At 41.0% G+C, this 72089-nt stretch overlaps 1 protein-coding gene across 1 annotated transcript; it reads left to right on the top strand.

Annotated features, from left to right (window-relative positions):
* The first annotated feature begins 17112 nt into the window (after window positions 1–17112).
* On the top strand, window positions 17113–54203 carry SI (sucrase-isomaltase). The gene is made up of 43 exons (XM_041467993.1): window positions 17113–17233; window positions 18482–18555; window positions 22713–22833; window positions 22911–23020; window positions 23643–23794; window positions 25205–25376; window positions 26677–26776; window positions 27385–27497; window positions 28093–28218; window positions 28711–28842; window positions 29009–29125; window positions 29728–29841; window positions 30060–30144; window positions 30745–30862; window positions 31236–31407; window positions 31975–32091; window positions 32571–32725; window positions 32998–33082; window positions 33812–33868; window positions 34223–34347; window positions 34709–34797; window positions 36008–36057; window positions 37331–37501; window positions 37974–38123; window positions 39435–39647; window positions 40461–40615; window positions 41617–41785; window positions 42636–42732; window positions 43126–43238; window positions 43325–43450; window positions 44162–44290; window positions 44396–44520; window positions 46692–46825; window positions 47353–47387; window positions 47479–47595; window positions 48074–48222; window positions 48731–48815; window positions 48909–48965; window positions 49567–49691; window positions 49902–49990; window positions 51228–51277; window positions 52507–52677; window positions 54141–54203. The coding sequence occupies exons 1-43, from the start codon at window positions 17113–17115 to the stop codon at window positions 54201–54203; spliced, it is 5028 nt and encodes a 1675-aa protein (XP_041323927.1).
* The last annotated feature ends 17886 nt before the right edge of the window (window positions 54204–72089 follow it).

Here is a 72089-nt window from a genome sequence, read left to right as displayed (position 1 = left end):
AGAGCTGGGGAGGCCAGGAGAGGCAGCTCCTGGGTGTTGTGACAGCCACCACCCTTGGGGAGGTGCTGGCATATTCCTGATTAAGGAGAAAATACACAATTTAAAGGTATGGCACGGGCAGGTGCAGATCTGGAGGATAAAAATCCCATCCCACCCTTTGTGGCTGCTTTAGGTGATGGAAACTTCAAAGAGCAAGCTGAAGGAATGATTTCAGATATCTCCAAGACTTCTCTCAGAATTATTTGAGCTTTAAACAAAGCATGTGTGGCCACACAGTCCTGGTTAAGTATGGATAAGAGACAAAACCCCACCAAGAGGTTACCCCTGCTCAAACTGAAACTATCAGAAAACACCAGGGAGCTTAAAGCCCATCCAGTGCCACCCCTGCCATGGCAGGGACACCTCCCACTGTCCCAGACTGCTCCAAGCCCTGTCCAGCCTGGCCTTGGACACTGCCAGGGACCCAGGGGCAGCCACAGCTGCTCTGGGAAGGTGTGCCATGGCATCCCCACCCTCACAGGGAACAATTCCTTCCCAAAACTGACATGGACCAAGGAGAATGCCATTAGAAGGAAAGCAGCTAAAATGGGAGTAGCTGAGGAAAAGTTTTGTTATTGTCTCCTGGATGTCAGATGAGAAAAACAGGAGGTTTTTTTCCCATTACCCCAGTGATTCTCTACCTCAGTTCTTGGAACATGGAGGGTAAATTAAATTAATTTAAATTAATCAGGCACAGTCCCTCTCCTCTCAGTGCATCTAACCATCTTTGACTTTCACTCTTGGGGTAGGATTTATTTTGGAAAACTAGGAAAAAAATTGTCTGCATTATTCTTCAGACAGGAAAAATTACATGTTAAGAACCAGCAGTTCATTGTCTAAAAATAATTTACAATTACATAATGCTTTCAGAGCAAGAATCTTTCAGAGCAAGATTCATGGTAATTAGGCTTGTTAGCACCTTTTTTTTTTTTTTTTTTAGTTTAAATTTAGCTTAGTATTGGTCAAAAAGTTGTTCTGGTTCTTTGGCTGTGTGATTCGAAGAGGTGGCCTGGATCAATTTCCTTCTATCCCAGTACCTGGAATGTCATCATCCCTTGGAGGCAACTGATGCCTTTGGGGAGGGATTGCCCAGGCTGGAGGTGGAAGCCACACCTGAACTTCCCCTGCATTTCCAAACCATCCTTCCCAAGGCAGGGGTCAGGCACATGGTCCCTCTGCTGTGCTTTCTGTCACATGTAGATTCATTTGTTTCATTAAAGTAGTTTTGGGACAAACTACTGAATATTCAGATGTTTTAAAATGTTTGTAATTCCCCTTGGAAGTGATGAGGCTGTGCAGCTCCCCCAGCAGCCAGAGTGTTCAGGGAGGATGTCAGGACAGGCTACAAGTCATTTTAGTCCCAGGGCTAGACACAGGGTGGGGTTTGAGCTGAGCTAACCACCAGGAAATTCCATGTGCTGATTTCCCCTCACCCTGAGGAAGCCAATTTTTCACTTGTTCTCTTCACAGTGGACAGAAGAAAGGGAAGAGAAAGCAGCAACTGCAGGAAAAGAAGAGATCCATCAATGTCACCGTGGCAGGGCCAGGTCACTGCACTCCAGAGTGTGACACTACAAACTGGGGCTGCTCCCTGGGGAGTGAAAAGCAGCTCAGTGAAAGCTGTCAGACAGATGGGAGCTCCAGCACTGAGAGATGGAAGTGTGAGAAATATCTGAATCCTTACCTGGAGCAAATTGGAAATGTGAGCACAAGGGTAAGCCGTGTGTGAGAGGCAGGGACAGGGACAGGCAGGAGGTCGGTGACATCTCTCACTTAGTCTGAGGCACAGCAGGAGGTTTCTGACAATGGGCTGTTCCTGCAGAGACTCAGCAGCAGCAGCAAGGCCACAGAAAGCTGTGACAGCAGCCCTGGTGTCTTGGTTTGAAAAGCCAGGTGTCTGCCAAGGAAGGCAGGAGCCTCCCTTGAAATGGAAAATGTAAACCCCCTCCCTCTGAATTATTATAATTTTGAAATTAAGGGGCTCTCGGGCAAAGATGTGGGAATAGGACTAACAGTTCCTTATTAGGGAAAAAATTAAAATAAAATAAAAATGCACTAATACAACACAACACTGCCAGAGTCAGCACCTGGAAATCAAGAATCCATGGAGCAAAGGCACCATGGAGGAGTTGCAGCACAGGTGACAGGAACTACTTAGCTAATCATTTTCTCAGGAACAGGGGAGATATAAGCACAGGAGCCCAGGAAATAATCTCATTTGTGATGCGATTTCCAGCCCAGGCAGCTGCAGTTCCTGGTTGCTGCCTTGAATGGAGTATTTTAATTCCCAATAGTTTTTTTCCAACAACAACTCAGTAAGTAGCCAAACTAAATATTAAATATTTCCTTCTCCTTTCTCCTGTTTCTTGTTTAAGAAGATCGTGGTACAGTTCGGGTTGGAAGGGACCTTAAAACTCGTCTTTTTCTGCCCTCAACACTTTCCCAGGTTGCTCTAAGCCCCATTCAACCTGGCCTTGGACATTTCCAGGGATGCAGGAGCAGCCACAGCTTCTCTGGGCACAGACATTCCCACACTTAGCTAAAAAGAACCAATTTCTCTGTATTTAACTCTGTTTTATGAGGTTAAATGCCCTTAACCACAAGTTAAATGCAGTGGTAGCTGCCAGTGTGTATTGATCTGGCTGCTGAGTTTAGTTTTAATTAGTTTTAATTAGTTTTAATCAGTTTGATTGCTGGTGCACAGTTCAGTGTTGATGGCTCTGGGTTGTTCTCTGAGCCAGCACAGCCCCCTTGGCTCAGCACTCCTTGCTCCACTCTGCCTCACTAAAAAAAAGGAATTTGGGAAAACCATGAGGTTTTCAGCAGTTTAAGGCTGAAGTCCATCTAAATATGCTCTCATATTTGAGCTGGGGTTTCAGCAGCCACCAGTGGAGCCCTCGTCACAGTTCCTGATGCTCTCACTGAGCTGCACTTCTGGTGACATCTCAGGGCTTGTGCCCAGGATCTGTTCTCCCACTGGAAAACAGGAAATTCACCCTCTTACCTCTGCCTTGCCTTTTCACATGTTCTGAGCACGTTAGAGAGCTCCTTAGAGGTTGTGGTGAATTCACTTTTAACAAATCAACAACATCAGCTGGACATTATTTCTAAAAGAGGTGAAAACATGCCAGAAAAAGCCCACAACCTCGTTTTGTTTCTTTTCCTTTTCAGGAATTTTAGTAACCTGTAGGAAACTCCATAGTTCATCTCAGGAGAAAATTGTTCTCTGTGTGTAAAGTGCTTTTCAAGGAATAAAAACCATTTCTTAGTGCTTGCCCACTGGTGTAATAATGCTGTAATCTGTGCTGGGTGAATTGTCCTGAACTGGAGATTTGCTTCACAGAGTCTTAAAGGGTGTTTGATTTAAACCCTGAGATTAGGAGGCACGATTTCAAACCTGAATTATTTATAAGTGTTGATAATTGAATAAGTTAGTGATGTAATTTGTGGAGCTTTCAAAGCTGTCACTTGTGCTTTCCTTTTGCCAGTGGGGTTTCTCTGGGTCTGGATGGGCCAGAGGAATTTAGAGGGTGGAGTTCACCCTGATCATCCTCTTCTGCCTGGTGACAGTCACAGGATGCGTCCTCCTTGGATTTTAGCATCAGCACACCCCTGCTCAAGGAGCAGGAGACTGAGGGAGCAGAAAAAATGTGTGGAAAAAAAACCTATAACCATAAAAACATTTACTGGTACCTCAGAAACCACTGCCTTCCAGGGATGTGATGCAGAGCACCTGCTTCACTTCCAGTTCTATTTTGTGTAATTGCATTCACACACAGGGACTGGAGCAAAGAGCTTGGAGGTGGAAATGGCAGAAAAATAAAAATTATTGCTTATACAAGGCAAACACCTCGGTGTTTTACTAAAGCTGCTCATCCAGACTAATATCTGCATATTTTTTTTCCTGTTTCTGTCAAGAGCAGGAGTTTCCCTGAGCAAAAAGCACAAGTGCAGCTGATGCAAAGAGGCAAATTTGGGGGTGTGTGTCCATCTCAGCCCAGGGCACATCCCTGCACTTGTTCCAGCCATAAACAGCTCCCAAATACATAAAATAACTGCCACTGCAAGTGACTCTGTATGAAAAACATTGCATGGACTTATCCCTTGAATTCTTTCACCACATTTAGGGTCTAAAAAAGAAATAAATGAAGCCAAACCCACCAACCCACAGGTGTCCCTGAGTGCCCTCAGAGCAGTGAAGGTGCTCATTAATCAGCCAGCAATGATTACCTGGCACAGGGCTGGGCCACTTGGATTAGCAAGGCTTCGAGTTTCATTAATTGAGGGTTGCTTTTTGCTCTTATTAGTATTGTTTTCTTGCTTGGAATCCTCTGTAATGATTGATTTGCAATTATAGAGGGCACAGAAGATGGACTTGGCAGTCAGCAGTGCCTGACTGATTAAACAGGTACAGGGAGGGGGATGAGACACCTGAGGGACCACAGTGAAACAATTCTCTGGAATACTGTCTCTGGAAAATTTTCCTTAGGCCTTTGTTTAGTTTCATAAAAGTAGATTGTGGCCTCTAGAGAAAAAATTGCAATGGTGCACCAAACCTCTTAATTATCCAAGTAATTAGAAAGCCTTCCATCAGTATTTGTCACCCTTGAGCCCCCCAAAGAGAGTCAGTGTAATTCTCTGTGTGTTTATTTGTTGAAGGACTTCTTTAGGCATAAACATTTTAGTGGTGATGAGGTGATGTAGTGATTGCTATTTCTATAGTGAGCAAATAATAATATATTACATAACTTTATATTAATAACTATCTCAGGGTGATAAACACCCTTAAAATTAATGTCTGTGTAAAGTTGAGAAAAAGTTGTGCTGCTCTCCCTATGTGAGTATCATGTCTGGTAAATGTCACACAAAAAGAGAGACAGACAATTCCTCTTCCAAATAAAGATTATGGGTGGTTTAAATATTTAAGCCAAGCTTAAGTTCACTCTTTTTTTCCCCTGGGGAAACAGAAACAGACTTGGGACTGGCTTGGCCAGCCAAGTTTCAGGTGTGGGTCCTCCTGTGGTCCCTGATGGTGCCCAAAGGCTTCCCTGGGCATCCCCTCCTGATGGATGGTGGGAAACATCCTCAGGGATCTTGTCCACAGGCAGGTGAGTGCCCACACCACCACCAAAATGTGATATTTTCTCTCATCTGTCCAGAAAAAAAATGGGATTTTCACACTTTGTTTAGCAGTAAAGATAAATAACCCCCACAGAACCCAACAGCACCAGAATGGTTGAACAACTTTGTATTTCCTAAGCAACACCAAAGGGTCTCCCACAATCCAGGGAACCAATCAAAATATTACATTTCATTCCTTTTGTGGTTAATAATGCTCATTTTCCTCGTAGATTTTGAATATTTCTACTTGGCAAATGCATCAGACTTGGAAGTGGCTTGAGTTTCCATCAGACATCACTTCTAAAATGAAACAATCCTAAATAGGATGCAATTGTGAGTTAAAGCAGATTTGAAGCAGGGAGCAACTGCAGTGAGGCTGATCCTCAGATTTGAAGGTTATTTTCAGCTTCATTAAACCCAGAGCTTACAGGGATCTGCAGGAACCCAGCCTTGCCCTGGAAGCACAGAAAATTGCTTACTTTGAGATGCCAAAATTCCGCTGTGTTTATAAACATCACCCACAGTTTCAAAGGAATATCATTTTATCCACTCACTCCATGGAGTTTTAAGTAGGAACTCTTTTTTTTTTTCCTCCATATTTTTTGTGTGATATTAGTGACATGTAGCAGACATGATACTCACATAGGAAGAGTGGCAAACTTTTTTCTCAACTTGACACAAACAGACATTAATTTTAAGGGTGTTTATCACTTCAAGTGCTATAACTGCAGATAGTTATTAATATATAGCTATATAATATATGATTATTTGTTCATTATGGCAATATTAATCACTACATCATTTCCATCCCTGTGGATGTTTCCCACCATCCATCAGGAGGAGATGCCCAGGGAAGCGTTTTTGGCACCATCAGGGACCACAGGAGGAGTCACACCTGAAGTTTTGCTGGCCAAGCCAGTCCAGAGTCTGCCTCTCTGTCAAAGCTTTCCCCAGTGCTTCCCACAGAAATAAAAGAGTGAAATTACGCTTGGCTTAAATATCTGAAATCCCCATAATCTTTATTTGGAAGAGGAATTTTTTGTCTCTAATGAACAGGAAAGGTAAAATGCACAAAATTAAATTAACAGAAGGAATATTATTAATGGAATTGACTTTTGCTGTGTGTTTTGCTAACAGCTAGAAAGAGGAATATTGATCTGTTCTCGTTGATTTATCTTGTACAGATAAATACACTCATCTCTGAATCTGTTTTCAACTCCAACTTCCCATTCCTTGAAAATGTAGCTGTTGCTTTATGCAGAATTTGCCCCTGGAGATGTGACAGCCTTCAAATGGAATCTGCACCATGGTAAGGATCACGTTATTACTTAAATCTGAGCTCACCTAAGCTTGGTTTACTCCAGAGCTGCCACTCAGCCATAGTGATGCCAGCAAAGGGCTCAAACCAGGTCTTGCTGCTTTTCCCCAGCAGGCAGAAGCTGCCTCTGATTTGCAAAATCTGATGGAACAGATTATTTCTGGATTATATCTCAGCCTGCTCAGAGCCCTGGGTGTAATCAGTAATTTGGAATTTTTTGGTACCTCTTTACCCAAACACATTTTCTGGGATTTTTTTTTTTCTGAGGGGAACTTTGACCACTGGGTTGATGTGGGGTGAGGGTTCTGTCTGATGGAGCTCCCTGCCAAGAACTGTGGTTATATATGGAGTGAGCATCATTAGCAGCTAAATTGTTAATTAATGAAGCATGAAACATGTGGGTGGACACTTCTGCTGGTGAGCCATGGGGATTTATGTCTCTTTAAGGTGTCCCTCCTGTGTTTTGGTACCTCTTGGTCCCCCCAGAACTGGCAAGGAGGGCTCACAGAAGAAGGTCTGTGCTGGAAGAGCAGGAATGGGGTAAAAATTGCTGTGCTCAGCCTCCTCCTCTGGCAAATGGATATTCCTGGCTCTGCTGGTGGACTCTCCACAGGATCTGAGCCTCCTGGTTCTGGGCTAGATCCAGCTGGAGTCAGGAAAATCGTGGTTCTAAATTAGCCCTGTGTGTGACTGCACTAAGCACACACATCCCACACACCCCACTCCTGCTCCTCGTGTCTCCTGAGCCTTCTACCTGAGCCTTGTTTTAGTTTTTATTTTCTTTGCAAATTTGATGGCTGTGGGGGAATTTGACTTGAGACACTAATTATGCACTGCCAGGATATAATTACTAAAGAAGGCAATGCAGAGCATGATTTGTCCCAGTGAAACATCATGAAGTTAATTTGGTTTGCAGGACTAAAATCTGAATTAGCTCACATTTTTCTCACAATAAACAAGGTCTGTTATAGAAATAATCACATTTATTTCCTGGCTTTACTAAATATTCCTCCTATAAACTGCCTCATCTTAACATTGAGGTTTGAAGAGTTTTAAAATGCAAAGTGTGAGCACACAGCTTTACTCTGAAGCATTTCTTTTCCCAGCTCCAAGGCCAGCATCATTATCTGTCCCTCTGAGTTGTCCCCAGCCCGCTTTAGATAACGCCTGATCTGATGATAACAGAGCTGGTTCTTTCATTTACAATTCAGCCACTGAGCAAGGAGCAGATTTTCTGGACAGCTCTTAATGACCTTAAAGCCCTTGGGGACTTTGATATTCCCATAAAAAGAGGAAATATCAGGGCAGTTTGGATTTGTGAGAGGATGCCGTACTGGCAGAGTGCCAGTGCAGCCCTGCCAGTCAAGGTAGGGGTGAAATTGCTGCCAGGACAGGAGGGAATGTCTGATCCCTATGCTGTCAGCCCAGTCTGATGGGATTTGGGCATTTTGAGTGGGAAATGATAAAACACTAGGAGGAATATTACCATCTCTGCCAGGTATTATGTGTGAACTGAAATACAGTGACAAACCTCCTCCTGTTTGCAGAGGTACCCTAACAGAAATCACTGTGATAAACTACACAGCTTGTGTAGGTATCTTTGCACTTAAATTTTCGAGAAAAATGTGAGTTTTAAAAAACTGTCTATACATCAGCTCCCAAGTTATTCTTTGCTGCCAGCTGAAGAAGCACTTGTGCAAACGAAGACACGTTGTAATAATAATTTATTCTGGTAGTAAACCTTCCAAGCAGGAAGACCTTTTGCATGCAAAACACATAAAACCCTGTAACTGAAAAGTGAGTATCAATATTTTATGTAACCTGGTGTCACTTCAGTCCTCCATCCGTTAGGCACAGAAACTTGGGGATATTGCCTTGATGCTGTTCTTTTGTAATGAGGTTTTTGCATAGCCAGAGCTCTGAATACAGGAACCTTTTGGAGGTAAATTCAAGCTTTTTAACATGATTAATTGCTTTCCATGGATATTTTGGTTCAGTGCTAAAGCAGAGAGATGCCACCTCAACAGCAAAACTCTTGAGCTGTGCTCATCCCTGTGCAATCCTACATGTGACATTTGCTGCCTCCACTTTTGGAATTTTAGCTGCCACTTCCAAAGCATTGTTGACACAGGGAAAGCAAACAGAGGCTGGAAATGTTGGATGGCATCAAACAAAGGAATAAAGGATGCTAGGAAAGTTTGTCTTGGAGGAAATAATTGTGGCACATTAGTCTGGCTTCCAGGATTTCCCCAGAGTTTTTATCAGCTTTTCTCCTTTTTAGCTCCCTGTTTATTGTTTTTAGTGTTGCATGCTCCATGATCAAAGAATAAATAAATGGAGGTGTTTAAATAATTTGTTGAAGCGACATTTCTGTAGTCTCAGTTCTAAACCCTCTGCATGGGTTTCCATCCTCATGGTTCGAGCCTGACCAGGGCGTCTCCATGATCAAGGACTCCTAAAGGCAGCTAAAATAAATGTACATAAGTGTGTTTATATAAATAAATGTGTGCAAATATTGAGGAGGTGTCTCTCCTATGGAGAACCTTCCAGTTAGGAGCAGAACTGCTGAGATGTGATGAACAACACCCACAGCCTCGCTGCTCCCTGGGGCTTTGTTCAAAGTCTGACACTCCTTGATGCCTTCATTCCCACTCCCACTTGAATTACAAGAGACTGTAAAAATATCATTAAAAACCCCCAAAGAAATCTATCTTCCAGCTGTTGTGTTTGGAGAGAAAAGCTTGGAACCAGTGTGATCAGAATCTGTAAGGTTTTGTGGCATCTAATGGCATGGTTGAACATTTTTTTGTAGAGGATTGGAATCCTTCATCCCAGTGATACAAGAATTACCCCTGGGTGCCAGCTGAGAGGTCACTAGGTGTTGGAACCCTGGATGCTGAGAATTTCAGACTTTCTGTGCTGCCAGGCACTGACCCCCAAGAGAACTCTGCATTGACCTGAGGCCATGGAGAAGCTTCCAAAATGGAATGATGGAACTGGGATTGTGGGTGTGCAGTTTGAATAGAAGTGTGTGATATCACAGGGTGGGAAACTCAGAGTTTAAGGGTTTAGAGTATAATAATATATATAAAGCAAGTTGGAGGTTTTGTAGGCTGGTCCTTCTTCTTCACCTCCTTCTCCATGGGTTTGGGTGGTTTTGTGTAATTGGATAAAAAGTCCCCATTGTGGGCATGGTTGGTTGGTTATTGGGTTAAAAGTAGAAATAATTTAGGTGTCATTTCTTAATTGGACAGTTTATCCTTAGAAGGCCTTGTAGAGAGAGAGATGGGGCTCCATTTTCAGTTTGTTGGAGTGAAGTGCTGCAGAACTCAGGGTTTGTGAGACTGTGCCATGGATAAGAACTATTAAACATCTGAGTCCCAACAAGAAATCCCATCTTGTGATTTAATCCCAACCTTGGCAAAAAGAAGACTCGACAAGTAAGAGTTAAAATTCCATGGAGGTGACAGTGGCAATGAAGGTCAAAGCTGTGAATTTTGAGTTTGCCCACAACTTGGATGGTGTTGGGATGAGCTGCTGGGTTCTGCCTCAGCAGTGTCCCTTGCCCAGCCCTCCTGGGCAGTGCTCCCTGAATTACCACACAAAAACAGGTGTAAGGAAATCACTTTCTTGGCACTGATGTTGTGTGCATCTCTCAGTTGTTATTACAAATATCTGAATATTGAACAAGCACCCGAAGCTCCTAAGCCTTTAATCCTTTTGTTTTCCTACAATAGCCATCTATTATTTTTTTTACTGGTAAGAAATGCAAAGCTGAATAATATCCAGCAATATCATGTCTAAATAAGCAAAAAGCTGGCGAGGAATCAAGAGATAATAACGGTGGCTTTGCTTTGTTTCCTGCTCAGGAGCAGCAAGGAACTCAGGAATTGGCTGTTGGACCATCTGCAGCAAGGACAGGGAAAGTCATGGGAGCAGCAGAAAAGCTCTGAAAAAAAACCTGCAAAGGGTCAAAGCCCTGATTTCATTAAGCAGCTCCTTTCAGAATTATCTTTTCCTCTCTCCAAAAGCTGGGGCACAATCTGTCATTTCAGCTTTTGTTCAGTAAAAACATGAAAAAACTCAGTGGAATAGGGTAGGAATGGTGGATAATGAAGTTAGGACGTTATAAGGTGCATTTGAGTGTTATTTACTAATTGGAGGTTTTAATTCTTTTTAGGTTGTTGTCATTATTGCAGATCTGTAATTTCACCTTAAAATGCTTTCTTTTAATTATTATTGTAATTATTAAGCTAGATATTAACCTTCATTTGAAAAAAAACCCTAAAATTACTGGGTTTTCTGGTCATAAAAATATGCATATTTACAAGCCAAGAAATTATGTGTCCCCAATTTATTGGTGTTTTTTTTTTTTCTTAACTAGCATTACAAAATCCTTCCAAGGCTATTTTGGACCTGCCTGATGTATGACTCAAGGATCTTTGGAGCTGGCAGACTCCTAGGTGTCCTGGTGGTCTGTGCATATGTGTCTCCAAACTGGCATGGAGAGGTGGTTGTGTCAATATTTATTTTATGTTAGTGAGTGTTTGGACAGGCTAAATACAAAGGGGTGATTTGGGTTCTTAAATCCAAGAATCTCATTTGTCCATATTTGAATTATTGAAGAGTATCTGCTTTACTTAAGCACATCACATTTGAATTTATGCATTTCTAGAAGGCACAAAATTAATGACATGCCTTGGGAGGTTTAAGAATTTCCCCTGTTTTTAAGGAATCAAAGGAGAAGGAAGGACATTTTTTAAGGGATTTAAGACACGATACATCCTTTCTTAACTAGTTCTTCAACTTTTCACCAATTAGGTTTCATAGGAAGCAATACCCATATTTTTATTCCAAACTTTATTCAAATTTAACTTGAATATTAACCTTGATATGTCCCCATGCAGAAAATGTTTCTGCTGTTTCTGGGTCTGCCAGCAGGAGTGAAATTCCTGTCTGCTGCTACATTCCAGGTAGGAAGGAACATGGAAAAAAAAGTCACATAAAGCTGAAGAAGCTGAGAAAAGGATGATTTGAAAGTAAAACCTGACAGTTGTTCCCAGCAAAAGGACCCCAAAACCAGCACCCACAGCAGGCTTGGTCTGAAAAATCAACAAATTATGAATTCAGATATAGAGGAGGAAGGTTAATTGCTAATTTATTAAATGTCTTTCTGCTTGTTTGGGATTTTTTTCAGCTTTTCTGTGGTTGGTGTTTTCATCCAACTGCAAATGAAGAATTCCTTTCTCTCCATTGTGCCCAAAGAAGAGCTGGGGGGATGCAGCTGAGAGTCATTTTCAGCTTGGTGCATTATGTGGAGCCAGCAATTAGCTGGAAGCAAATATTAATTGTCCTTTTCCCCTTCATTTGCAGGCAGTGAACTCGATCCTGGAGTGAACATTGTCAGCTACAAACGCCAGGTTCAAATCTCTTGCTTGTAGGATATTTCCATTCTGGAATATCCCTGATGTTCTCTTATTACAGCTTTAAGGAAAAAAAAAAATCAAAAAGCAGATGATAGATTTTGATCAAGTAATAATGCCAGGCACATTTTGATATTTCCACATATTTATGCATGAATGGCCAAAAGAAAAATATTCTCTTTTTTTTGTGCAATCTTGTAATTTCTTTGTCAGTTGAGAAGGTAGATAATAAATATTGGCAATACATAAGACTTGGCTGTACTAAGAGCTACCCTTTGCTATCTTGAGCAGCAGCAGTTATTAATTTTCAGACATAATCAAGTGATTTATATTCATGATTATGGTTCAAACCATCCTGACACTTGTTCCTTCTACATCTGACGCCTTCTCGCTTCGTGCTTTTTGTGTTCAGCAGCAATTAAAATAAGAATGAGAGGGTTTGGGGTTTTTTAGGAGTATTGTTATAACATTTTTCCTCTGATTTCAGGTCTTACCCACTGAGTCATCACCTGAGCAGTGTGTTCTGCACTGACTTCCAGTAATTATTTTTGTGTTTTAGAGACTCCCAGCAAGTCATTTCCTCATTTGCACTGAGAACTGCAAAATTTATTCCTCTTTCTGTGCACCGTAGATCCATTGGAATTCTTACCTTTGTCATCATTATCATGATCACTGGTCTCTAATTACCACTGGCCTCTAATTTCACCTAATAAAAATTCATAAATACCACTGGCATTAAATTTTAATGTTCATCACCTCTGCCATACTTTGTTGGATCAAAAGTAGTATTGGAATGAGAATAAAGATCCATTGTTTAGACATAAAGAAACATATTTATCTAGAAAAATCATTTCTACAGAATGTCTATTTGCATTTCTTTGAGAAGAGCTGCACATACTTCGAAAATGAACTTCAAATATGTTCTGCTTTTCCACAGCAATGAAATGACTCAGTTGATATTATTTCTCCGTCTGTTTGGTAAACAAAATCAAAATATTTTGGTTGTCAATTACTATAAAATGAAAACTGCTTTTGTCTGAGTCGGAGCTCACAGCATCTGATCTTGAATTGTGATGTGCTTTGGGAAAATGACACAACATGGGATGAATCCAAATTCGTTCTCTCCAGAGTCTCTTTGGGGGAAAATCTGTTTTCAGTGCCTTGGTGAGGCTTCGCAGCTCCTTGCCTTGCTCAGCTGAATGTCTGGAGGAGACTCCAAGCCTCTAAAAACAGCTCAGCCTTTATTTTTGCTTGGATGTGGCCAGAGCTAGCCTGGAGAGCTCCCAGTTTGGAGAAGTGGGATGGCAGGGTGGGTTCAGCCATGCAAAGGGGGAATGTGGGGATTACAGGAGTGTGTTCCTGCTGGATCTGTGCCAGACATCCTTCCATGGTAACAATTATGGTCCTGGCTGGACTGGAAATGTGCCAACAGACTCTTACAGAAATTAAGGGCTGTAGCTCTAACTTATATTTAATATTTGACACCAAAACAGTGAAAAAGCAACTCTTATTAAACTGTAGACCAAGCATAAGCCATTTCTATTTCCCTTATTAAACTGTAGACAAAGCATGAGCTATTTCTATTTCCTAGCATGGTCCTGTAGCTGAAACTCCAATTTTTAGCCCTGCTGACTGAAGGAATGTCAGGGAGCTCACTCTGCCCAGCTAACGAGCTTTGCAAGTTGTGTGTGATTTAATTAAAAATGGACCTGTTCAAAGCAGAGATAAATGTCTCTTTTTAAATTACTGCATTTTTAATGGTACCTCATTTCCTAGATTGCTTTCCTGTGCCATTCTCTCCAGCCCAGCCTGTACCCCTGGGTTTCCAACAATTCTTCTTCTTCCCAGCTTTTGGTCAGAAAGGAATCAGCTCTGAATTCCTGGAAACCAAAGCAGGATCCAGCAGAGACCACGCTGCTCCAGCTCCTCACTTAATGGAGTTCTCATTGTCTTTATGGCCTCTCAGTGTCCCTGGCTGAGGAGCCTTCCCCATTCCTGCCCCTTGGAACTTTATCTCACACCTTGCCCTGATCTCCCCCGTGGAGTAACAAAGCTCCCTCGGCTGGGAAGCTGCTGGGAAACCCTCCCTGGAGAGCTGGGTGTTTCTGGCCGTGAGCTCTGGAGCGGCAGGGAAGCGTTCCCCGGGTGATGGATAACAGAGCTCGGTGGCACTGCCACTTCAGGGAAGCACTTAGGCAAATGGTTTTATTGATGGCAGGGAGATTGTTAAATGGAACCCCTGGAATATGCTGTGCTAGGCCCAGGGCTTTCCTGGAACAGTCAAATGAAATAAATAAACTTTAAAAAACAAATATCCATCAAACAAACCCCTCAGGCTTCCCCAGCCGTTGTCATCCTCATAATCCACACCGAACCATTTTGGTTTTTTCATAGACACTCATAAAGGAACATATCTAGCAATTTGTAGCAATATTTCCAGCTTTTTCTTGGACTTAGGGGTTGTTCCCATGGAAAGGAGGGGTGAGGTTTGTTTGGAAACTTTGTCTGTTCACCTGAGTCTGAAAGGAAAGGAAAGGAAAGGAAAGGAAAGGAAAGGAAAGGAAAGGAAAGGAAAGGAAAGGAAAGGAAAGGAAAGGAAAGGAAAGGAAAGGAAAGGAAAGGAAAGGAAAGGAAAGGAAAGGAAAGGAAAGGAAAGGAAAGGAAAGGAAAGGAAAGGAAAGGAGAGGAAAGGGGAAAGGAAAAAGGGAAAGGAAAAAGGGAAAGGAAAAAGGGAAAGGAAAAGGCCCAGTGCTCAGTGTGTGCTGTTGGTTTTCCTTCCTTTAAGTGCTGACTGAGGAAAAGGGCCCCATTCCCTCTGTGATTCATCAGGAAATATTCCAAATTTCTCATTCCTGGGGCTCCACAGGCAGAGTGAGGGATGGAGGAATTGGATGAGGGATGGAGGAATTGGAGTAAAAAAAAAACAGTACAAAAAATACAAGTGGTACTTCTCAGCCATTTCTTTGTTACTGAAAAATCACTTGTAAATACTTTAATAATATGAATTGAAAGCTTTCCTGTGGAAAATGCAGGTTTAATCTTAGAATCCCACCTATCATTTGCAAGAAAAAGACAACAACCAGTTAAGTGTGAAGCATTCATATTAAGGTTATGATTGAAGCCTCTTTGCTATAAAAGTATAACACTTCTGTGTTAATCTTTCATCTTTTTCATCTGCTTTTGACATTTATTAGTGCTATCCCCTGAAATCTGTTTATATTGATTTAAGATTAATCTTTTATAGTTAATTCCAATAAAAATTTTAATGGTCATAAATTTGATTCTCCCCTGCAACATGTTCAACAGCTCTTTCCCTCATTTGAGAATGTTTAATGACTTCTTGTGGTGATTAAACAGAAATAATACATGAGGAACATGAGGGCTCCATGAAGGTTAAAGTAACAAAGATATGGAAAAAGAACAGATTAAATAAAAACCCAGTCATGCAACTGGATGAGCTGATTGGCACTTCATGGCTGCTTTTCACTCCTTTGCAGAACCTGATGCTTCATATTGAAGTCCAAAGAGTGTTTAGTCCAAAGAGTGTCTGTAATCTGCCTGTAATTCTGCTGTGCCTGCCATTGGCCCAGGGCTTTGCAAACACAGCTGAGAACTGATAACAGCAGCTCATAAAGCCCCAGGCTTGATGCTGAACTTCACAGTCAGGAGCAGCAAATGAAGGAAACACAGAAACGTTAAGGTAAGGCTTTCATTTTGTTTAAATATAGATTTTGTTTAAATATATATTATTATATTATTATATTTTATGTTGTTTAAATATCTATTATATTGCATATTATTTATTCCAATGTTCTGGAGAGCTTTGCCTCGCTGGTGAATGCTCATCACACAACAGAACTTAGATTTATAAATTATAAGGATTTATTTCCAGTGTTTTAGGGTTTGAAGGGAGACCAGGAGAAGAAAGAACTGAAATTCAATGAGATAGGAGGCTTTAATGATAAGAACTTGAATAAAATCCTGCTTTTCAGAAAAATGAACATTAGAGTTTTTAAGTTTTAGGATGATACCATCTGGGGCAACCCAGCAAAAGGGGATTTTAGGTTTTGATGGAGGGAGGGTAATGGGTTAAAAATGGCAACAGGTGCACACAATGATTTAAACTGTTATTTCACACAAAAAAAATAGTTCATTTTAAAGTATTTTTCACTTCTGTGGGTCAATAATAAAACATATGAAAGTGTTTTGATGTGCCAGTGCAATACACACGTGCTCCCACACTTCCTTAACTAAGAAGAACCAATTTCTCTGTATTTAACTCTGTTTTATGAGGTTAAATGCCCTTAACCACAAGTTAAATGCAGTGGTAGCTGCCAGTGTGTATTGATCTGGCTGCTGAGTTTAGTTTTAATTAGTTTTAATTAGTTTTAATCAGTTTGATTGCTGGTGCACAGTTCAGTGTTGATGGCTCTGGGTTGTTCTCTGAGCCAGCACAGCCCCCTTGGCACAGCACACCTTTCTCACCAAAAATACAAAAAAGGAATTTGGGAAAACCTCGTGTTTTCCACAGCTTTTTAAGGCACTGACTCCGTTGAGTTATTTCCCATATTTCAGTTGTGATTCCAGCAGCAACCACTGTGCCATGAGCTTGTACACAGTCTGCTCTGCCACTGTACAAAAAAGCAATTTATCTCTGTCTTGCCTTCTCCACGTGTCCTGGACACACCCTCAGAGTTTATTCCAGCTTTTCTCAAGTATATTTTTTAACAAATCAAATTCCTCCTTTTTAAATGAATAACCTTGTGTTTGCTCTAAAGGAGAGAAGAAAGTTTAGAAAAGTAAAAAAAAGAGGAAGAAGATTTTATTTGTTTTCTGTTTCAGGAATTTTAGTGACCTGTTGGAAACTTCATGGTTAATTTCAGGAGCAAATTGTTCTGTGTTAAGTGATATAATACATTATAGCAAAATACATTTGGTACCAAAATACATTTGTCAGTGTAATAATACGTAAATATTTGGGACCAAAATACATTTGTCAGTGTAATAATTTCATAATCTGCACTGGGTGAATTATCCTGAAATAATTTGCACTTAGCCTTTAAGGAGAGTTTTATTTAAGCCTCAGGATTAGGTGATGTGGCTTAAAACCAGAACAATTCATTAAATTAGCAACGTTTACAAACTGGAAATGTAATTTACAGCTGTTCCTTGTGTTTCACTTTGGCTGATGGAGTTTATCTGGTTTTCTAGATGGGCAGGAAGTTCAGTGGGCTGGAGCTCACCCTGATTGCCCTCTTCACCCTGGTCACTGTCATCGCCTGTGTCCTCATTGGGCTGCTGGCCACGGGGCAACCCGGAGTCAAATCTCCAGGTGAGAGCTTCCCAGGGCTGTGCAGGAGCAGGAACCCGAGTGGCATGTGGCTCAGGGCTCCTGCTCTTATCAGCATCCAAATGCTCTTATCGCTACCCGAGGGTGAATCATGGGCAGTGCTTCCTGCGGGTGATACTATTGAAGTTATGAATGCAATAAATGCTGTGAGTCGGGGTTTATTGGCGTGAAAAACCTTTTATCTCTCCCTCCACTGACTGGACTTTCTTTGGGAACATAGAGCTCAGATAATTTCAATTTTTGGAGTATTAAAAAAAAAGATAACTACGGAAAAAATCTGCCCGATCCCTAGGTGCAGCCACATTGTGTGGAGCATTATTATGATCCTAAAATCCCCCAGTGTTTCTTGCTGATGCACTGATAAATCAGAAAACTCTTGTGTTCCAGGAATGTGATGCAGAGCACCTGCTTCACTTCCAGTCCCATTTTGTGTAATTCTGTTCACACACAGGGACTGGAGCAAAAAGCTTGGGGGTGAAAATGGCAGAAAAATAAAAATTATTGCTTATACAATAAGGCAAACACCTGGGTGTTTTAGTAGAACTGCCCATCCAGACTAATATCCGCATATTTTTTTTCCTATTTCTGTCATGAGTAGGAGTTTTCTTGAGAAAAAAGCACAAATGAAGCTGATGCAAAGAGGCAAATCTGGGGGTGTGTGTCCATCTCATCCCAAGGCACATCCCTGCACTTCACAGCCCTTGTTCCAGACACAAACAGTTCCCAAACACATAAAGTAACCTTCAGTGCTCCCTTTAATCAGCTAAAGCTGCCCACCTTAAATTCACCTGAAATCTAAAGGAGCATTTTAATGGTGGTGCTTTTCCCTGATGCTCCAATTCCAGCTCCTGTGGAAAACTCTGGCTCGAGGGAAGGAGAACAATGAAAACGCAGTTTAAGAAGAGAAAACTTCTTCCAATTTTTAGTTTTGCACATATTTTCAATGAAGCAGAACACATTGACAAGAGTCACTGAAAAGTGGACTAATGAAATAAAATTATCAAAATTACCTATATGCTCAAAAATTCACAGTGATGTTTTCATATCTGAAGTAATTGTGTGCCATTTTCCAAAGGTAAAAATGAATCACAGAAACAATGGTTGATAGTGATTTGGATCTCTGTTGTTGTTAGGGAAGCAGGCAGCAGGAATGCTGAGTTCAGAGGGAATCAAGTTATTCCTGCAGTTTAGAGATCCTTGTATTAACCCATTGTTTTATTTCCCTGACAGACTTTTACCCACAATGTCAGAATACACCAGTAGCAGAGAGAATTGACTGCATCCCAGATCAACTAGCAACACAGGTCTGGTAACATTCTGGAAAACACTAGAAAAAGAGATTTCATCCCATAAAACCTCCTGCTTGTTTATAAAAATGTCATTTGTCTCTACCAGAGCAGGTGTTCCCTTAACCTGTTTAAATGTGTGATTTTCCCAGTGTTTGCAGGGGAGCTCCACTCCTCACAGCCATTTCAGCCCCACTGACAGGAGGTCGGATTTCTCTGGTTTGGGGAGAGGTGGAAAAAATATTGGTCAGACATCAAGCAGTTAAAAGAGTCACCCTTGGTTTTTAACAGCTTTTTCTGACCGGTTTCATTTGGTGTGATGGTCAAAAAGTGGCATTTATAATAATTCAGAAGTGCTGGCCTTTGCTGAGATGTGCCACTTTACAATGTTCAAGGTGTGGTCAGAGTTTCCTTTCAGACCCACTTTGGATCCCAGTCTGGTTGGGATGTCTGAGAGAGCAGAGCATGGAAAAGATCTTTTGGCTTAAGAATCTTGGAGTTAAAATTCCCAGTGAAAAGCATCATCTCAGGCTGGGTGAGGCTTGGAGCAGCCTGGGATGGTGGAAGGTTCCCTGCCCATGGAAGGAATAGGAATGAGAGGAGATTTGAGGTCTCTTCCAACCTAAACCCTTCCATAATTTTATTATGCCCTTTATTTTTCAGTGCTTTCACATTGAGAACCTTTCTGTAATAGTTACTCTTGAAAGCCTATTATTAGTATAATTATTATTTTTCATCCTTATTATGGATTTTCTTGTTTTCTAGTGGATGTCTGGTATCTATCTTTGATCTGGGGAGGGGCAGCTTAGGAGAAAAAAAAAAATAAACCCAGTGTGATGTGTGTTACTTCTGTCATTCACAGAGGTATAAAAATTGTTACCCAGCTGTCTGAACCTCAGAGGAAATTCCCACCTAATTCCAGAGCTGGCTGTTGTTAAAGCCTCTCCTGCCATGGGTTTTGTTATGATTTGTAGCTCAATAAAGTCCTGCAGGGGATGGGTTAGGAAAGGTTCAAATCACAGCCTGTTCCTCGCCTCTCCAGGTTCCTTCCCTGCCCCAGGAACAGGCAGGGCACTGCAGGAGAAGCCATGCAGATCATTTAAATCTGTAATTACTGCCTCTGAACCAGTCACCCCACGTGCAGGGCTGCGCTCCTCAAGCAGGGAGGGAGCAGTGCTGCTCTGGTTGCTGCTGCAAGACTGGTGCTAGGAGAGAATTAAAAACAATCAAATCATGGCTCCCAGCAGAAAAGTAGATGCAGATTGCAATGCTGCGGGTGCCTGATCTGGAATTAGAGGTAAAATAAATTATTTCTGAATATTAGTGAAGAGCAGGCAGCAGATTTGACAGGCTTAGAGATAAATATCACCTTTACTCCATGGGGAAAGCCAGAATCCCATCCCAGTGATTCCATTCACCCCTGTGCTCATTTTGCCCTGGAAGTGATTTGGTTGTGTCAGGCTGCACTAATGCAGGAATCTGTAAAACTGCAGGTCCTGCATCGCTCCTCCACAGTGGTTTGTGTTTGTGGTTTTCAGAATAAACAGCAGCTGGGAAAAATGGTTTGGCTAAGCTGATCTACAAGCGTTAGGGTCTGCCTTGAGCTCCTTGTCCTGGAAGGAGCCAGAAAATGAGTAGGATTGCAGAAATGAGAAGTAAATAGAAGAAAGAAAATGAAACGGAAAGAAGGCAGAAAGAAGAGGAAGGCGGAAAGAAAAGACAAATGAGGGAAGGAAGAAAGGAAGAAAAGATAAATGAGGGAAGAAAGGAAGGCGGAAGAGGAAGAAAGGAAGAAATGCATAAAAGAGAAAGAAAGAAAATAAATAGATTTTTTTATTTGATCATGTGGTTGGTGAAGATAGAGATGCTGGATGAAGGAAGATATTTAGGATCTATTCACTGCTGTGGAAAATTGCCTGGAGGTCTGATCAGACAAGCAGAACACAGCAGTAAAACAAGAATTCCACTGAGCAGAGCTCGTGCAGGCCAGGCTGACACCTCTGAAAGCTCAGGGAAGGGGGAATTGTTGCTTTGGGCTTGGTTTCTGTGCTTTTCTTCCCAAAACGCCCTGCTGCTGGAGGCCTGTGTGGATGCACAGAGCGACACATCTTAGTTCAGCACGTGGCCAGGCTCTTTTTGGAGCCCCTGTGCTCAGTTCATGCTGCACCCCAGTGTGCACAGCTTCCTCTTAGCCAGGGTTATTCCTAATTAAACTTTGGGTGCTGGTATCTATTGTGCTGCTTTTACAGCCCCCAGCCTGGGATCACATCTTTATTTATGGCAGATGATTGCTTTTACAACAGGCTCCCCAATGTCTCTGGTGAACTCTGCTCCTTCCCCTGTGCCAAGCACAGCCAACCCTCAGCTCCTGTGTTTACTTCCTTGTGCAGAAAGCTCAATATGCCACAAAAATGGAAATCTGCCAGGATAAGATCCAGCTGGAAAAATATCACTGGACTGTGAAGGAACTGCTGAAAATAGTTGAGGAGTATTCAGGAGAAATAGCTGGGGAAAAGAAAAAGATGATTGGGAAGCTGGGGATGTGGATGCTTGAGCTGCCAGGTTCTAGGAAAACCAGTTTATTCTGCTTTTTATGGGATGGTCACTGGTCTGGGAAGGGAGGAGAGGATGGAAGTAGTAAATCTGTTCTTACATTTAGGATATTCCCCTATATATGAGGGAAATGAAGTAAGGAGATAAAGCTGAGATCTCTGCACTCCTGGAGGACTCGGTGCTTCCTCTCCTTTCCCCTGCAATGGTTTATAAATGGGAAATGGGGAGTTCTCAGGTGGCATCTGGGGAGGTGGGAAGTGAGCCTGGGTTTTTCACAGCCTTACAAAGTGCTGTGTGTACCAAAGTGGGGAAATGAGTTCCTGCAGCTCTCCTCCAGCCCTTATTTTTGGCCTGGAACCCGATGGAAATGGCAGCAAATGTTTTCTGATGGGATGAATCTAAGAGAGAGATGAAAAACATTTACCTGTTTGGTGAATCTGGGGTTTATTTTGGGTGGTTTTGAGTGATTTCTGTGCTCTGTAAAACCACTATCAAAAAAATTCCCTGAGACTTCCCAAGCCAGTGGCTTTGTGAGCTCCCTCAGTGCTTCCTTCAGCATCTGCCTGATTGCTGGGCTGGAGCTGCCTTATCTTTTATCTGCCCAGAGCCTCTCAAAATAATTTGACCTGCACTGAACAGTTTGGGCTCTCCAACCCCAAAACAAGGACAGCAACAATGAAGGTTTGGGGTCATGTCCACTTATTTCGAGCTGCAGAATATTTTGAATAATTATTACAAGTACCAAAAGCATTTGAGCATGATCAGATGGAGGCAGAAAGAGCTTCTGGTAGTGGAGAGGTGAAAGTGAGCTTTGGAGGGTTCCACTTTTGGAATTGGGTATCTGAGATCACTGATGGAATCACCCTTTGCCCTCAGTGAGAGTTGTTCTGCCACTGTCCTTTGCCCTAAGTAATGAATGGGGGTTTAAGGAGAGAAAATGTGTGGAAACTTTTGTGATTCATTGTCCCAGTCTTATCTCCAAACATAAACCTCACACACAGAGCACGTGAACAGGTTAATTTCTAACAGCAAAGGAAAGGAATTTCAGATTTCTAGTGAATGTGTGTGTAAAGCATGGTGCCACTACACTGAGACAGAGGCTTGAAAAAATAGGGTTTTTTTAAAAAAAATATATCTTTTTCTTAATTTGAGGTTATGCAGAAGCAGTCTGAGTATGTCTAATACTGGAAAATTATATTAAAATGTAGATATTATACACAATGTTCAATTATACCTATATAGATGTTTATTAGATGTTAATCCCGTGATAAATTTCACCCCCTCTCCAGTGCGTGGCTTTTGGTGGCTCTGCTGTATCTGTCACAGCTCAAATGTTCCAATAACTCTTTTAAAATATTTATTTTACCTGTGGATCTTGTGGTCTTAAGAAAGAATACATCTCCAATAAGCAAGTTTACTCTGATTCCATAAAAAAACCCTCTTTAGTGCTTCCTGTGCCACCACTGAGTTCACTCCATGGGCTTTTTCAAAGGAGGCCCTGACCCAAGTGCAGAAACAATTAAGGTTCCTGGTGTTTGGGGTGAAATGTGCACTTTAAGTGGTTTGGTGTGGGTTTGTTTGTGTAACCCCAGCTGATTTGTGCCCCTCCTGTCCTTGCTCAGAGCACCTGCTCCCTCCGTGGCTGCTGCTGGAGCCCCCAGAGCGACGCCAACGTTCCCTGGTGCTTCTTCTCCCACAAGCATGGCTACCAAGTGCGGGGCTCCCAGAGATCCACCAGGGCAGGTGAGCTCCGGGCTGGGCCCCCAGCTCCCCCCCCGTGCTGTCCTGTCCCACACAACACGCCGTGCTTGTCTCCCAAGGGTTTGAGGCCACGCTGGACAGGCTGCCATCCCCTTCCCTCTTCGGGAATGACATCCAGACCGTGCTGCTCACGGCGGAGTATCAGACGAACAACCGCTTCCGATTCAAGGTCAGGCTTTGTCCTCCTCTGCTCCAAGGGCTGCTGTGCAGGGAGTGCAGGACTGACGCCTCTGGAGCACTCTCACGATTCCCACTGAAGTTCTTTCGTTGTTCTCTCTGCTGTTGCAATGCCACAGGCACTTGGCACAGTGGGAATTCTGCATGAAAAGTCACTGAGACTTCTAGAAAGCTCAGCTTTTCTATTATCTACCATTTGTCCTCATCACAGGAAGATTTGGGGGGGATAAATGTATTTACTTATTTCTTGTTTGTGGCCCAATCGCATCACTCAATCATTTTGACAGACAATATTAGCTTTTCCAATGGTTTGTGTTTTCCATGGAGAGCTCAAGAGTCTGTGCCATGGATGTGGGGTACCAGTGGCTTGTGGGATTGTGAACCTTCTGTGGGAGACTTTGTCCTGTGGTGGGTTCCTGAGAGTCAGATATTCTGAAGAAAATGGCTGAAAATGAGTAATTAAACTTGAAAGTGAATAACAATAAAAGCAGAGGAGAAGACTGGGATAAGGGTGGAAATACCCTGAGTCAGAACTGTGGGTAGTGCTGCAAAATATCTGTATTGAGGATTAATTTTGTAAAGGCCCAACGCTTGTGTTGTGTCAATATGTGCAGATCACTGACCCTAACACTCGAAGGTTTGAGGTCCCCCATGAGCACGTGAAGCCCTTCGAGGGATCCATGGCCTCCAACCCCAACTATAAAGTGGAGCTGAAGCAGAACCCCTTCGGCCTCGTGGTGACCAGAGCCAGCAATGGCAAAGTGCTGTAAGTCCTGGTGGGCCTTCCTCGGTGGCACAGATGTCACTGGGGCTCCCTGAGAGCTGGTGGTGCCACACCAGATGTCACCTGTGAGGTGTTCTCTTGGGCATAGGCTCTACTTCTCTCTTCTTGACTGGTGGATGTCCCTCAAGGACTCTTGGCATGACTTTGGGAACAAAGTCTGAGGTGGAAAGCTCGTCTGAAGGGTTTCAGGTGTGGCTCTCTGATCACGTTCCCCCAGTGCTGGGGAAATCTCAATATGGGGAATTTTTATTACTTGAGGGACTCTGCCAGCACCTCAAGCCATGTGGGAAAATTCCTGATTGCCTTTTATCTTCTTTACCTTTTCACCTTTTTTTTTTTACCTTCCTTTACCTTTTATCTTCTTTATTACACTTGTGCTGAGGCCCTGAATCACCAAAAACAGGCTGCCCTTTGTATCATCACCAAAATCAGGCTGGCCTTTGTATCACCACCAAAATCAGGCTGCCCTTTACACCTGTGATGTCCAAGGACAGCTGGTCGTGTAAGGCCATGTCTAAAATAGTTAATGAACTTGAACATTGGATTGTCTCATCCCATTTATGTTCTAAAAAAGAAATAAATGAAACCAAACCCACCAACCCACAGGTGTCCAAGTGCCCTCAGAGCAGTGAAGGTGCTCATTAAATCAGCCAGGAATGATTACCTGGCACAGGGCTGGGCCACTTGGATTAGCAAGGCTTCGAGTTTCATTAATTGAGGGTTGCTTTTTGCTCTTATTAGTATGGTTTTCTTGCTTGGAATCCTCTGTAATGATTGATTTGCAATTATAGAGGGCACAGAAGATGGACTTGGCAGTCAGCAGTGCCTGACTGATTAAACAGGTACAGGGAAGGGGATGAGACACCTGAGGGACCACACTGAAACAATTCTCTGGAATACTGTCTCTGGAAAATTTTCCTTAGGCCTTTGTTATTTTCATTAAAGTATTTGCATTTGGGTCTCTAGAGGAAAAATGATACTGGTGTTGGACTCTGAGTTTGAGGATCTCAAAGAAAGCTGTTGCTACCATGGGATAAGGGCAGAGATAAATCCTTGATAAATTTCTTTGCACAAGGTTTGCACTGATTTTCCCAGCTCTTAAACAGCCCAACAAAAGGGAGGCCTTTTTATAGAAGGACAATATGTCATGACAGTTTATTACCAAAATCCTGATTATTCTGGTAACGTCTGTGATCTTACACCATCTTTTGTTCCACTTGAGACCCCAAAAGAGAGTTCTGATTCCAACAGCATCTGGAAGAAAACCTGAAAGATCTGGGTGGAGACCTGACTCTGCCACCCAGCTCAGCTGAATGAGCAGAAACAGTCCTTGCCACAACTCTCGGTAAAACTCTTCCCTTTTTCCTCATTTATTTTGCCCTTTTCCACCAGGTTTGACACCACCATTGGGCCCCTGCAGTACGCTGAGCAGTTCCTGCAGCTCTCCATCAAACTGCCCAGCAGCAACATCTACGGCGTGGGCGAGCACGTGCACAAGCAGTACAGGCACGATGTCAACTGGAAAACCTGGCCTCTCTTCAGCAGGGACACTGGCCCCTCTGCAGTGAGTCTGGGGTGGTTTCCCCTCAATCTTCGCAGTTCTGTCACCCAAACCTCCCAAATTCAATTCGTGAATCCACTGAGTTTCCCCTGATTTTTCAGGCACTGCATGTTGTTGCTAAAAGCTCCGTGGTACTGATGGGTTTTCCCTGATTTTTGTGTTGGTGTGCAGTGGAAAAACAGTGGATAAACCTTAATAGATGAGTCTCCAGCTTCTACTGATAATCAGAATAAGTAACATACGAATAAATAACACTAGGCTTTGCTGAGGGCAGGGTTCAGTTCGGATGGTCCAGGCTGCTTCAGCAACATCCTTGGAACTCAAATTATGGAAAAATTCTTCTTAGCAGCTGTTTTCTTTCCAAGATAAAATATGTCTGTCAGCTGTTATTTGTTGCTAGAGTTTTCTGGCTGTCCCTTTATGAAGCAAAAGACACCCATTTTGATAATTGTGAGATTATTTTCACCATTACCTCAGCTTCATAAAGCAACTCCCTGCTTCGAGAGAGAACTTTTGTTCTCCTGCAAGAGGAGATAAATGACTGAAACCTGAGGATGAGATGTCTGCATGTAGTTAATTAATAATCTGGAATTTGTACCCATTGCCTTGAGATTCCTCCTCACTCTTTGCTCTGGATTGAAGATAGTTCTTAACTGAACGGCTCCACTGAGTGTAGACTCATTAAGCTAAAATAACACTGAGCAGCACCAAGTTAGGCTGATTTCAAATTGCTCAGGTTCTGTTTCTTGTTCATTTGAACTGAATTTGCTTTTTCAGGAGAAAAAGCGCAACTATTGCAACAATTGTTAGCATCTCTCAGGGGTTACGTTGCTAATAATAACAGCAGAAATAAAAAAATAATTAGAAATGAAATGAAAAAGCAGCAAGGCACTCTCCTATTTCCATAGATTAGGCATCAAAATTATTGCCTTGTAGGATGAATAGAACTATAGATTAGATGTAAAACCTAATCTGTGGTGAAAGGGGATGGAAGAACCTCTCAAGTTCTTGATGAGCACATTTATTCCCCAGAAACAGAGCTGCAATATCTGCCAGCTTTCCTGCAGATCCATCAGATCTGTTCTCTATTTATTGGGTAAATTCTTGTTTTAATGGAAAATGAAGGAGAATAACACCAGGAAAAACAGAACATATAAAACAGGGAAGTGTCAGGATTCAAATTTCTGCTGTTTGCTCCATTTTGAGACGTTTTGAGTTCTACCTGTGACATATTTTGAAATATTCCCGAGCAGATCCTGTTATTATATGTTAATCAGCTTGCCTGTTCCCTTTATTATTTTAGGCAATGGATAACTTGTATGGAACCCATACTTTCTTCCTGTGTTTGGAAGACAACACTGGAGCCTCCTTTGGTGTTTTCCTGATGAACAGCAATGCCATGGGTAAGAAACCTTTCTCTGGGGCTCTGAGAAAGTTGAATTTCTTTTGAAATTATTGCAATAAAACTGAGCTGGTATAAGTGTCCCTTCTTAAAAACTCCCCCAGTATCTGAAAGCAGTCATTACCTTGTGTCTAATAACATTTCAAACACAAGCAGTGAGTAGGTCCCAGTTAACTGGAGGGATTTGATGGAATTCTGAGGGTCAGGAACTCATCCAAAGGCTGTACAGATCTGCTCTGGAATAAGAGACTAAATTTGGAGGGAACAACACTTGGAAGTAAATGTCCTTTAATCCCTTCAGATATTTATATTTATGTTTACTGAGCTCTGCACATCTTTGGGCTGGAAAGTTGTACTGAAAATTCAGAGATAAAAGGTTGAACCATAGGATTTTTTCTGATGCTCTTCTCTGTAGGATGCAAAGGAATGGAAATAGGGACACATCAAGATTTGACTGATTTCCCCTGCTTTGCAAGTTCAATTACTGATTTAGAGTTCTTTAGGCATTTTGTGGTTTTTACTTCAGTAAATTTTCTAACCATCAATTAGAAAAGTTACTTTAGAATTTCCTGTGCTTCAGAGCTGTTTTTGTGCCCTCTTGTCTGGCAGAGTTTGTGGTGCAGCCTGCTCCAGCAGTGACCTACAGAACCATTGGAGGCATCCTGGATTTCTACATCTTCCTGGGGAACACTCCAGAGCAAGTAGTCCAGGAGTACCTGCAGGTACCTTCACCTACAGGGATTATGCATTGGACAGATTTTTTCAGAGTGCTTGGAATTTATTTTATCATATTCTTTTTCTCTGGGCGCTGGAGAGGAGACCATTTTCCAGGCCCAGGAGCTCCAAAATTCATAAATCTGTAATTTGCACCGTGGCCATTGGAGCTGGAGGTGGTCTCTAGAATAATTTGTTTCCTTGCTCTTGTCATGAGGAAAATATGGCAATATTATGGGATAGAGAGTGTGTTTACAGGATATCTGGATCTTATGATCACAAGATATCACTGAGTGTCTTTTGCACTTCTCAAGACCTTCCTCAGTTCCAGTGACACCTTAATGGGCATTGTCCCAAAATACAAGTATTTATTTAAATAAATAAATCATAAGGAAAAAATATTGTATTTAGGAGTGGGCTGCCATTTAGTGTGTGCTATTGGAGTAGATTTGAGAAATGTGGTGATGCCTTTTCAGGACTGCCTAAAACCAGAGGGCAGCCAGAGTGCAGGGAATAAAAAGCAGTTCTGTTGGATGCAGGGAAAGGGGATGAGGTGACACAGGGTGTCCAGCAGCACGTGGGGTTTTTGTTTTCCCCTCACAGTTTGTGGGACTGCCAGCACTGCCTGCCTACTGGAACCTGGGATTCCAGCTCTGCCGCTATGGATACGCCTCCCTGGATGAGGTGAAGGAGGTGGTGGAGAGGAACAGAGCTGTTGGACTGCCCCACGTGAGTACAGGGCTGGGGAGCACTCCAAGATCCCACAACTGGCTCATTTTCCATGAGCTTGGGTTAGGAAATGTGTGGTGTCAAAGGTTTTTGTGGATTTTGGCGTTAGACCCATTATCAGAACACTGGATGAGGGGTGGACCATTGAATTGTCTCATCCCATCAAGGAATGTCCCATCTAACTGCAGTTAGATTTATTCAAACACTTCCTTGTAATAATTTTTCTTTTATTCTTTCCAACTCTGTCCATTTTTCTTCTCTTGAAACATTTTTTTTATTGTCCTATGGACAGTTATGGAACCATATATTACTCTTAATTGACAGTCAAAGGCAAAGTGCAATTAACTTTTAAAATTAGTCTTTAGGGGCCATGAACCTGATGTCTTCAATAGAATAAAATACCCTAATATTCAGCTGATATTTAGGAAGAAAAATAATAAAAATCATTACCTATCGCTTCTCATGGAAAAGCTGAACTCCCTTCTCTTTCAGGATATCCAAGTCATTGATATTGATTACATGGAGAACAGGAAAGATTTTACTTATGACAAAGTGAAATTCAAAGACCTCCCTAAATTTGCAGCTTATTTGCATGAGCATGGACAAAAATACATCATCATATTGGTAAGCACTTAATTACTCCATTTTTTCCCTTGTGAACACTTTCATTACAGTTATTCATTATTGTTATTCTTTACTTATTCTATGCAATTACTTCATTTACAGCCAGTAATAATGGATGGAATATCCTGATTTTTTTCTTTTCTTTGTTGTTTTCTAATTTCTTTAGGATCCTGCTATTAGCACCCAAAAAATGGCTGATGGAAGTCCCTATGGAAGCTACGTCAGGGGAACAGACAGAAATGTCTGGGTTAATGAGTCAGATGGAACAACACTGGTTGGGGAGGTAATTGTGGTTTTACACATTTGAATTTGATCTGTTGTCACTGTTGTTATTTAATTTAGCTCAGGGGGCTTATCTGTCAGTGAGAGCAAAGTTTGTAAGGTCTCTTGTAGGCTATGATAATTCTCAGCCTTTCTTAGCTTTTTTTCAATTGCTTACATTAAAAAGGTATTTTTCATTGATTCTACATAAAAATTTTTTTTAAACTTTAATTTTTTAAAGAAAAAATAGAACTAAAATAGCAATTAAAATTACACTTGCTCACATTAACCTTATTTTTTTTACATTAACACTAACATTTTTTTACATTAAAGGGTAGTTTGAAGGCTCAAGGGACATTTCATCAGCCAGCTCCTATTTATTTCCAGTAGCAACTGAGGAGCCAGAACTCACATTATCCTTTTAATTTATAAACTTAACTTCCATTGAGAACTTTCTCAGCTGTGTATTGTTGACTCACAAGAAAAGCAATTGAAAAATTCAAAGTTAAGAAATTCATACTCTTTGTGTTCTTCAACCCCATCCAGCCTGAGCAGGTCTGTGATCCTGACAGTTTTTTAACCTCATTCAAAGTTTCATTAATTACTTTCCTTTGGATATTCCAGGTGTGGCCAGGAGAAACTGTGTTCCCAGACTACACCAGCCTCGAGGCCACGAACTGGTGGGCGAACGAGTGCAAACTGTTCTATGACATGGTGCCCTATGATGGAATATGGATTGTGAGTAACTCAGGATTTTTACTTTTATTTTTAAAATATGGGTGATAGCAGATGAATTGAATTTTTATTGGATTGAAAGGTATTTTTGCAATCAGAAAGGAGATGTTGAAGAATAGCTACTAATGATTCCTTAAAGGATGACAGAATAGATTGGAAGAATTTTTTTAGGGAAATGTACTTAAGGCAACTTTATTACATCCTGCATCTTTCCTTTCCAGGACATGAATGAAGTGTGCAACTTTGTTCAAGGCTCAAAAAAAGGTTGTGCAGACAATGAGTTAAACTACCCTCCTTACACTCCCAGTAAGTCCAGCTACTTTAATCAGAATAATAAAATATCAAATAAAATGTTAATTGCCTTCAAGGATAAAACATTACTTTAGTGTAGTTCTTATGGGTGGGGTTTGGACGTTCCTATTGACAGAAAATATTTCTGTGTTTGTATTGTATACTTCAGGTGTAGTTTATAGAACTGCCTCTGTTATCTCATCAAATAAATACTGGATATTGTCATTGCCTTAATTGTGTCTGATAGTGCAATGATCCTCTTGCACTGTCAGTAGTTTTTCAGATATTTGCAGAACTAAAATGGAGTTCATAGTTTGTAGTAATAGTAGATTTAAGTAACCTTTGCCAGTGTGCTGTCAGATGGTGATTCAGGAATTCAGAGCACAGTTCTCGGTTCCCTGGATGGGTGCAAAGCTCAGGAGTGGAAATATCACAGAACAAACATGAACCAAACCAACAGCCAAGAGCAGCATTTTGGTTTTGGAGTAATCAAACTGCCTGAGTGAAAGAATAAAGAGCAAAAACAGGCTTGAATATAATAAATGTGCATTAAAGATTGGAAATCTTAATAATAAAATGTACCTTACCTGTGCTGTCTGTATTCCTTCCTTCAAGGGATCCTCGACAGAGTCATGTACTCCAAGACACTTTGCCTGGATGCAGTGCAGAGCTGGGGCAAGCAATATGATGTCCACAATCTTTATGGATATTCCATGACCCTATCCACTAGGAAGTAAGGAATGCATCCTAAAATCCTGCAGAAAGGTTTCAGAACAGTCCATGACTTGTATTTTCCAAAGCACCATGAGATCTGACTGCTAAAGGAATGAGATTCCTGGAAAATGCTGTGTTGTGTTTGAGCCAATTTAGCCAAGGCAAAAAACACATCCTGGAGTTGGTAGGAAAAGCCACAAACTGGCTGCCAAAGCTGTGTAAAGAGATTATTTCAAATTAGTATCTTGAGCTTTGCTAAAACACACCTGCAAAGGCGTCCCCATCCTTGGGGTGAATAATGAGTACAAATAAGTGTAAGTCTGCTTTGTTCAGAATTGTCAGTGTCCGAGTTGTCTTTTCCTCTGTGTAATTCCAGCCTCTTTCCTTTCCAGAGCCATTGAGGCGTTGTTCCCAGGAAAGAGAAGCTTCCTCATCTCGAGGTCCACTTTTGCAGGATCAGGAAAGCACGGGGGACACTGGCTGGGGGACAATGCAGCCACGTGGGACCAGCTGAAATGGGCAATCCCTGGAATGCTGGAGTTCAACCTCTTTGGAATTCCTTATGTAGGACATCAGTTCATGCAATCCTTTCAAAACAGATTATCTAACCAGGCACTCTTGAAATAACCACTTACACTGGCACCTCAAAATTAACCCTTTTTAGGAATCTCCTTTGAACATTTATTTTCAATTATCAATTTTTGATTTAGGCTGTTTGGTTTTTGTGGCTGTGGTGACATAAAAGTGGGTAACAAACTTATCTTATATATCCCAATCTACCTCTTATTTTAGTAATTTTTAAACACCAGTGGGGATGTGAAACAATTCCTGGTTTTCTTATAATTTCAAATTAGAGACATCCACATAGAAGGGAAATGGCCAGAATCCTTTTTATGATTTAAATTTGAATGGCTTTGAAGCTTTTTTTCCCATTCTGTGCCTATGATTACCAAACAAGAAGGTAAAATTTGGAAGAAGCAGAGTGATGGGCAGTGTTAGTGAGGGGTCAGTTTAATTTGTTGGTCAGTGTAGCTGGATTTGGGAGAGGAAAGTTACAAATATGTTGTACCTTTTGAGGTGCACTATACATCCAACATATTCTGATGCTTTAAATTTATTTTTTTTTTAAAGGTTGGAGCAGATATTTGTGGTTTCAGTGAAGACACCACAGAAGAACTTTGCAGACGATGGATGCAAGTGGGAGCATTTTACCCATTTTCCAGGAACCACAACGGTGAACATGTCATAGTAAGTTGAGCTTTCTGTTCAAAGCTGCTTTGTGTTACACAACCACATTTCCTTTAATATCACTTCTAATCCTCACTCTCACTGAGCAGCTTGCAAACAGAACCTTAAGCTGTGTTTATGAAATTATAGATGGGAGAGGCTGGGTTCCATAAGGATTAATTGAGAATATTGGCAACAGCTTTATGAATTTTGGTTGCTCCTATCACCAAGAAACACCGAGGTCTGTGTGAACCACCAGGCCAAGCCCTGGGAGCTCCTTGGCATCAACCTGAGAGCCAGGATGAATCCTGGAATGCCCCTGATGGACAAGGAGGGATGGGCAGTGCAAACAGCCCAAGAGGGACAGGACACCGGGTCACAGCACCAGAAAGGAGAACCCAGTGCAGAGCTGCCCCACAGAACCCCAGCCCCCTGAAACAGCTTTTCACACCTTTGGCAAAGTGTTTCTGGCAATAATAACAGCGGATTTTTGTTTCCAGCATCAAGATCCAGCTGTGTTTGGAGCCAACTCCTTGCTGGTGAACAGCTCCAAGCATTACCTGAACATTCGCTACACTTTGCTGCCCTACCTGTACACGCTGCTCTACAAAGCTCACACCCAAGGGGACACGGTCACGAGGCCACTGCTCCACGAGTGAGTCTGGGAATTTATAAACAACAGGGAAATCTGAGACATTTCATACCGCTAGGGGACTTTCTAAACCTCTATCCTCTGAAAATGCACATTGGGATATCCGTAGGTGCCTTCCGAGCTGGTGAAACCCCATTTTGGCCTAATCAGGGGGTGATTTTTATATGGCATCCTTTAGCCATGGTTGTGGAGAATCAGTACCCCGAAACCTTGGGGTTGCTGCTGATATAAATCACAAAAAAACGATTTCTGCTCTTTCCTTCACATTTATTCAGGTTCTACTCTGATGAAATAACGTGGGACATCGACAGGCAGTTCCTGTGGGGCCCTGGGCTGCTGATTTCCCCTGTTCTTGAGCCGGTAGGTTTGGCTGGTTTGGGACCTGTCTGAGTCACCAGCCTCTCTCCTTCATTTACTGCTTCCAGTGAGAGAGCCCACAGCACATTTTTACCCCTGCTGAAACAGAAAATCTTGCAGTTAAATCCTACTCCTGTTTGCCAGTCTTCTATGGAGTCAAGGATATCTGGTCTGATATTCTGCTTTACCTCATCTTCACATCATCTCTGAGTTTCCTTTGGAGTCAGCTTTCAGCTTCTCTTGCTGCAATTCAGCTTCTCTGTGGTACCACAAGAAAACAAAAAGGTTGTGGCTTATTCTGTGGCAGAATCTTGTAAATAATGATTTCTCCTGCCAGCAACACATTTGCCATGGACGAACATAAAACATTTGTTAAGGACAGAAAGGGAAGGCAAGAATCTGGAAGGTGCCAGCCCCAAAATAAATGGGAATAAAGAAGATAGAGAGATACCCGTGGATAGGATCTGGTTCACTGGGTTTGAAGCATTCTGGCTTTGGGTGGCTTTCAATGAGCTGCCACTTTGCAGAGCAGCAATTCAGTCACACCCCAGCAGCTCTGCAGGAATCTGCTTGGATTGCCCTTCCCCCTGTCTGGACTCCATCCTAAACACCAGGAAACAGCAGAGTGTAGGAATATAAATTATTTTCTCACACTGAACTTCAGCTTTATTGGAAAATTGAGTTTATCTGATGAAGTTGAAATCTGAAGGTTGTTTCTTTATTCACTTTTAGGGTGTGGAGTCCACTCGTGTGTACTTTCCTGATGCAGAGTGGTACGAGTATGACACGGTAAGGAAATGCAGGGATATTATGGGATATTACACCATTTTCTAAATGGGAATGTGATGAAATAGGATTGTCAGCCCTGCTTTGGAGACAGAGACCTGAAGGAAAGACTTTGGGGTTACTTGGGAGACAAGGGATGAAGGGTGGAGGGATAAGCACAAGAACTGGTGGCTCAAGAAAGGGCTCAGATTATGACATTAAATCAGAGTGATAAGCAATTATTTTATTTTACCTGCCCATTAGCCCATAGATATTTTTTTTATAAGGAACAATTTGATGAAACTCAGGACTTAAGAAAACACTCCCAGCAGTGGGTAATACAGAATTCCTGTTCTCTTTTCAATCTCTGTCCATAAGGGTGAACCAATGCAACTGAAGAAAGTATGGCAAAACATACCAACCCCTGGAGACAAAATGGGGTTGCACCTGAGAGGAGGATACATTTTCCCTACTCAGAAACCAGAGATCACCACAGTGGCAAGGTAGGATCCCAAATGGAAGACTTTAAACTTTTTTTTTTCCTCTCATAACAGGGCTGAGGACTTCTAGGCTACAAATAATAGCAGCCCACTGTATTTAGGATTTTCACCTTGAAATGTGAATAGCTGTGAGCCAAACCTCACTTCCACACCTTTAGTGATGAATTATTTGCATAGAAATTTGTAAACTCACCGGGTATTTTAATCAATTTGCATGAAAATGAAAGGAAACCAAGGATTGAACTTATTAAGGCAATTCTCCAAGGTTTGTTACCCTGTTGGGTGTTTCACTCTTGCATGAACATGCAGGATGCACCAAGAATGTTCAGATGTTTGTTACACACATAAATCTCTCTTCTCACAGCCGCAAGAATCCAATGGGACTCATAATTGCCTTGGATATCAACAATGAAGCTTCTGGGGATTTGTTCTGGGATGATGGAGAATCCACAGGTGAGCAGCCACCAGCAGTGAAATAAATATGGTAAACAACGATCTAATGTGCTCAGATTTCAATGTTCCTGCTGAAAAGAAGGCATTGTAACACACTGCTGCTACTTGCTCATAAATCAAATGGCTTTCATCACTTCGAAGCAGAAAACTGTGACTATTATTAATGTAAGAATGAAGTCACGACTTAATTCGACACAAGTAAAGAAAAAAGACACAAGGCTCTACTCTAAGGTCAAACGTCTGGTTTTCAGGAGAAATCTTTAGATTGTCAGGAGGTGACAGGATGGGATTTTCCCATGGGATTTAGGAAAACCACTGCCCATCCAGGGAGGTGTCTGAACACCAATATTGGAAAACCTCACACTTTCCACTTGCACAACTCCTTTTTCTTGTGGACTACACCAATCGTATCTCCCAGGAAAACTCCCAAGCTTCTGCTTTTTGGAATTTAGTGGAAGCTGGGGCTGCTTTTAAGACATAGAGCAGTGATTCAGCTGATTATTGCTGCCATAAATCCAGCAGGCCTTGGGTGGCTGCTGTGCATGGGGGTGACAGCTCCATGTGCTCCTCTGGCCTAAAATAACAAAGCCATTACTGCCCTCACTGCTGCTGCCAAACAGAGCAATAAAACATTCCATCATTTTATGGCCTGCCCAAAACTTACAGGTTGCAGTTTTACAGGGAACCATTTGCAATTTGCTTGTGATGGCAGGATTTGTCTTTTCATATGGGGCATTAAAAAAAAAAAAAAAAGCCAGATTGACCATGCTTTGTATTTCTTTTTCCTGGTTATTTCCTCTCTTATGGTTTCATAGCATTTATAATTATTATTGTCATCATCATCACCATTATTTTTGTATGAAGAATCCTTATTTAGGTTATGTTAAAAGGATTAGCTTTGATTAAAACTTCTATATTTAAGAAAAGCTAAGAAGAAATAAAAGTAGAATTTAAAAATCACTACATTTTAGAAGAGCTGCTTTCAATGAATTTTTGTGGAAAAAAAAATAGATCTCCTGGGAGACTGGCCAAAGGAAAAAGGGACTTTTCAGTTCCTCAAAAAAAAACATTAGTAAATATTTGAGTTGCTTAGTGCAGCTTTTAATGCAGACCTGATAATTAAGTTTATTGGTCTCTAGCAGTGGCACAGCCTTACTTTAATTTTACTGTTTTCTGCACTCCATCTGTAACTTCTTTCTTTACCTTTTAGATACAATTGACAAGAAAGCCTACATTTACTATGAGTTTAAAGTTTCCAACGTAAGTATTTGATTTTAATTTCTGGTTTTTATCCAGTATCTTTTGAGAGTGTTCTTTTCTTTCTTTATTCTCCTGTAAGATTTGCTGGAAAACAAAACATGTACCAATGCCAAGAGGTATCATGTTCAAAATACTCCCATTTAACTGGGATGAAATCTGTTGTCTTTTTTCCTCCTATTTAATAGAAATATCTAAATAACTCCTATTTCCTTCCACATAATAAACTCAGTGGCAATATTCACTGAACAAGAGAACTCTAAAGCACAAGAGGCATTTAAAGCAGAGTCAAAAAGGAGAAGCATGGAGTGTTTGTGATTCTCAAAATGGTGGCACTGTAAAAATATATATATTTTATACTGTGAAAATACAGCTGAATGTCTCCAAAGAGTGAGGGAGACCCACACCTTGCCTGAACCCTCGGAAACTACATCAGTTTTAAGTTTTATTGTGTTATTTTAAGCTGAAAGTGCCTTTGCAGGGTTCATTGCCATCAGGGTGGCGTCCTGATAGTGTTTCTATCTAACATTGACAGCAACTATCACAAAACAAGGATTGCCAATAGCATGGTAACATGTTATTTGTACAACAATAATAATAACAACATTAATATCGGGTAAAGGTATGCATTCCTTTGCCATGATGAAAGAGCATAAACTGAGTGAGAGACGCAGAGGAGCATGAGTTGTGCGCATGAATTAGCAATTTTTGAAATCATAATTAATCAAAGAGTCATTTGTAGGTGAGGCACCCTGGCTGCTGTTGGAGTTTGAAACGCCAGCAGCCAAGACACGACTTGGCAGTGACGACATCTGAGTTAAAAATTACCCTCAGCGTTCCCATGGAGGGCAGTAAGGAAGTTCCACACACGTGTGGCAGCCACGGTGCACTTCCTCTGCTTGGACTCCTAATCTAAAAATAACTCATGGAACAGAATAGGAAGTGGCATTTTTATACCAAGAGAAGTGAGAACCTTTGGATGTTGGAACCCAGCGAGTCTGGAGTTTATCTGCCCTGCCACAGGCCCACCCCAGCCTTTCTTTACTTCCCAAGCAAGGAAAAAAAGCTGAAACACAACTCTGAGGATTATTTTATACATGGTAGAAAAGCTTTATTGTGATAGTAACAAGCAGAGCAATAATTGATATGTGTGGAAAAAGATATTGGTTTATTTATGCTACAATGTGAAAATCTTCATAGAAAAAGAAAAGTTAAATCAGGAGGACTTTTGGCAGATTTTTTAAAAGAAGAATATGACCTCTGTATTATTTTTCAGAATGCTCTGCAAATGACTGCTACACACAGCAATTATGCTGATCCAAACAACCTGAAATTTGAGGAAATCAAGATACTGGGATTGTCCAAGGAAATAGCATCAGTTTCTGTGTCTCAGAACAATGTTGTGCAAGCTTATACTGCTGATATCACCTACGATCCTGCAACAAAGGTAAAGCAATAACAGGGAAATGGAAAGTAAACATATTTAAAATTGCATCAACTTCATTTTATATATTGCAAAGGACAGTAACTAGTGCCAATGTTACTTCAATGAAATACAATGCGAATTTTATTACAGAATAAAAGTACAATTGCATTCAACTCCGCTGCATAAAAGTGCATCTAAGTTATGCTCACGGTGCAGCAGACAGCTTATTTCATGTATTTATTCCTGTTTGCTTCCAAGGAACGTGTGGGATTAACTCCATATTTTTAGTGTCTTAATTCTTCAGATTTTATCTGTAAAAATATCCATTGTGTGTGTCTGTAAAAGTGAGACTGTATCAAATCTTACAGGATGGGGTTTTGTGAATTTTAAATTTTTAAGTATATTATTCTTAAGGACCAGCACCTCTTCTGACTGAAGAATAGCTGGATGGGATGTGACATTTAATAACTGTTTATTGTTTCGTATTTATAAGGTTGCTGTTATAAAAGGACTTCAGCTTGAACTGGGAAAATCTTACACAATCAAATGGACTCTAAATATGAATATCAATGAAAGATTTGATTGTCATCCCAGCCCTAATGCAACAAAAGAAAAATGTCAACAACTTGGCTGTTCCTGGGAAGTAAGTCATTATTCCTCCAAACTAATTATACACACAAAAAAAATCCAGACTAAAAGGATTTTCTTTGTGGTTGTTACAGAATAAAAGTGGTCTGAGAAATTTGTCAGGTTTAAATAAAATGGGCCTCAGCTGGACTGTACTGATGGATTTTATTTACCTCAGTAGCTGACAACCATTTAAATTCTACCACATTGTATCAGGACTTGAGGAAAAATTAGGTATTTCTTGAAAGATGAACAGAAATAACAATAGAGTTATGAAAAAGCAGAAGAGCATCTTCAGCTGTCCCTTCTGCCACCATGGCCTGCGAGGCTCAGCCCCTTTGTGTCACCTTTGTGTCACTCAGGGACATTTTAAGTCAAATTAATTCCTCTGGATCTCAGTTTGAGAGGAAATCCTTGAATTCCACAAAAATTTTGAATCATTTGTAAGCTTGTTTATATCTGCATCAAGGAGCTGCTTCCAAACCTTCATTTCCAACATGAAGTTCTTTAACACATGGTTTTATGTATCATTATTAATTATTAATAAACATGTGGGAGCAACATGGCCTGGCAGGTTGAACTTCAGAAGGTACCTCCAGCTAAATTATTCTCTATTCTTCTAAATCTAAAATGCCTATTTTGGGCCTTTCCTGTAGGAATGAAATCCAAAATTCAGTGCTGGCTGCTCCTGCACCAGCACCTGCTGAGGCAGTTGATGAGCTGCTCTGGTTTTGTTGTACTACTGAAAGGACTTTTTATAATTTTGGACATTTGGAAATGTCAGGAGATCTCAGATGAATAGGATGTAATTTTCACTGGATATATTAAGGATAATTTGTGTGAATAAAGCCGGTGGAAAGATCTGCTCTGATGCTGCCTGAGTATGAAATGGTTTTTGGGCACCTCCCCTTGGAGGCGGCCAGAGAGAAATGGGATTAAAAGGGACGAAGTTTAGGAGTTCCCACAAGCCAAGATTAAACCATGTTGAGGGATTGATCTGAAGATCACAGAGATGGGGAAATTAAATCCTTCTTAATTGCATGAGGATTCAGTTTCCTGACTGAAATATTTGCACAGCCTTCACTGGATGGCTTTATTACACCTGAGTCAGCACAGAGATTATTCTCTACTATTTCTTTATATTCCATGTCTTTATTATTTTATTTTTAAATTATTTCTTTATATTCCATTAATTAAAGGATTCCTTTAATTTTCCCCCCCAAATTCTACATTTGACACAGATCTGATAAAAACAGGATTCCATGCTAATAGCTAATAAAAAATCCAGCTGATTTGCTAACCTGAAACTCCTTTCTGTTTGCACCAGGAGACATCAAATCCAGATATTCCTTCCTGCTACTACAGCTCCAGCAATCCTTACCTTGTAGACAAGGTTGATTATTCCTCCACTGGAATTGTAGCCACCCTCACCTTGGATGACTCCAGGGTCAGGGCCAGGGCTAACGATGCTTACACTACCCCAATCAGCACCCTGCGCCTGGAGGTGAAATACCATCACAACAACATGCTGCAGTTTAAGGTAATGCCATCCCAGAATTCCTCAAATGTTTTATTTATGGAAATTCAAAGGGCTTTTTATGGCCAAATTTATATTTCACAGACAGAAGCAGCCTTGTGTAAATATGTCTCTCCTTCTAAGCAATTATTATTGCTTTTAGCTTGCATCTTTTTTTTTTTTTTTGTTCTAGAATCCTAGCACTCAATTTTAAAAAGAAATTACATGAATCAAAGGTATAATGCCAGTGTATGTGTGTAATGTCAACCAGGAACTTTGAAAGTGTTTTGTTAATATGCAGGTAAATTTACCTGTAAGTGCTCTCATGACTCTACAGTTTATTTTTACATCCACCATTGCACTTCTGTTTTAAAATTGTCCATGCACTGTTGTTTAACTGTAATTTATTGCCATGTGTTTAACAACATTGAGCTAAGTGGTCAGACATTAAAAACTAACTTCTATCAGCTTTCAAAATACAGAAAACCTGAAAAAGAATCCTAAAGGTTGAGTAAAAGAACTAGAAAATTATTTATCACACAAAGTATATACACCAAAATATATACACCTATGTACAAAATATATACACCAAAGTATATACACCTATATTCTAAATATAAGAATATACTTTAAATTCATGTAGATAATTAGACAAACCATTCCTCATCCAAAAGAAATCTTTAAGTTTCGTTGGTTGAAACTTTCACAAAATCCTGTGAGAGATCAAGGATATGCATTTGAAAGAAAACACTCACCACAGCAGGTGCTTTAAAATCTGCATCAGATTCAGACTTCGAACAACTGACTTGTTTAACTAAAGTGACATTTTCTTCACAGATCTATGACTATGCAAACCCACGGTACGAGGTCCCCGTGCCCCTGAACCTCCCCAGCTCCCCCACGAGCTCGAGCCAGGACCGGCTCTACGACGTCTCGCTGCAGATCAAACCCTTCGGGATCCAAGTGCGCCGCAGAAGCACGGGCACGGTCATGTAAGCCACTGCCACCCTTTGTTATTTTGTGTCACACGTTTTTGGTGGCTTTTTTCGCGCCAAACCCTCTCCCCGTGCGCGTGCTGGAGTGAAGAACGCTGGCGGCTCTGCAGGCTGTTCCTTGTGCGATCCCCAAGTTTCTGGGAGGCAAAAGGATTTTGGACAGTTGCTAAAATATTCCTTAGGTGACCACAGCACTGCTCATTCAGGATTGGCCATTTGGGTCAGTTTTGGGGAATGGTTAAGGAAAAAAATAGTGGGAAGTGGTGTCCCAACTACTTTGAGATGGGTTTTGGTAACACAACAGAAGAGTCTGGCAGGAGCTTCATTTTTCCTTGATTAAGTCAGAGTTAGAAAATGGAGAACAGTTGAGTGTGTTATGTTTTTTATTCAAAAAACCAATTTTATTTAATTTTTTTAAGTACTCAAAACCTAATTGCAAGTTGAGTTCCATTTGCCAACCAGAATAATAATTCAACCTGTAATTGAAGCTCCTGGAATGATGAAATTCTCTGGCAGAGCCCACCAGGCTGCAGTTTGATTTCTAACTGGAAAGATGCTGATTTATAATAAATGTGACCTGTGAATGCAATTCCAGTGTAATCTGCACAGAAAGCCCAGTGAACTGTAAAAAGCACTTTGTTTACTATATTTCATGTGGCTCCAGTGCTCGGTCTGGAAGGAAAATAGGATTGCAGTGTCCTGAAATGCATTTTCTCTCTAAATTGCCAAAATACGACACAACTTGCAGGGCACGATGTCTGTGTGCTATTCCTCTCTGAATGACACAGAGGATTTGGTGTCCCTAAACTCTTCAGCAATTCTTACACACCCCCATTTCATGTCCTTTAAGTTTTTTTGATAACCACAACAGTTTTAGTCCACTTTTACTGAAGAGTGAGGTTTCCAGAGAAAAAGCATGGCTCAAAAGGAAGTGTCTGCCAGAAACACAGCCCTGAGGACGCCGTGTTCTAATTTTCCCTTTCCTCTTCCCACTTCAGCTGGAGTTCAGGCCTGCCCACCTTCACCTTCAGTGACATGTTCATCCAGATTTCCACCCGCTTGGCATCCCAGTACATCTATGGCTTCGGAGAATCGGAGCACCCCAGCTTCCGACACAACATGAGCTGGCACACCTGGGGAATGTTCACCAGGGACCAGCCTCCAACTGTAAGTAGGCAAAGAAGAAGAAAATGTGATTTCTGAACCAATGAGCACAGAGCTGTTCAGCACAACTTTAAAGTCCAGTGGGTGTCTGCTGGTACTGGGCATTGGCTCTGACCATATTTATCATGGTTTACAATTTCGATGGTGTCTCCATGGCAAAGGTCATCTGTAAACCCATTATTTGTGACCTGAAAGAACAATGTGAAGAGCTCATGCCCTCAATCAGATGTTGGAAGGTGACAGATGGCTTAAGAGTAACAGCACGTTCCTCCTTTTTACTATTCTTCTCTGCTCATTGTTTTGAAAATTAGACATGAGTCAGAACAATTCCTCTTGCTTGGGGATTAATTTAGTACTTACACAGGTAAAGCAGAAATCTTATCTCTGTTTATTTGTCTTATTTCCTTCAAGATAGCAAATTTCCAGTTATCAGGGAATGGCCAATGAAATAGCAGCAGCTAATTATATCTCTAACTTCCAGTTCAGGCAGGAACACATTTTGAGAAAATTAAATATAATATCACCAGCACCTCCTGAGCACACAGACACCTGGTTCTGTTTGCAAAGAAGGGAAACTTTTGTCCTGAGGAAGCACCTTCTCATTAGTGAAATTTAAGTGCAGCAATGCCTTTCCTTCCTGCCTGAGCAGTCTTGACAAACCTGACAAATTGTGAGGCTCCGAGTGACCTTCTGCAGGTCTGTTTTGTGGTTAGGTAGGGTTTAGGTGCATAAATTTAAAATTTATTTGCTATGTTTGGCAATTGTCTCATCTTTCATTAAATTTATTACCAAATGTTAATAAGCAAATGTTTGCAATGTTTCCCCAGTAAAATGTATTTTGTTTCACTTGCAGTACAAGTTGAATTCCTATGGTGTTCATCCATTTTATATGGCTCTTGAAGAAGATGGCAATGCCCACGGAGTTCTCTTGCTTAACAGCAATGCAATGGGTAAGAAAACCTTCACTTTATCTCATAAAATCATGGAATGGTCTGGGTTGGAAGGGGCATTAAAGCTCATCCTGTTCCACCCCCTGCAGGGACACTTTCCACTGTCCCAGGCCACTCCCAGCCCTGTCCAACCTGGCCTTGGGCACTGCCAAGGATCAAGGGGCAGCCACAGCTGCTCTGGGCAACCTCAGAGCCTCACTCCCCTCACAGGGAGGAATTTCTTCCCAATATCCCATCTTAGCCTCCTCTCTGTCAGTTTGAAGCCACTCTCCCTTGTCCAGACCTCTGTAAATTGTCTCCGTCCTCCTCCGCGTGTTCCATTTTTACAGTCAGCATTTAGTGCTGGTGGCAAACCCAGGCCTCCTTTCCTCACTTCCTTCCCTCCACTTCCAGATGTGACTTTCCAGCCCACCCCTGCCCTGACCTACCGCACCATCGGAGGAATCCTCGACTTCTACATGGTTTTGGGCCCGACCCCCGAACTCGTGGTTCAGGAATACACCGAGGTAGGAGCCTGACCGCTGCTGGGCTTTGCTGGGTTGGTTTGGTTTCTCTTCCCCTCCTCACCACGAGCATCCTTTCCTCTTTCCAGCTGATTGGGCGCCCAGTCATGCCACCCTACTGGTCCTTGGGATTCCAGCTGTGCCGCTATGGATACGCCAATGACCAGGAGGTCGCCCAGCTCGTGGAGGAAATGAAGGCGGCTCAAATTCCCCATGTACGTTGGGAGAAAATAACATTTGAGCTTTTGGCTTTGTAGCTTTGACTAAATCCATTTAAACACTGAAGCAGTAACCAATTAAAAAAAAAAACTCACTGCGGTAGAGAAGAGCAGGTTTTGTGCCATGGACTCTGGGCTGTGTTAAAAGATGTTTAATTTTCTTAATTATTCACATGAAAGAATGAAGGAAGGAGCAGTGATTAAGAAAAACCAGCAGGGAATGAAAATGAAGCAGCATAATTTCATTGCCATAATGCTCTGTGTCAAGTCAGCTGTGATTTGGCCCAGGTCGTTGTTGGGGTAATAGGAATAGCACCTAGACCTAACAAAATTATGCTATAAATTGAATGTGGATTCATTTTAAATATAATAATATCAATGTTTCAATAGAGAACAGCTACTCCCATTGTTGCCTCATAGCTGTGGAAATATAGGTGCAGTTTCTGTGTACATATGTACAGACAAATCAATTTTTTTCTCTATTTTGTATCAATTTCTCCCCTCGGTTTAGATGCAGCAGTGAAAGGTTTATTTTGGTTTGCACCTGCTCATAAATTGTGTAATATTCATTTAACAACTTCAGACTGAAGTTACCACTGCTTCCAATTTTACACATGGAAAGCTCCATATTTTACTTATTTTCAATATTTGGCAAAAAGGAGGAGAAAATAACTTAAAATTAATTGGGTTTTTTTTTGTTAACTGCAGGATGTCCAATATGTAGATATTGACTACATGGAAAGGAACCTGGACTTCACCCTTTCCCCACGTTTTGCTGGATTACCAGCTCTGATCAACAAAATCAAAGCAGAAGGAATGAGATTTATCATTATCCTGGTCAGTTTTGGAATATTGTTTTTAAATTCTAATACAACATCACAAAATAGAGAATATATTCAACGTGGGTTTTGAGCATAAGGGTAAAAGTGTTTCTAATTGTAGGATCCAGCCATTTCTGGGAATGAAACCAATTATCCTGCCTTCACCAGAGGTGTGGCTCAGAATATCTTTGTACAATGGTCTGATACCAAAGAAATTTTGTATTCCAAGGTACTGTCCCGGGATGAGTATTTAAACCTGTGTGTTGTAATGCTCAGTTTGCGTTTAGTGTGGCTTGATTATTTAAAATATTCTTTGTCCTATTAGGTCTGGTCTTTTCTTCCCAATGTCCAAATCAATGAGTCACTGCCTCATGAAGACCAAGTAGAGGTAAATACTGACATGGTTTGGTTCTGGACTCAAATATAGACATTAATCAATTAAAATAGCAGCAAAATCATTGATAAATCTCACGGCAGGAATAAAGTGCAGAAACTGGTTAAGCCTTCCTAAAAGCCAAAAAATTTAGTGAACAAGCAATTATTTTTTGTTGTCTTTTAATTTTTGAGCAAAAGAGGGTTTGGTCATGAGGTATCACATTTTTATAAGTTTTATTCTGTTTGCACATAGGACTTAACTGTCCAATTAATAGCTTCTAATGATGAAGTTTCATCCTCCTTGCTTGCTTGCCCGCCCTTCTCTTCTCACATTGCTCATGCTTTGGGCCTGAAGTTTGAACAGCTCCAGTTGCTGTTGGGAGCTATTTTCCTTCTTATTCCTGTTATCCCAAAGTCACTCAGTGCTGCTGATGGGCTCAGCCAAGGGCAGGTCCCTCTTGGCTCCATCAGAAACGAGGAAGCTCCAGAAGTTTCTCACTGGAGCCACCCCTGCCAAGACCTTGTGCACACCCAGTGGAGTAGACAAGAATTTGGTAGGAAAAGGAATATCACCATTGTTTCTGTATTTCAAATATGAACTGTTTTCCTCTGTTTTGCAAGGCACAGCAACAGAAATCACTACAATAAATCTCACAGCTCACGCAGATACTCTCACACTGGAAATTTATAGCAAATGTTATCTACAAAATATATATACATGTATTTCAGTCCCAAATTTATTTTTTGGCAGTAACTGAAGGGGTACTTGTGAAACTGAAGAAATGCAATACTTTATTTTGATGCTAAACCATCCAAACAGAAAGATTATTTGCACACAAAACTCACAAAAGACTGTAACTGAGAAGTGAATCAGTATTTTATGTAACCTGGTGTCATTTCAGTCCTCCATCCATTAGACACGGGAACTTTGGGATATTGCTTTGATGCTGTTCTTTTGTAATGAGGTTTTTGCATAGCCAGAGTTCTTATTAGTGAAAACAGGAACTGTTTGGAGGTAAATGCAGCCTTTGTGACCTGAATAATTGTTTTTCATGGCTAGAGCTATGGAGCTGCAGGCCTGAGGCTCCAGGCACAGAACACTCAGGTCCTGCTCATCCCTGAGCAATTCTACATGTGACATTTGCTGTCCTCACTTTTGAAATTTTAGCTGCCACTTCCAAAGCATTATTGACACAGGGAAAGCAAGCAGAGAATTAAAGTGTTGGACAATGTGTTACAAAGGAATAAAGGATCTTAGGGAAGTTACTGTTTGTCTTGGAGGAAATAATTGTGGCACATTAGTGTGGTTTAATTGCTGTGGTAATTTAAGTGACTTGTGTATCTTTGCTGTAATTATGGTGTCACTAAAGCTGTAAATCCTATAGAAAAATAAGCAAATAGTGCCTTATTGAAGCAGCTTAGGCAATTATGGGGCTCTTGTTGGAGAGCAGTGGGATTTAATCAGGGTGACTTTCTGACTAATATTCATATTGATATCCTGTCACCTTGGTCTTTCAGAAGGGACTAAAAAGCCCTCTTTCTTTTTAATTCAGCACCTTTTAGTCAACTAAACTTATCCTGAGAGGTCCAATATTCCTGCTACCTCTGTTTTGACTCTTGTTAACCTTCAGGTTTAATTTTTGCTAAATTATTTCCAACTGTTGCTTCCAGTTTTTGTGTACTCTAAGAAAGGAAAGACATGCCCTCACACGCATTGTGGAGCACCTAGAAAACGGGCTTAGAAAAGTTTTGCTACATCCCTGTTTTCCTACAGAGGAGTTAGCCTGAGCTGGAAAACTCCCTTTTAATCCCTCATGTTTGCCAGTTCTCTTTGCAGCTGCAGGTTTGCTGGCCAGCTTTGCTGGGATTGCATCTGGAACATACAGAATTGCCATAAAAAGCGCGAATGAATTGGATGTACATGATGTAGCCCTTCACTAGGACAATACAAACCCAAATATTTCTTTTCAGAGGCTCTTCTGCAATAAATCCTCGTGCAGTATTTCTCCTGTAACTCGTTCCTGTGCCTGTTCCCAACGCAGGGCTTTGCAAGGTGCCACCAAGGAGCGCGGGATCATCATCAGCCGCTCCACGTACCCCAGCAGCGGGAGATGGGTGGGACACTGGCTGGGGGACAACACGGCAGCCTGGGACCAGCTGCACAAATCCATTATTGGTACGTGCCAGGGAAAGGGTCTGCATGCCTGCCATCACCAAATCACAGATTGGTTTGGGTTGGGAGGGACCTTAAAGCCCTAAATCCAGTTCTGCCTCTGCCATGCAGGGACACTGTCCACACACCAGGCTCCTCCAAGCATTATCCAACCTGGCTTTGCTTCTTCACCTCCTTGCTTTTTGTATTCCTCTGATTTTTAGCTGAAAAAACTTGTTCAGCAACCAGAATTTGTGGTCAATTCCTTTTTCACTGTTTCTTCTTCTTCTGTACCAGGTGCTGGGAACTCCTTTAATTCCCTTGGGACCAGGCCCCTCCATGCCCTGTGTCCTGCCACTCATTTTTTTTCTTTGCTCCTGTCCGCCCACATCCCATCTCCTTCTGTAGCAGGAAAATATGACACATTAGAGAAATTGTGGGGTTTGGATTTGTTTTTTTTTTTTTCTCTTCTGATTCAGCAGTGTAATAAACAGTATGAAACCACAAAGTAAAAAACCCAGCGAGTAACTCCAATTTATTTCTCTTTTCAGGCATGATGGAGTTCAGTCTCTTTGGAATATCTTATGTAAGCTAATGAGTTATTAACTTCTATTTAATTACTGTGATGCTGTACATGATAATACAGTTTTTCATTTGGGTTCTTCTGAAAATTTCAGACAGGAGCTGATATCTGTGGCTTCTTCAAAGACTCACAGTATGAGTTGTGTGTCCGCTGGATGCAGCTGGGTGCGTTTTACCCATATTCCAGGAATCACAATGAGAAAGGAACACGGGTGAGTTGCAATAAGAGTTTTTTAATAGTTCTTAGCAGCTGGGCCTTTGCAGAACCAGCCAGAACAATGCACAGGTGCCCTGGCTCAAACAAAAAAAAAATACATTCAAGGTAAAATGGAGAAAAACAGAACACTCTTGGCTCTTTATCAAATGAAAACTGTCATTATTTCTATGCTGGCTCTGCTGTGAGCCTCCCCATCACCTGGGAGGTTTTGTGCCCCCAGAGGGGCTGCTCTGGGATTTGGACACTACTGCTTCCCCTGGGTTTTTATCAGCTTTCCTCTTTATAGTTCCCCTCCTGGGGATGACAGTGACAACCACAGTTTTCACTTGCTCCTGAGGTGAAGAATAAACAAACGGAGATGCTCTGCTCCAGAGAGGAAAGTTCCTTGGTTTGTTTTGCTGCGTGGATTTGGTTTTTTAGCTTTCTCATGCAATCCAGCCCAGCCTCTCTAACAACACTCCCTTCTCTTCCAGAGGCAAGATCCTGCTTCCTGGGATGACAAATTTAAAGAGATGTCCAGGGACGTGCTGAACATAAGATACACCCTGTTACCTTACCTCTACACCTTGCTGTACGACGCCCACGCCCACGGCAGCACCGTGATCCGCCCCGTTCTCCATGAGTAAGTGCAATTCCCCTGCTCTCCTCACAAAAAATTCCCATTACTCCTCTAGTTGTGACCCCCTAACAGCAGAGTTGTCTCTTTGTTACAGCATTTCCCCCTTCAATTAAACAAAAACTGGGAAAAACTGAGCTTTTTGCATGTAGTGATTTGCTATTTTCAAAGAAGCTCAGAAAACAGTGTCTCAAATTAAAAAGTCTGTCCCAGTCTGTCCAAGATTTTATTACTGTAAATAATAAGCATAAGACCTTCAGAGTTTTGTTGTCCCAATGTACTGAAAAGCAAAAGCAAAGAAATGGACCAAAACCCCTAAAGCTAAGCACTAAACTTGCATTTCTCTAATGAGTGTTACATCAGTACCTTTGTGCAGCCATTAATTGATCTCGTAATTATTAACAGCAGTAACGAGGAAACAGATACTAGAAAGAGTAGGTGAAATTACTGACAGAAGGGTCTTCAAGGAGGAATTATTTGGGAAAGCTCAGCTCTGGCTGTCTCTTCCTGACAGGTTTGTGGGAGACAAGACCACGTGGGACATCGACGAGCAGTTCCTCTGGGGTCCTGCCCTGCTCATCAGCCCTGTGATGAGAGAGGTGAGCTTTTAAGCTCATTTAGTACTGGAAGTCAGTTTAACTAAGCTTCACTTTTTGATGTGAGGTGCCTAAAATTTGTGTGTTTAATTGCAGAATGATCGGAGTGTGAGGGCGTATTTCCCCGATGCCCGCTGGTACGATTACTACACAGTAAGTCATCCTAAAAAAATTGTATTTTAAAACTTGTATTTTCTGTCTTTTCACAGTGCTGAGTGTGGCAGGGGGTGGGAACACTCTCCTGCCTAATTTGCATTTAATATAAGTTCTTAGAAACATAAAAAGAAATAATAAAAATCCTCGATTCCTTTATAATAATGTGTAATAACATGACCAGAGTTATGATAAATGAAAAGGTGAAGTTAATACCTTTAATTTAGAGTTCTTTTCGCTTTTTGTAACCCTCAAATGATACACACAAGGTTTTTGTAATGGAATGTTCTAATAAAGAAAGAAAAAAACAGGTTTAGCTGCATAATTTTTCCTGGAAAATAATAAAAGATTTGGAAATAGGAAGAGCAGGATCAAAACTCCCTTCATTAACCACAGGTTTTGTTTTTCACCTGCTTGGCCCCTTTGGTTCAGCTGCCATCACCCATGGTCAGGCCAGCCTTTTATAGACCCAAAATTTCAGGGTTTCTCTTATTAATAGTTACTCCTGCAGTAACAAATCCTAATTAACCTGTCTAGAGAAATATTACATTTTGTTCTGAAGGAAAAAGATGTAAAAATTCTTTTATTTTTTTGTACACAGAACGCAGATACTGGCTTTAGGAAACAATTCCAAAGTCTATCTGCTCCTTTGGAGCACATCAACCTGCACATCCGAGGTGGATACATCCTACCTTGGCAAGCACCTGCTACTACAACTGCTTACAGGTAGGAAGAAGTGAAAAATTTAAATTTAATTTGGCTTTTTTGTGATTTTTTGGGGTTTTTTTTCCTAATGGTCTTTAGTAGTATGGGACGGGCAGATGGCTATGGGAGGTCAGGTGGGTGGTACATGACTTTACTGTAAAGAAATTACCATTTGGGAAATATGGAATGTGATTAGCTGAGGGAATTGAGAGAAAATTGTGTTTTCCACAGTCGGAAAAACCCGATGGGACTCACGGTGGCCCTGGATGACTCTCTGCTTGCAGCAGGACACCTTTATTGGGATGATGGAGTTCGCATCGGTACGTCCACGCCTTCTTCCCTTCCTAAAACCTTTTTTTTGCTGTGAGAATGGCTGGATACTGCCAAGTGAGGCTCCATCCCTGGGGGCATTCAAAGCCCAAATCCAAGCAGACAAAACCAAACCCAAGGATGTGAACTGGGGAGAGAGGGAACAAACTCTGGGGTGTCCGAGGAGGAGCAGAGGGAAGGGATGGACTTGGCCAAGGCCATTTCTGGGGGACAGATCTGAACTCACCTTCAGAGGCAAAACTGAAATGAAACCTGCAGACCAACATTACAGAAACATGATTCCTCCTGACTGAAGGCACACCACGCTGTGATTTACAGAATTAATATGTTGTATAAATGACCTTGTGCCCTGGGCCTGAGGAAAGGCAGAAAACAAAGATTCCCCCTCAAACCTGGGGGAACCATAACCACAGACTGTGTGAGAGCTCTCACTAATTTCCTCAACATCGCTAAATTTAAATTGTTTGCCAATAAGAGACACTGAGCTGGCATTTCTCCTCCCCACCCAGAGTGCACGACCCTTGTAATAACAATGAGATTCCCACCAGGAATGCAGGAAATGTGCCTTGGACAGTGACCTGGGGGGAGTTTGCAGGAGGCTGGAGGTGGATCTGGAGGTGCTTCACACCCTCTGTCATTCAGTCTGCTGGAATCCAGAAAGGACGGCCACATTTGGGGAAAACTGGTGCTAAATGGAATTTGGGTGGAGCATCTCGCAGGGTGACAGTCCCAGGAGTGTGGGATGGCAGGACAGGAGCCCCAGTGCCCAGGGATCAGCACTGCTCTGAGGGCAGGGACAGCAGAATCCCAGCAGTGCTGGGCAAACACCAGCAGAGGCTTCAGAGGCAGCAGCCCCACCACCTCATGTGTCACCTGGAATTGTCACCTGGCCGTGGAGGGGGATGTGGGAAATGACTCTTCATTTCTTCATTGCTTCAAACAAACGTTCTTCTCCTCATCTAAAGTCCCCTGATCTCCCTAGTGCTGTTTCTTTGCCTGCTTTTATATCTTACCCCTAAAATGCTCTCCTTTTATCCTCATTTCAGCTTTATATACACTAAAAGTATTTTATGTCTAATAGCATTCATCTTCCGGAAATGCACAACTTCTCTTTATTTGCATAAAAATATATCCCTTGTATTTGTAAGCTGTCCGTGGACAGAAATTTTGATAATGTGGCCAGCAAAGACATCTTATTTAATTTCTTTCACTCTTTCTTTCTAACAGATGCATATGAAGATGGTGTTTACCTGCTGACATCATTTACTGCTAAGCAGGTAATCACATTAGCTCCTATTTATTTAATAGTCACTTCAGGTGATTTTTTAAATATTTTTAACTATGGGTATTTTGATTTGGGTCTTCCTAGTGTCTGCATATCCCAACCTTACACTAAATTGTGCTCAGAGATGATTAGGCTACAAGAAATATGATTAAATTGTGTTAAGAATGAATTTAGGAGTGAATCTGAAGAGTATTGTTAAGTACCATTGTCAGACTTAATTTCCATAACCAGTGGAATATCTGGAAATAAATTAGGCTCTAATTACAGGGACTTTTGGCTTAAAAGAAAAGCTCTTTCTATTGTAGGAGAAAACACACTTTCTTATTTCATTATTTTCCAGTGTGCCACAATGTCTTCTAATTTTATCCACACTGTTCTTTCTTCTCACCTAATTCTGTCTTTGTCAAATAAAAGGGTGTTAATTGCTAAGGAAGGGAGTTTGTTTTGCTAACACTCAATATTTGCAGTTGTAAGGAGATTATAAAATAACAGCACCTTTCCCTGCTCTTACAAAATCTTGCTAAGGAAAAGCCTAATTAAAGAGGTCTTGAATCAACCAACAATGAGAGACACTCACCCTCTGAGCACCACATACGTGGAATTGTGTCACAGCACTTTTGGGTACATCCTAAAGAAATCCAAAATCTACTAAAAAACACAGTAATGGATGAGGGGGGGCTGTGAGTGCTGAGGGAAGGGATGGGGAGGCAGGAGCTGGTTTGGGAGGGCAAAAAGCAGGAAGAGAAGAGCCTGGAGCAGCTCTCAGAGCACCTGGAAGGTGACACAGGGCAGGGAAGGAGGGCTTTGTCCTGCAGCTCTTGCTGCCCATCCAGGGGTTGAGAATTTCTTGTTCTTCACAGCTGAGTGGCAACTAAAGCACAGCAGAGCCCAGGATTTGGCCAGGTTAACAAACTGGAGAGAAGCTTTCAGTATCTGAAAAATAAATAACAACACACAGGTTTTAGGAAATAAAAATTGAAAAAAAAAAACCCAAACCTGGAGCGAGGACAGCAAATGAAAAGCTGAAGTGGACTTCACAGAATTAGAGAATGGTTTGGGTTGGGAGGGACATAAAAATCATCTCATTCCAAGGCAGGGACACCTTCCATGTCCCAGCTGCTCCAGGCTGGCCCTGGGCACTGCCAGGGGCAGCCACAGCTGCTCTGGATTGGTACCAGCCCAACCCAACCTCTGATATTTGCCTTCCCCTCTTCCTTCCAGAATGTTCTGGAGATCAGAGTCACACATCAGAATTACACGGACCCAAACAACCTCATGTTCACTGACATCAAGGTCCTGGGGGTGCCCAGCAGTGTCACTCAGGTGACAGTGTCACAGGACGGGGCAGCAATCCCATCAGCCCACAAGGTTGCCTATAACAGCAACAAAAAGGTGAGAAACAGCTTGAAGGGTTAAAAACCTGCACTTGTGCTCTTAAACCTCTGCAGATTCAGCTGGGATACCATATTTAAAATATATTATATATTTTAATATATTATATATATATTTTAATATATTATTTAATAATATATTATAAAATATATTATATATATTTGGTATATATTTACCAAATTAAAAATTTTTACTTGCTATATTTAGAACATATATATTTAGCATATTTAAAATTGTTATATTAGCTATTAAAGGTATTTATATATTTACCACATTTAAAATCTTTGTATATTTACTGTATTTAAAATATTTATATAGTTACCACATTTAAAATATTTTTACTTACCATGTTAAAAAAATAGATAGCATATTACAATTTTTATATTAGCCTATTTAATATATTTATATATTTACCATATTTAAAATATTTTACTTAGCATATTTTAAATATTTGTATACTTACTATATTTAAAATATTTATATATTTAACAAATTAAAAATATTTTTACTTACCATATTTAGAACATATATATTTAGCATATTTAAAATTTTTATATTGGCCTATTAAAGGTATTTATATGTTTACAATATTTAAAATATTTTACTTACCATATTTTATTCTTTTGTATATTTACCATATCTAAAATATTTATATATTTAGCGTATTTAAAGTATTTATATATTTACTATTTTAAAATTATTTTTTACTTACGGTATTTTAAACATATACATGTAGCATATTTAAAAGGTTTATATTAGCCTATTTAAAATACTTATATATTTAGCATATTTAAAATATTTGTATATTTACCACATCTAAAATATTTACCATATTTAAATATTTGCATGTTTACCGTATTTAAAATATCTATATATTTAGCATATTTGGAATTTTTATATTAGCATTTTTAAAATAGTTGCCATATTTAAACTATACATCTATTTACCATATATAAAATAAACCATATTTCAGAAACAGGCACAAGCTGCCATCAGGTAATGATTCTTTAATATCATTTAATGCCACTTCTAGCAGTGAATTTTGTTCCCTAACAGCTTCCTTGCAACCTGGGAGATGTGACAGGAGGAAAAGCTTCTCTGAGCATTCTCTGAGATTCTGCTGTTGACTTTTTGAGGGGGAAAAAATTCACATGCACTGTTGAATTGCAGTGTATTCTAAGTTTTTCTACTTAAAAAAAATTCCTTTATTTTTAAAACAAAAGGAACCTCAGCTCTGAACGAGCATGTGGGTGAAGGAAGGGATCAGAGAGTCATGGTCAGACTCCCAAATCTTCACTGGTTAAACTGTGTTTGTAGTGGTATAAACACAAATGTAAATTAAAAAAAGGGAAATAAATTCTTGCAGTTTAAAATGGAAGCCAATTTCTCCCTGGAACACAGAAAACACCGTGGATCTTTAGGGCTCAGTTACTAAATGTGCATTTTGTGTGTTTTATTCCCAGCTCCTGGAAATCACCAATCTCCAGCTGAAACTGGGCCAGAGCTACACCCTGCAATGGAGCTAGGAGGGAAAATAAAATCAGCCACGCCTCTGCATTCTCTCACAGTTTAAAAACCATTTTTCAATTTTCAAAGTGCTTTTTTGTCACCTTGGAATGCTTTTTCCCCTTCCCAACACAGCAGTAAAGTCAGTTCACAGCCAGGTGCTTTGTGTACAAGGCAGCCACAAGCCAGCAGTGCCACTTCAGGATACCTCGCAGTTTTAAAACCATTTTGCAATTTTCAAAGTGTTTTTTTGTCACCTTGGAATGCTTTTTCCCCTTCCCAACACAGCAGTAAAGTCAGTTCACAGCCAGGTGCTTTGTGTACAAGGCAGCCACAAGCCAGCAGTGCCACTTCAGGATAAAGTTCACCTTTCAAAGTGAGAACCGAAGGGAAAAACTCTGTTTTTTAGAGTAGAATTCCTGTCTGACTTCACATCTGATCAATTTTGTAAAAAAAGATGCATTTGATGTTACCAAAGTGGATTTGAAGCTGTAATTTTTGCTTGTATTTAACTTCCATCCTAATTTTAATTATACCCATGCAGGTCATTATTATGGAGAATTTAAGGCCAGATAATGTAGAAGCAAATGTTTTCACATGACTGATTCAGCATGAAATAATGTTTCAAAATGTTGGTCTATAAAATATTCAGATACTTGAAAAAATAATTTGAGTTTGGGAGGGTTGTATGACTTCAGCCAGATTTGTGTTCCCTGTGTTTTAACTTGAAGGTGTAAAAATAAACCTGAAATTTTAAGGTTAATTAATGAATGTTGGTCTCTGTTTATTTCACTAAAGGAAATGTTGTTGTTGTGTGTTTACCATAATAATAATTCACACTAAAGCCTCTTTTTATCCCAAGAGTGCAGCATATGAACTAAAGAGACTGGGAAAACATATTTACAATTAAATTTGATGGGAATAAATGCTGCAGGAGGTAGTGGCAATCTCCAGTGACTGTGCTTTACATTCATTTCAAGGATTGCTCTCTGCTTTAAAATTTTGGGGTACAAAACTCAATAAACAACGTCTCATAGGTGGATTAATGCAATGATAGGGGGTGAATTTATTGAAATTTCACTGTGAAATGATAATGACATTGGCAAAGAAAATGCCCATTTAGGAGTAATTTTATCTTTTATATTTTGACACATAAAACTTCTCTGTTTCTCACAGAGCTGATGCAGATGTGTCCCTTTGCTGCAGAGAGGGGTGAGGGGGTACAGAACCTTCAACCCACTCCTTCTCACTTTGTGTCACCATTTTGCACCCTCTCACACTGGAAACATCAGGGACAGCCAAAGGCTTTAAAAAAACCCCAGGTTTTCCTTATTTATTTGGGGAACCTTGTTATTGGCGCTTTTATTTTTTTTTTCAGCTTTGAGATCCTTCCAAAAACCCATTTTTTTCCTTATTTATATGGGGAACATTGTTACTGGGTTTTTTTTTTTCAGCTTTGAGACCCTTCCAAATAAAAAGATTTTTCCTTATTAATTTGGGGAACCTCATTCTTGTCACTTTTCCAGCATTCAGAGTCCCAGCAAATTGACAGAATCCCGTGTTTCAGCCCCAGGAGAAGGTTTTACTGATAAGAATTCCTGAGGAACTCACCCATGCTGAGAAATCCCAGCTTCAAACTCTCTTGGCCACCCCTGGGGTTGCCTCCTTGGAGTCTGTCCCACCCCACAGAGACCCTGGACCCAGCCCCAGCTGGAAAAATGAAATCCCATGAAAATCCATCATCCTGAGCAGCGGGAGAGTTTCCAACAGAATTCCACATCCTACTTGTGCTGGGATGGGATTTTTTTAACTCTCCCTCTCCTCTTAGCTTGACTTTCCAGCACCTGTAAAATAACAACACAATCCTGCTGTACATCCCACCAAAAAATCCTCACTGAAGGCAAAAAAGTTTTCCCTGAGAGCCACAAAGTTCTGCATTTCAGATCTTTTTCCTAAGCTTCATTTTCTGGAACTCTTGGAATTTTGTTGGAGTTCTTGAGGCCTGACAGCAGCTGAAGAGAAAAGTCCACTTGTGGCAGCTTAGAGGGAAACCACCACTAATTGGTGTGGGCAGGAAATGATGGAAAATCAGCTCTCATTCCATCAGTGTCATCCCAAAGGGTTCCCAAATGATCCCTGCACTGAAAAGGCTCCTCCTGGAACCAAATTTTGGAGACTGGATGGGGTAGAACAGGAACAGATACTGCTGCACTGAAGAGCCACAGATGGCCTGGAATTACAATTCCACCCATGGAAAAGATAAAACCACGTCACACTTGGCTGTGCTTGTTCTGATGAATCTGCCAGAAATGCACAGGTAATTGGATTTTTCCTTGGAGCTGGAAGGAGCAGCTGGATGGCAACATCTGGCAGCACAGCTGGAGCATGGTGGGCTGGGAAAAAAGAGGGTTTGGCACCTTTGAGGATTTTCCCTTTTCCTTTCCTCTTTCCTTTCCATCCCTTTCCCTCCATTTCCTGCCCTTTTCCCTTTCCCCTCCCCACAAATCATCACTTTTGTGATTTTTGTCCTCTCAGCTGAGAAACTTCTGGTTGTTTTTTCAGCTAAACCAGGATGTCTTTGATAAATGATGCAGAGTTGGAAGTTCCTCTTTACACTTCCTGGAAATGCCAATCTCCTGTGATTCCAAGGATTCAGCCATGCTTGGTGGTGTTTTCAGTTACCAATACAAATATATTGCAATATGAATTTTTGAGTTGTGGTTATTTGCAAGTAAAATGTTAAAAATTTAATCCAGTGCAGTGCACTTCAAATTAGCCCATGTAGAAAGTTTAAGTGTTTAAATACACATTTGGTGTGTGCTATATTTACATATATAATTCATAGCTGCATGGTTAAGTGTACACCCTTAAACATACCCTATGTATATTAGTTACATTATTAATATTTTAAATTCTATTATGTAAAATAAGGGGTTTGTCCCTTTATTATATGGTTGCTCTCACATTCAGAGTCATTTCAGTTGAATGTTTAATGCATATGAGGCATTATGCACATTATAATAATTATGGAATAAGAGATTCAGAAATGCTCCCTGACCAGTGGGTCCCTTTTAATCATCTCAGGAGACCTTTCAGGTGGATGTAGAGCCACATTTCCTCCCCCTGATATAAACCCCACACTCAGGGTCAGCCCAGAAAGCAGCTGATACTGAAATATCCCAGCTCTTTTTAAAAATGGATAAAATTTGCATCAAGTACCCAGTACAGGAAAGGCAAATAAAATTACATTTAAGCAGAATGCCCAAAAAGTACCTCTTAAAAACATTATTGAGTCTTGAAAGTATCACAGGCTTGGAGAAGAGCAAAGAATCTGATCAAGAGGATCCCTCCAGATCCGTGGGTTTCTCTGCCTGCACGGAAACAGCTGGAAGAATCTTCTGTGTAAAAGAGAAAATATTCAAAAGTCTAAACCACCTCATCAGGACACAGCCACAGCAGCTGGAATTAAATCAGCCCAGGAGCTTCCAATGCCCTGTATGCATGGATAAAAATAACCTCATACCTGGTTTTCAAGCAATCATGGGATGGTTTGGGCTGGGAGGGAACTTAAACCTGCTTTTGTTTCACTTCCACTATCCCAGGGTGCTCCAACCTGGCCTTGGCATCGTGGTTTTGATAACTGGATAAAAGTCTAGGACTGAGGAGTTTTGCATTTGGGTGGAATGCAAAAGAGCTGCTGCCTAAAAATGACAGAACTTGGCAGGTTTGTGTAATTTTCTCCTGAATTTGAATGTACTGGTGAGTTACAGTCTGGGATGTGTTTGAGTTAAGTTAGCAAAGGGAAACCTGCAAAGAACTGGGCTCTGCTTCAAGTCCAACTTCTGGTTGCTGCTTTCACTAGTAGATTTAATTATATTGGTTATTATTTTTAACAGATTAAGGAGAAATTAAAAGTAATTCTTATCAGTGTTTACACTGTCAGATAAATATTTAATAAATGTTCTCCATATTGACACTTCTCCTCAAGACAGCAAAACTCTGGACATCCCTTGAAGACAACGGCCACAAAATCTCCTTTCCTCTCTTTTTTGAACCCAGTAAAGAACTGTCATTCCTATTCCCGCATCTTTGCCCGAGAGCCCCTTAATTTCAAAAGTTATAATAATTCAGAGGAGGGCGTTTACATTTTCCATTTCAAGGGAGGCTTCTGCCTTCCTTAGCAGACACCTGGCTTTTCAAACCAAAACACATTAGAACAGGAAATATTTCCTTGCCACCTCTGCACGCTGCAATCCTGAATGGATCCCATCAGTTCTGCCCTCTGCCCTTCATAACCAGAACCATTTTGGAGGGAAAATGCAGACACCCCATCCTTTGGAGAGCCTAATCCCTTCCCACACATCTTTCCAAGCAAGAAAAACAAAGTTTGCCTGACTTTGAGAACTTCCCCTCAGCACAAAAGCCTTTTCTAAGGGTTTTAATTGAAGCCAAGCACCTATTTGGGTTACGATGTCCTATATTTAACTTGAATGGAATAATTTCTTTTCTTGTATTTAACCTTTGATCAGCTGCCTACCTTTGAACTCTGGATATCGATCCCCTCCTTGTTATCCTTGTCCCACTTCTCCTGGAGCTCTTGCATAACCTCAGAAGTCAAAATAAAATTCTCTCTTTGCTGAAATAACTTGTTTTTTTTTTTTTTTTGTTCACAGGAATGGTTTCACTTTGTTCTTTTGTTTTTTAATGTAAGCACCACAGAGATCTGGAATACAGTAATGAAGATGTTTCTGCAGTTTTAAATCAAATTCAGCACTTGGGGAATGTGTGGTTGCACAAACAATAAAAATTAAAGAAAAAAACAGGATAAATTTAAAAGCTACCATTAAAAATCTTGTCATGGTCTGAAGTTTCCTTTTTTAGTATGACTTAGAATGTTCTAAATCATGTAATTACCTCGTTTCAAGTGCTTGCATTAAATGATTTGTTGCTTCAGAGTGATGCAGATAAAAATCTTCCTCAGTGATATTTGTTCCTAAATGAATTCCGAAGAGAGAAGTGAATTTCTGCACTCAGGGTGCACAGATAAACAAACTCTCACCAATCCCCTTATCCCCAAATCATTTCCAACTACCCAGACCTAAGTGATTTATAAATCCTGTGCCACTCTCAGGCTTGGGGCACATCCAAAGGTGGTTTTTCCCTTTTTTATCCTTTTTCTTTGGAAATATCCTTTCACCTCACATCCCACCCCACTTCTTTCACTGTCATATCCCAGATGGAAAGTGAACATTTTCTTACCTAGGGACACAGAGAAATAGAACTGGTTTTATTTATCAAGACCAGCGAAAAGCAAATCCTACACTGAGCAGTAGCAGCGCTTCCTCAGCATTCCCTGGAGCTGGATTTTCCCAGAATTTCTGTCAGGCAGGTCATCCCTGAAACCTCTGGAATTACACAGATAAACCTACCAGGAGAGAATTTCCATTTCTTTTCAGGCAAGTGATTATCCTGACTGTTTCTCAGAGTTTGCTGTTCCCATTCCTGGACATCACTCCAGCCCTTCTTGTGCTGACTTTCCCCAAACTGGAATTTTGGCTATTTCTTCACCCTTTTTTCTGCTTTCCTGCCATTCCAGAAGTGAGTGTTGCCACCAGGCTGTCACTGGCAGTGTCCCATGCACCAGAGCCTTTCTGAGTCCCTTCCAACTTCAGGAATTCCATTATTTAAATGCTGAGCACCTAGAAAACAGCACCACTCATTAATATCTTATGAGAATAATTTTGGGTCAGGCTTTTTGCCTCTTACAATGCATTTTAATGCACTTCTTACTGAGCCTTCCATTAGAGCTCTGCAGGGGTAATTGGGATTTTCCTTTTATTCAGTATTTCCTCACAAGGGAATTCACAAAAGCTGGAATTCTCCACATCCTGTGAGATAACTCCTGTGAGATTTTTGTATTTATTGCTTCTAGATGTCAGACAGGGAATTCACTTCCCACTGTGCCATAAAGCAGATTTATGAGAATACAAATGCATAGATGGGTCAAAACGAAACTTTTTTTTTTTCCTTAAATAAAGGGAGAGCAAAACTAAAAGAATCTTTTAAAATAATGACAATGCAGTGAAAATGTCCAATTTCAGGTTATGTATTTCCAACATTCAAATCAGAACTTCTTATTTTTGTTATTCTGGTGTAGAAAGAGCACCAGAGAGAAGAAATATTTTCAGCTCCTGGAAATGTGGATTTCACACTCATCTATAGCATCAACCTATGGAGGATGTGTTTATGATAAATATTTACATGTGCAGACATAAATTTGCATGTCCTGCAGAACTGATTATGTCAAAGGAAAATATTTGAGTAACTTGACCAAAAAAAATCCCACTTTTGATTTTTCTTTCCTCTTTCTTTTCTTTGTAAACGAAAAAAATATATAAAATGCATATTATATAAAATATAATACATTTTAATATTAATTCTTGCATCTTTCAAAGATAGAATCTTCATGTTATGGAGACTCTAAAAAGTCACCACGTTCAGAGATCAGTTTTATTCAGACTTGTTTTTATTTATATTTATTTACATTTATGCTTCATCTACATGTCCTGTAGTCACATATGTTCACCTGTGCAGGGTGGATATAAGCAGTCTGCTTCCTTAATTTTTTGAGATCACTTTAAATAATAAAGGAAATCTCTCAATAAAGTAGCATGTAAGACCACATCTAAAAAGAAAAGAAAATATAAAAAATAACATATCAAATAAAATAAAATAAAATAAGTAGCACCCATGCAGTAGCAAGGTTAGAAATGCTACATTCTGAATATCTGGGTAATTACCTTCAAGAATGAGGACAAAATAAATATTTATTTTCCTGCAGCCTGATTTTTTATAATTTTTAGACACATTTTTGATTTTTTTTAATATAAAAAAAACCTGAAAGCCCTCACTTGTTTTCAGTATCCTGGAAAAGTAAAAGTGGAAGCTGTGGACTTATTACAAAATGAGTATGAGAACATCTTACAGATGTTCTTAGTACAAAACAAGTTTGGGAGCATCTTGAGGTGCTCACCAGAGGCAGCACTGAGTATCTGCTACAACTGCAAACGTGATTGTGCTGCAGGAAATCCACAGAATTTTCCAACCAAACAGTAGGAAGAAATGTTCTACACGGAGAGAACAAGCAACGTGAGCCCCTCAGTGCCTCTCCTGCAAGGATCAGACTTCTTATTTACTTTTGTAATATTTATAGCTAATAAATATTTAATTTGAGCAGAGCCCATGGAACAAAACGAGCTTGGAGCACAAGGTAACCGAGGGGTTCCACCTGCAGGGACAATCAAAGGTTTATTGCCATCCTACTGGAAGAGCTGGGGCAGGAAAACATGGAATTCTAGACTTGGTAATGTTGGAAAAGACTTTTAAAATCATCAGGTCCAACCAGGACCCAGCAGCACCACCACGCTCCCACTGAACCCTGTCCCTGAGTGCCACATCCAGAGATCTTCTGAACAACTCCAGGGATGGGGACTGGACAATTCCAGGGATGGGACTCCACCACTGCCCTTCCAATGCTTTACAACCCTTCCCATGAAGGAATTTTCCCAAATATCCACCCTGAGCCTGCCCTGGCCCAGCCTGAGGCCGTTCCCTCTCCTCCTGTCCCTGTTCCCTGGGATAAGATCCCAAATCCCCCTGGCTGTCCCCTCCTGTCAGGAGCTGTGCAGAGCCACAAGGTCCCCCCTGATCCCCCTTTTCTCCAGGCTGAGCCCCTCCTGGGGCTCCAAACCCTTCCCAGCTCCATTCCCTTCCCTGGATATGCTCCAGCACGAGAAGAGAGATAAGGAGGGACAGCCCAGGTCCTCCCAAAATCCCAAACTCTACATCCCTGAATGCCAAGGGCTCCCTACATCCCTAAATCCCTGCAGTTCCTCAGCAGGATGGGAGGGATGAGGCCACGAGCAGGGGAGCAGCACCAAGAGCTGCAAACAAAGGAGAAAAAAAGTTTGCTTGTAGTATGTGAAAAACATAAAAACTGGGAAAACTTCTCCTGTCTTTGCTCTTCTTCTTTTTTAAATGCTAAGTCACAGATTTTAACAACAAGGGGGGGGGGGGGGGGGGGAAGGACAAAAAAGAACATTGTTGTTGAAACCAAAGAATTTCAACTTCCCAGCCTTCTTTATTGTTGTCAACTTCAGAAATTTCCAAAGCCTAACAACATCACTTCAAAAGCACTTGGTCTAAACGAACACCAGATAATGAAAGAACATCCTTTAAGCATATTTCCAGAGACATAAAAACCCCCAGCAAGCTTCCACGAGCGACACTTTGACAAACGACGCTCCCAAAAAAAAAAAAAATAAATAAAAAACCCCGAAAAAATCTGGGCACGGAACTGAAGGTGCTGGTGAGAGTGACACTTTCCCTCCTGCTAATTGACAACTTGGGGAAACAAAGCCACAAGAAGAGAGAGGTTCTGCTGCTCCTCTGGTGCCTGGAGCCTGTCAGGAGCCGGAATCAGCTCGGGTTTGATCTCGGCGGCGCGCGGAGCCGAGAGGGGGAGCAGAAGGATCTGGCTGCCAGAGCACAAAGAGATGCAAGAGGCAACCCAGGTGTGTTTGAAGGCCCATGAGGAGCAGCCAGGGAGGCTGCAAAAGCAGAACTTTCAGTATTTTTAGTGCTCTGTGGTTTCTTGTTTAACAGCTTAGCGGGGTGGCATTATTACAGCCAAGTGGGGGATGGCTGCAAGGTGGGAGCTGGGAGGGTGGGATGTTGGAGGCAGCACTGGGCCACGCTGGATTCAGGACAGTGAAACACACCCAGGAGTTCTGCTTGGAGAAAAATCCAGAAATTTTGGCTAAAAAAGTGTTCAAGGCCAGGTTGGCTGGAGCTCTGAGCAAGCTGGGCTATGAAGAGTGTCCCTGTCCATGGCAGGGGTGGAACCAGAGGAGCTTCAAACCATCCCATGATTATTCTGTGATTCTGCTGACTTACTGGTTTTAAATAAATCCTAAACTGTTTTTAGTAATAAATGCTACATTTTCTCCTAAAAATGGGGATTTTCTTTTTTTTTTTTGCAGTATTCTGAGCTCAGTAATTATTTGATATGCGTGCTATAGAGCTCTGCATGTATTATACAGATTTATAGATATAAATTCCACTATCACAGCAGCCAATACTTTTTGTCTTGTGCAAAAAAAGCTGAAAAATATTGAGCATTTTATTAACCCTTTTTAAACTCACTCTCTATGCAACCATGAACCAGCCTTGGGTTTTACACTGGAAATTTCAGCTGAAATCATTACAAATCTCATGAAAAGAAATTTAGGATTTAACAGTCTCTTATCAGATATTTTTATTATAATCAGAGATCCTACAGCATCCAGGTTAGATGCTCTGCTGCTTTTTGTTCCCTTTAACTTAACAATAATCCTGTGTCTATCTGTACCAAGAGGGCTCTTAAAATTCTACCTTTACATGCAAGAACACTGCTCTGGTGGCTTTCCCCCCCTCCCCCAATTTTTATTTCTGTCTCACATAAAAACCAATCCTCCATGAACTTACCACCAGTGAGGCCAATAATAGAAAACAAAATGTACTGATGGAGATTTTAGTGCCAAGCTTCATGCTACAACCCACCCTCGTGGCTTGGTTAGAGGGGCAATAAAATCTGCCTTGTTTAGGGGAAAGCTGACACTTTCTTTTTATCTCTGGATCTCTAAAGGCCGGGCTGAGGAGTTTGGATGATTGTGCCATGGGAATTATGAAAAATTTTATGATAAAAAGGCCGGCTGATGTCATATTTTGCATCAAAAAATAATGTATGGAGCATTCAGCTTTGTTATTTGTAATAGTGATCATGCAATTTAGCAAATGATTAAAAATAATGACAATTTCACACCACATTTTGGGCATTTTCTCTGCAGGCTCAGCCATGCTGTATTTTATCCCACTTTGCAGAGAACTGTGTTTGGTCTCATGCAGAAAGATTACCATCAAATATTAATAGTTTTTCCTTATGCAGAGTCAGAAGATGGGAAGTGTTTGACTGTTTTCCATCATTCTAATAAACTGTTCTGAAAAGAATTATGGAGTGTCTCAGGTGGTGATAACACTGCACTGGCAGTTAAAAATGAGTCCCAGTTCTGAAAATCACAACAGAGAGCAAGTCCAGAGGACTGATGGGAGAATGTTGGGGCTCTCCAGGTACAAATGCACCTTGTCAATCTTTGTGTTTCCCTCAATACCAGAGCACTTCAGACACTTTTTCACCCTTTTCACCCATTTCTGAAGTTCTGTGGGAGGCAATGACCAGGAATGAAAGCTACCTGGAGGTTTGAGCACATTGTTTTGAAACACCACCCACAGAAGTTCATGTAGATCTCCAATAAATGAGGTGAATAAAATCCTGTCTTTCAAAAAGGAGACGGGCAGAGCCTATCATTGGCCAGGAACTTGTTTGCCTTTGCTGCAAATTCAAAATTTTATTCTTTAGCAGAAATTATTGACTTTGAGAAGGTGATCACATCAGGTACAGACTCAGTTCTCATGCATAATATGGGAAGGAAGGAACTCAGCCTCCAGATCCACCTGGAACTCTGTGTCACCTCTGGATCTCATCACCTCTTTCCTTGTTTGCAGGCATCTAGAGGCAACCAGAACAAAGCTCAAACAGCTCGAATTCCTCAGAAATGTGCACTTCCTTCCTGAGAGGCTTTTAAACAAGAGCTGACTGCAGGAGAAAAAAGACAACGGCTCCGTTAAAAACGAAGCCGTTCCTTCCATAACATTTTAGATCAAATTAATGATTTAGTGAGTACAAGTATTTCTGCTATCAGACTTCCACAGCACTTCCAAAAAAAAGGAGGAGATGTCTGGAAAAGTCCTGTGGAGAATTATTGCTCACACAGACGTGGCAGAACAGAGTTACAGCTCTCGCCAGCGACGAGAGCAGTAAAGTCTGACGAAGATAATGCAACAAACATAATGGTTTGCTTTGCATCTTAAATAGATAATAAAGCAACCAGAGGCAATAGATCCAGCAGTTCCTGCGCTCAGGGCTCCATAAATAACAGCTCAGAGCAGCAGGATTTACTGTGCTAATAAAGTTAACAGACGGCCGAATTCCGGCGCTTTTACTCACCCCGCTGGTGATGTTCTCCCCGGGAAGTTGGGGGGGTCACTCCCAAGAGGAAGGCAGCAGCAAAGTTTGGAATAGTGGAGCCAAATATGAGTTAAAATTATGTCTTGTGCTTTGGGAGAGGTCATCTTCAGGGATTGTGAATCAAATGCTCCCAGAGCAGGTCTCCCTGGAGCATTCCTTCTCCCTCCACAGCTCCAGCCCCCCGGAGAAGGCTCCAGACACTTCTCCCTGTCCTGATCCACACCAGCCTCAGTGATTCCATCCTGTGCTCCTGTTGAAGTAACCCATTCTGGGGCTCCCCTCACCTCCTTTTAGCTGCTCACACAGCTTCAAGCTGAACAAAGCTCCCCAGCTTCTCCACCCGCAAAAAATCAGCCAAAATTAGAGCATTTAGAGCAAAAATCATTTTTCCTGATTTAGCAAAGTGGCTCAGGAGGAGAAGGGAAGCAGAATGGCTGCCCAGAAGTTGCCGATTCATTATTCCAAGTGTCCCAGGCCAGGTTGGATGGGGCTTGGAGCAACCTGGGCTGATGGAAGGTGTCCCTGCCCATGGCACTGGAGGATCCTGGAGATTCCTTCCAACCCAAACCATTTTGGGATTCAGGCTGGAGAGGGATGAGCTCTGACAACGGCAAGGTGGAGATAAACAATCAGCCAACAGCAGCTGAGGCTCAGGCTGAAATGAAACATTCTTGTACCTAAATGTTCCCTTTCTATTCCCACCAAGAAAATCCTCTTGACATAATTTAATTACACCTAAGAGGACATTACACCTCAGCAGAGGCAGGGAATTCTGAGAACGCTGTGTCAGAGCTGAAGACATTATCTGAGCCACTTTTGATGGGATTAATATTGTTTAAGGGGAGCTGAGGAGAATTTTGCTGCACAAGATAGAGCAGCAACAGAACAACAGGTCCAGAGGGTGAACACGGCTCTTCCAGGCAGCGGTGGATAATTATGAAATGTAATTATCCTCAGAGTTTCTCAGGGAAAAGAGCAAGGCCTGATAAACATTTTAGCACATTCTTGCTGTTAGGAGGGAAAGAAAGGAGAGGAAAAAAAAAAAAAAAAGACATTTCAAGGAAATTAAAAACCTGAGGCAGCAGGTTTGAAATACTGAATGCTGGGATTTGACAGGTCATTTAAATACGTGAAAATGTTATTTAATTCATGTAACCTAAAACTGTACAAATAAAAGTAAATAAGAGGGAAGAGGACTATCTTGCAGATGTGTGGGTGTGCATGTAGGATGGGAATTTTAAAATCTAGAACTAATCAGTGCCTAAACCCAACACAGAGCCACCCTCTCCTTGCTGGTGGCTTCTCTTCTCCCCATCCCTCAGATCCATCCCATTCCAGCAGCTCTAGTATGGAGTGGATCCAACCCAGGTGCAATTTCCTAAAATTTTCATAATATTCTGAACAAAATTATATAAAAACCCCACATGGGAGAAAAGTAAGACAAAGAATCCTGTTTATTCTCTTCCCCTTTACTTTTGCACTGAATTGTGAGTAGCTCATACCAATATTGCCCAAATGGATTTAAAATTCCTTTTCTATTATTAATGGGGAAAAAGAATAAAAGAAGACTGACTATGACTGCCAAAATCACCAAACAAAGTGGATAAAGCAGCAAAATGTTTGTCCACTCCTTATGATTTACATTGAAATAAAATTTTTGCACATAGCAAAAAATAAATACTATGAACAATGTGCTCCCTCTCTGTCCTCTCCATTTCTACATTCCAAAAAAAATGGGAAGGGTTTTGCTGAGGACCCTGAAAACACAAAGAAAGCTGTAAAGGAAAATATTTTAAGGAAAATCTTTTTTAAACAGCTCTATTTTAAAATATTTTTCAGTATTATTTTAAAATAACTACCATTTGGACACAGTTCAATTCCAGAAAAAGTGACTCCTCAAAATTGTTGCAAAGGCCTCAAATCCAAAAACTCTGCTCCTTGGCATCATCCCAGCACTGGGACTCCACCTTATCCTGCTCCAGTTCAGGTGTTGTGGGGCCAGAGAGATGTGATGCTGCAGAAACAGATGTGCTACAAAATGTGCAAATCTGGAGCTGCCTGAGCTGGCATCGCTCGCCTTTTGTCGCTTCAAATCAACATTTCCACGTGTGCTGCTGCACGGCTGGGGCCGTGCTGATGGATCTGCTTCTGACAGGATTCTGCACGTATGGAAAGGAATATATGGAATTTTGATTCCAGCAGATCAACGCAATCAAGGACAGATTAAAAATGCTCGCTGTGAGGCTCACCAGGAGTGACTGGGGGATACATCCAAGTGTGCGTCTTTTGTCATGTGGTGTCCCCCTGAACAAGAAAACCCTGCCAGTTGTCAACGTGTCAAGGTGTGTTGGCTTCACAACGAGCAAAACCTTCTGCAAGGGCCCAAGAATAGAAATGCTGCAAGAGAAAACTTTGGCTCAGCAGACATTTTTCAACATTTACTCAGATGAGGTCTCTAAAAATAAAGATGTCTGCCTTTCCCACTAAATTAGCCTCAGCCAGGGATTCTTGTCAGATACATACATTACATAAAGCCAAAAAAGAGTCTTAAAAATAGAAGAAAAATAAAACAAAAAATAGAAAGCCAGCAAATCTCTTGCTTTGAAAGGAGAGATTTGCTTTCATATACATAAATACAAATGAGTCTTTCATCCTGGCATGTGTAGCCTTAATTAGAGCTGGATGTACAGAAATTTCCAGGCACTACAGAGGAGGTGTCAATACAGATCACAAAGTACATCTGGAATGGGTGCACAAAACCCCTGGGTGCAGCAATTCCTGCTGCAGAACAAATATTTGTTCCTTATTTATACTTGTTTTTCTTCAAAACAAATTTAAAAAATCAAAAATCACTCCTGCACTGAGTATTTAATGGAGAAATCAAAATGTCTTCTCTATTTTTTTCCTATGAATTAATTTATTCTACCAAAAATAATTCTGCAGTCTGTTTGACTTAGTGCAGCATCAAAGGGGAATAATTTTTACCATCCTGGTAGATCTCTACCCCCTGGTATATTCCTATCTTCTTTATCCATGGAGTTGGTTGGTTTTTTGTCCTGGGAAAACTCAGGCACAAAATGAATATCCTGGACTGATCTCCATGGGAATGGCAGAGGGGAAAGGGAGAAAAAGGAAGGACAGACAGACAGAGGAATTGCTACAGGAATTGAGTTCAGAACTGCAACCTTCCAGGAAGGAAATCCCCAGCAAAGGAAAAATTTGGGCACAAAATATCCTGGAAAACTATTAGAAATGTTTGGAAATCCAGCTGGGTTTTTTCATTAGTAAAAAAGTATTGTGAAAACACAATTACCTCCCACACTGGTGGTGGGAATGAAGAGCATTTTTCTGAATGTTCAAACATTTTCAGAGATCTCACCCAAGAAACTTAAAATTTAAAGCTTGAACAAATTTAAACCCAGAAGGAAACCCAATTCATGAGCAGTGAACAGGAAGATTCTAGGAAGATTTTAGATAGATTTAGATAATACAAACAGATATTTAAAAACCTGATCCATTAACAGCAATATTTGTAATTTCTTGAACTTCTGTGCTATTCCCTCTGAGCATGAAGGGATTTTTAACCCTGCTGAGGACAGACATAATGCAGGTGTAAGAACACGTTTGTACAAAAATGCAGATTCAGGTCACCAGAACTATTTATATCTAATTCACAAGATTGTCTCATCTGAGGGGAAAAAAGTTTTGAACAGACATCAAAAGGTGGTGGGGTTTTTGTTTCAACATTTCAAAGCAAAATTGTTGCTATTTTTTACTTTCCATGTTTCATTTCAAAGTACTCCTTTCTTAAAGAGTAAAACACGAAGACATTTTGAAGATTTTTGTTTTGTTACAGGAGCTAATGAAAATAGTTTAGACTGACAGAAAACAAGCCAGGAGCTGTCTCAGGCATTTTGGGCTCACCTGGCAAAGCAAGCAGCATTTAGTGACTTATTTCAGAACTTCCCAAGTCAACTGAAATTATTACATTAGAGAAAATACAGCACATCACTTGGTAATAATGTAAAATGAGTAAAATACACTCAAATGGTTATAAATTATTATAATGTATGTGACCTCTGTCCTTAAATTTTATTTTAATAAAGTTTTGTTTTAATTTTCTTAGTTTTTATGGAGTTGTTAATATCAAATAACAGGAATCCATGCAAACACCTGCTGGTCTGTGCTGATATTCAGGTTCTGGTATTGGCTTGAATATTAAAATTATATATTAGTTAAACATTTATTATGCACCTTTTAGTTTATATACTCATGTTAAACACTGTAATACATATTCAAATATGCATATTTATTTGTGTACAACTACAGACACTCCACACCAACATCCTCATAGAACACCACTGAAGTGTGGAGAGGAAATCTGAATTTTTGGTTCCTACTCACTTCTCTGCCTCGGCCACAGAGATGGACGTAGCACAGTTTGGGAGCTGAATGTTTTTTTCTTTCTGTTCCCTTTCCTTTCCAGATCTTTTTTTTTTTTTTTTTTCTCCTTTTCAGATTCCTATTTGCTCAGGGATTTGCTGTTTGTTGGGAAGGAGCTGCCTGCCTGTCTGGCTCCAACACAGGCAGCCTGATCACAGCTGCTGCTCTCAGCCAAAAAACTCACCAAAAACATTATCCCTCAGCACCTCCCTTGGAGACACAAACCGCAGCAATCCTGCTTTTAACCACACACCACAAAGCCAGGAATATTTGGGAATTCTGCCCCTGGGGTCCAGCATGGGAAGGACCTGGAGCAAATCCAGAGGAGGCACCAGGATGATCAGAGGGATGGAGCAAAACCAAGGGAGGTAGGATTGCTTTGAAACCTAAAATGAAATTAAAATCAAGTTTACAGACTGCACTCCAGAAGAAAAGTGAAGGAACAGACTCTGTGAGAGTCACTCTAATATGGGAATTAGACCCTAAATAAGGAGCTGGGTTTTTAGAGCAGGACAAAGATTCAAACTAAACTTCAGGTTTGGAGAGTTCCTAACAGCTCACTGGGAGAAGCAGCACTCCAAACCTAAGAGAAAGGAAATAAAACTGAATTTCTCAGCTGTATTTCCACTGAGAAGGAAATACAAGCCAGCAGGAGACTTCTCCTTCAGGATGAGTTTCCAGAGAGGCACCAACCTCCTCAGGCAAAAGCACAAATCCCGCAAGAGCCCACGATCCCCATTCCAATCCCCTCAAAAATCCCATTCCAAACCAGGATCTTTGCATTCTGATGCTGTTCTGATTCAGCATCTCAACTCACTGGGACAGATTTCTTTGAGGATCCCACAAAGATCATTCTGTAATTGCTGTGGGACCATTTTATGTAGATGACAGAGCTGAAAGCCAAAAAATAAAGAATTAAAGAGGCTGGATCATACAGTGTGCAGTATGCACACACGTGTGTAAACAGAAATATCACACTGCAGCTGTCTCCCAAATGCTCTGAGAACCAAAATAATTACAGTTCACAACTTTAATTTAAAAAAATCTGGGTCTGCCACTTTTCAACCCTTTTCTGTTTTAAATGTTGAGGGAAAAGTGGAGAATCTGATGTAGTGAACTCTTCTGACTTAGGCAGTTCTGGAAATTTCAAGAATTAATTTGAATTTGTGCTTTTTATGTTTTCTGTAGCTTTCTTCAAGGCTGGTAATGAAAATCTGGCCCATGGATTGCACAGAAACCAATTCCTGAAGGCTCCTGCTCTGCTGGCCTGGCAGTAAATCTCACTCCTGCAGAAATACAAGGAATTTTTCCTTCTTCAATACTCAGCAGAAAAGCCAGTTGAATTTTTTTTTACTCTGAAAACTCAGCCCTTCAAATTTTAAACTTCTCTCAGAGATGCAGGGTGATACCACAACTCGTCCAAAAGCCTATTTGGATTTAGGAAATGAATTTTCTTGGGCTGTCCTCAAATCCAGGCCATCCACATTAGGCTTACAGGGAAAGCACAGAATTGTATTTAGCACAAAGCTTATTCCTCTTGTGGGAAATGGATTTGTTAAGAATTTTTAAAATTTAAGAGAAAGTTTGTATCGTTTTGTATACCCAGGAGAGGCTCAGGGTGGATATCAGGGAAGATTTCTTCCCTCGAAGAGTGCCCAAGCACTGGGAAATTGTGCCCAGGGCAGGGGTGCAGCCCTGGAACTGCCCAAAAACCAGTCAAGGTGACACTTTGGGATTTGGTTTAGTGGTGATGCCTTGTGCAGGCTGCCCTGGAGCAGAGGCTGGCCAGAGCTCCAGAATAAAGCAGGGATTGATTCAAAGGATCTCCTCCATGGATCCACCTTGGGCAGCACAAGAGCCCAGCCAGGGCTGCAGCCAAGATGAACCCAAATGGTCCCAAAATGCACGAGCGCTCACGGGGTCTCTCCCTGGGATCAGCTCTGCTCCATGTGCACATTGCAGTTCAGTGTCCAATTCCAGCTCAGCCCCTGCACTCCCATCCTGCTTGTTTTTCTCTCTCCAGCCCACGGGGGTTGGGTTGGGCTGAGATTTGGATCATTTGTCCTTGGTGCCCAGCTGGAGCAGGAATTGTTTTGTCTCCTTGCTCTGTGCTCAGAGCTCACCATCCCCTGATGTGAAGCCCCGACCCACACACTAAAGCAGCACAGGATCTGAAAAATATAAAAGCTAAAACCTGAGGCACCACTGGGCAGGGTGGGGTTCAGCTGAAAGTTGGATTGGATAACCCTGGAGGTCTTTTCCAACCTTAACAACTCCACAATTCTTTCCCATTTAAAGTAAGAGCAGTGAAATAAGCTCAGTGACACATTCAGGATTG

Source organism: Pyrgilauda ruficollis, unplaced genomic scaffold (genome assembly GCF_017590135.1).
Source record: "Pyrgilauda ruficollis isolate IOZ18807 unplaced genomic scaffold, ASM1759013v1 scaffold21, whole genome shotgun sequence".
NCBI lineage: Eukaryota > Metazoa > Chordata > Aves > Passeriformes > Passeridae > Pyrgilauda > Pyrgilauda ruficollis.
This window is presented reverse-complemented; position numbering and strand designations above follow the sequence as displayed.

Bases quoted from the DNA above. Each gene is read 5' to 3' on its own strand.
- SI (XM_041467993.1), top strand. From the start codon at position 17,113: ATGGGCAGGAAGTTCAGTGGGCTGGAGCTCACCCTGATTGCCCTCTTC. The intron at 31,408-31,974 runs GTAGGACATCAG...TTTTTTTTAAAG, and splicing joins ACCTCTTTGGAATTCCTTAT to GTTGGAGCAGATATTTGTGG. The intron at 40,616-41,616 runs GTAAGCCACTGC...TTCCCACTTCAG, and splicing joins AGAAGCACGGGCACGGTCAT to CTGGAGTTCAGGCCTGCCCA.